The following is a 72,089-nucleotide window of genomic DNA, read 5'->3' as shown; positions in this document are numbered from 1 at the left end:
TCATCTCTTTCTCACTGTAAAATGAAATTCATTCCATTTTAAATTTGATCTCGGCAGGTTTTTTTTTTTCTTTTACCATCTGGTCTACCATCCAGGACACAGCTGTGAATTGGCTGTTTGATGATTTTTTTTTTAAACTATTCTTTTGAAACTCTTCTTCTTGGCCTCCCAAGGCCAATAGATCTATGCAGACGGGCAGAGATAATGAAATTGTATCATTTGATCACTCTCATTGCCCAATACCCCGAGGTTTTGCCCAAACCTCAGGGTGTTTGCTCTTGAAGAGAACCCTCCTCTCCTTTATCAACATTCTGAAGCCAAACTACAGCTTATCTCTCAGGGATCTGAAAGTCATCTGCTCAGAGGAGAGGGACTGGGGAGTTGGACAAAGCAGCTATTCTACCTTTAGAAAGGAGTCTCCACAGCTCTGGACATCTGAGTCTGTTGCATTGAAGGGAAGTGGCCAGGGCAATGGGTGAAGGTGGTTCCTTTGAGGAGTGCAATGGGATCTCTTATTCCCCACTGGGAACAAGCAAAGGGAATGTTGATTTTGGATTACGTGTCTGCAGGGTGTGGCGTCATTCGATCACCCTTCCTCCTCTCCCCTGCTACAGAATACAGCACAGCTGTGTCTGTTTCTAATCAGACAAGGGCACCCTTTCCCTCTGTGTTGCAGGAATTGACTTGGCAGGTGACCTTCCCAGGCCAGGGGAGATGCAGGACATTCACTGCGAATTTCTGAAGGGCAGCCTGAAAAAGAGGCCCGAACACCACCCAAACCTGGAGTGTCCTGCTTCCAGCGCTGCGACAAGGGACTAGAGGACTGCAAGACCCCCTTACTCAGTGGCCTCAAACCTGCTGAGTATGAAGACAACCCAGGAGACTATTAGAATGCAGATTCCTAGGTCCTGCCTCAGGGCTTTCAACTGAGTAGGTTTGAGAAGGAGCCCAGGAATCTGAATTCTTAACAAATCTTACCCAAAGAGTTCTCATAGACAATCAGAAGATTGGAAATAGTAATATAGTCCAATGTTTCTCAGCCATTGTGGCCCCTTTCAAATGCTCTCCAGAGAGAAGGACAACATGAGATTTTTGGAAAAGCTCCCAGTGATGCTGAAACCTTCCCTCACCCACTCCCTTCCTGCTACTGGACTCAAGGATCAAGAAAGAGAGTGTTGGTGGGGCATGGTGGCTCACTACTGTAACCCAGCACTTTGGGAGGCCAAGGGGAAGATGCTTGAGGCCAGAAGTTCAAGACCAGCCTGGGCAACATAGCAAGACCCCATCTCTACTAAAAAGGTAAAAAATTAAAAGAGTCCAGTGGTGCACACCTGTAGTCCCAGATACTAGTGAGGCTGGGGCAGGAGGACTGTGTGAGTCCCCACGTTTGAGGCTGTCCTGAGCTATGATGACACCACTGTACTCCACTCTCTGGGCACCAGAGTAAGACCCTGTCAAAGAAAAGAAAGAAAAGGAAGGAAGAGGAAGAAAGAAAAGAAAGAGACTGTTGGCAGATGTGGCCCTAAGGCCACACAGGCTGGAGACCCACACTCAGTGCTCCCCAAGCCAAAACTGGGACCAGCCTCCGGGGCTGTTCATGGCCTAGCAGTCCGCAGGGCAGACTGAGATTAGGGGCAGGCCCTGGGGCAAGGGGAGGCTGAGGGAAGCACCCAGCCCCACCCAGCACAGACCTGCAGTGGAGATGCACCCTGATCAAACTAGGGGGTGAAGGATGGCAGGCAGGGGGTTGTAAGGACAGTGATGACCAGTCCTGATGCCTGCACAGTGCACACCAGCACCAGCCCTCACCAATAGCAGGAAACAACACTGAGCTCCCCTCCAAACGTGTCCATGATGTGGCTGGTCTGGGAAGCGGAGGTTTCCCAGAGCAATGTCCAGAGCGTGGAGCAGAGACTCGCTCTGCAGGAAGCCAGGGGAGCAGCCTCTTCCCTAGAGCTTTGGAAGAGCCTAGGTTAAAGGTTAGCTGGGTGCTCAGAGGGCAAGGAAATGCAAAGAGAAGCCTAGCTACCTGGAAGGGTGGGTCTTGGGAGCTCAGCTGAGCTCATTAACTTTTAAAGCTGTTTTTGTCCCTCATCTGTCACAGCACCTTTCCCCAGGCAGCCTGAATTGCACAGCCCTGCCCGGAAGCTGCTGCTCCTGCTTCAGTGACTCTGGCACCCTGAGAAGCCTGTGTCACCCTTAACCCAGTAATAACTGGGCTATTAGACCTGTCAATCCTTCCCAGAACCCAGCGGTCCCCCAACGCCTGAAAAAGGAAATGCAGCCTCCAAAGGCACCAGGCCCACTACTGGGAAAATGCTTAAGACACTGACATTTTAAGTTAAACCCATGGAAGGGAAAAACTCAAGAGAGCTCATTAAACCTCCCAGGTAAAAATGCTGTGATGGAAAAGGCTGGGAAACTGACAAGCAAAAAAGTGTGACCCTTTCTCGGGTTTGACGCCCAGTCTCTGGCCAGCCTGGCCCTGACCCTCCCACCCGCTGGGGTCCTGTCCACCAAGGGGTCGGAGTCAGCACTGGCCTGGCTGGGCCTTCTAAATGCAAAGGACGCTGTTCCAGGCTCCCTTGGGGTATAAAACATTTACAAGTCGGCAAACTGTGGTTACACAGATTTGTTATTTAAGCCAGTTAGACATGGTTCGGCCCCATGATCAGCCTTTCCAGTTCCTCTTTGTTTCTTTGTTCTGTCAGCCCTTGGCAGTGCGGAGTGACAGAAATAACCCTGACCTCCCAGTTCAGCTGCTAGGAAGCTGTGTGGGACCAGGCACAGTGGCTCACACCTCTAATCCTGGCACTTTTGGGAGGCTGAGGCAGGAGGATCTCTTGAGCCCAGGAGTTGTAGTTTATAGCGAGCTATGATCACGCCACGCATGCCAGCCTGGGTGACAGAGCAAGACCCTGTCTCCAGAAAAAAAAAAAGAAGCCGTGCAATCTGGGCACCTCAGGCGCTCTCCATCAAATGCATACATTTCCACTCGGAAACCTGTTATCCCTTCCAGCTTCAAAATTCAGCAGCTGAACACAGGAGAGAAGCAGAGTTGAGGCTGCAGGTAGGTTTTCAGCATAGACAAGTTCTGCTCCTGGAAATCAGCTTTCAGCATCTCAACTGCTTCCCAAGCCACCTTTTCTAAACTTCCGTGGTTACTTCCACAAAACTAGGCATTACTATTGCTTTGAGATTTTTGTGAGAGTCAGACAAAGGTTTGTATTTACCAGAGTTCTTAGCTGCAGGCAATTGGAATCAATACTAGGTAGTTAAAGCAGGAAGAGTAATTTATTAAGAGGTCTAGACAACCCCGTAGAATTTTCAGGAAGGCTAAACACAAAACAGACCATAGGCGCAGCTTCTGGAAGATGGCTCCTCTTCCACGGGACAAGTTGCACAAGAACGAAAAACTAAGTTCTTTCCCAAGCCACCATTACTGGAGGCTTCATGTCAATCTAAGCTAAAAATATTCCTAATTAATTAACAGCATATTTGACTTCATCAAGTGTCCCAAACCCTCTAAGAATGCATTTCTTCTCATTTTCCATGGGAATTCAAACTCATCTCTTCATCCGTTTAGTATGTATTGATTGAATGTCTTCTGTGTGTTATGCTCTACAAATTTGATCAATAAGACTGAGCCACACTTTCATGCAGCTAAAAGACCCAGTGAAGAATCACAGCCCTCAGAGGTAAGTGCCTCATGGAGATTATCCCAATATGCCACAGGAGCACTTACACTAGAGCACCTTACCCAGCTGGGCAAGGGACGGGTAAGCTTCCCACAGAAGCCGCCTCCCAGCTGAGCCCTAAAGGAAAAAGGGAGTTGCCAACCGGCACACACAATATAAGCCCAGGAGCAGCACATGCAAAAGTTTGGGGATGCAGAGCTGATGCCTTCAGAGAGCTGTAAGAAGCGACTATTTGAGAAGAGATTGGAGATCAGGCCAAACAAAGGCCTGATCGCTGGAGGCCCTGTACAGCCATGTGAAGAAATTTGGATTTTATCTTCAGGATAGTGAGGAACCATTGTATGATTTATTTAAACAATTGATCAGATTTGCAATTTAGAAAGCCCCATCAGGGCCAGGTGAGGTGGCTCACCTGAGGCTGGGGTAGGAGAATCACTTGAGGCCAGGAGGCCAGGACCAGCCTGGGCAACATAGCATGACTGTCTCTACAAAGAAATTTTAAAAAATTAGCCAGGCATGAGGGTGCGTGCCTGTAGTCCCAGCGACTCAGGAGACTAAGGCAAGAGGATGGCTTGAGCCCAGGAGCTGGAGTCTGCAGTGAGTTATGATAGCACCACTGCACTCCAGCCTGGGTGACAGAGGGAGACCCTGTCTCAAAAACAAAAACAAAGAAAGAAAGCCCTATCAGGCTGCACAGTGCATGGTGGAGGGGAAAGTCACTGTCATGGTGACTTAGTGGAGAGAGGCGTGCTGTAGGGAGTAGACATGGGGCTGATTTCCATGTGAAGGCTGTAATCGACATGACATGGGGAAGGATGAAGGGTGGAGGTGTGGAGAGGATGTCAGTCTCTGAGAGAGGCAGGTCTGGGGAAGATGATTAGGTCAGTCACATGCATTTCTTGGGTTTAATTCCAACAACTCAGTGTGGGATTTTGTTTTTGTTTTTGTTTTGTTTTGTTTCGTTTTGTTTTTTGAGACAGAGTCTTACTCTGTTACCCAGGCTGTAGTACAGTGGTGCAATCTCAGCTCACAGCAGCCTCGACCTCCTGGGCTCAAGGGATCCTCCTACCTCAGCCTCCGCAGTAGCTGGGACTACAGGTGCATGCCACAACACCCAGCTATTTTTTTCTTTTACGGACGGGGTCTTGCTATGTTGCCCAGGCTGGTCTCAAACTCCTGGGCTCAGGTAATCCTCCTGAGATTGAGAGTTAGGCGTGAGCCACCTCACCCAGCTTCCAGTGTGGGATTTTCTGTGAGGAGTAAACACATTCATGAGTGTGGGCTTCATGGCCCCTCTGAGTGGGATGTCTTCATGTCACTGCCTAGAGATAATAATAATTGCTCTGGCTCCTGGAAGCCGTTTTGCTTACTTATTGGTGTCTTAGTTGGTTACCAGATCAGTAGTACCCTGTGGATAAGAGATATGCCACTGTGCAGTATTTTCATGGTTTAAAAAACATTTTGACACATTGTTTAAACAAAGATTACCACAGAAAACAGGGTGAGATTAAAATCCTGGCAACTGGAGTCAGACTCTGGAGTTAGATGGAAAAACCGTACTGCTCATTCCCCAAACATGGATGCAAGATGGGGCTGGCTGAGCAGGCACACCTGCAGCAGGTAGGAGCAGCTCCTGGTGACCCCCACCCCACCTCCCCCAACCACATCTGCAGGGACAGGCATTCTTTTCCAAGAATAATGCCATGCTATGCTACTAGAAGAATGAGTGAGTATTCAGGGGACCCCATCTCTACAAAAATACAGAAATTAGCCAGACATGGTGGTATATGACAGTAGTCCCAGCTACTTGGGAGGCTGAGGCAGGAGGATCACTTGAGCCCAGGAGTTTGAGGCTGCAATGAGTCATGATTGTACCACTGCACTCTAGCCTGGGCAACAGAGTGAGATCCTGTCTCTAAAAAAAAAATACAAAAAAGAATGAGTATTTAGTGGTAGAGTTTGGAAGGACAACAGCACAGTTAAAAAAAGACTTAAGTTCTCTGGGTCAAGAGAAAGTAGCAAATGATGGGCACCACTCTCTTTAAAGTACACTTTCCTGACTCAGCTGCCCTCTTTTCCTCCTCTATTCCCACCAATTCTGGGCTAAAGGCTTTTCCTCTACCCTCCCACAGCATCCTCCCTGAGCCCTCAATCAAAGCACCTACAATACTGCCCTCATAGGGAGGTGCTATCTTTCTGTCTTTCCCTGAGGGCTGGGACCCATTGCATTTCACCCATTTATCCCCAAGGCCTAGCACATGTCTAGCACAACACAGCAATTAAATAAACCCTGTGGAATAAATTAATTGTGTAATAGCCTGGTTTCCATGGATGGTTATACAGGTTGTGCACTGCACAACCATGTGCAACATTCCTGGAAAAAGACAGGAATTTATTGATTGGCTGGGGGTTTCGAATAGCCAAGGAAAAGTATTTGACCATTGCATGCCCTCTACCTGGGAAAATCACATATCCTAACAACTTCTTAGGCCTTACCGCCTGGTCACATGGGGTAACATTCATACAGTTTCTCCAGCTCTCCAGTCTGCCCACAAAGGTGATATTGTTTAAAGGGGCAATCTTTCCTTGCCTTCCACCAGTCTTTTCTTAACTTGACCCAGGTAATCTCTTTCACTGCTTACCAAAGATATTTCAGCTCCAGTTATCCTGTTTGCAGAATGGTGACGTGTTCCATTAGGCAGGCAGGACCTAACAAATATCCTCTCTGAAGCCATCAGAAATTGTGCCAGTTAAACCTGGGTCTGGCAAGAGCCCCAGGCCCCAGCATGTCTCAGAATGCCCAGCACTTGCTGTCTGCCATGTCTCAGAACACCCGCCATCAGGACCAGCCAGGGAGAAGGAAGAGCTTTCATCACAAGCACACTGCGACGGGGGGGCCTACATTGAGTTCCCCTCAAGAACCATCCAGTGGCACAAGCTTCATGGAGACTAAGGGATTTTTCTAGGGTAACTGGTTTTCCAACCTTATTATTCAGGTCATGAGAGAATCACAGGTGTTAGGTCTGGATGCACACTTAGAAACCATCTGGCATCCCCCTCGCTTTACAGATGAGGATGCAGAAGCTCAGGGACACAGCCAAAGCTCAACCATCCATGGAAGTGACGGGCACAGAGAGTCAGAAAGATGAAAGCTCATGAGGGCCTGTCACCACCAACTTTTCCCACCAGACCTGTGCAGAGGAACCTAACTTAGAAGTTAAACCTTTTGGAGAACCCCTCCAACTTACCTCACTCCAACATCACTCCCTACAGCCCCTCCACATCATGCAGGCAGGCTGTGTGCTGTTAGAACACGACATTCTTACTCAGAACTCCAGGCCTTTGCTTCTGCAGTTCCTCCCACCAGGAACGCCTTTTCCTTCCTCTCTAGCCATATCTTATGTTTCCTTCAGGGACCAGCTCTAGTGCCACCTTTGAGAGGGACCTCCCTTCTTTCTATTCTACAGAGTGAATGATTCCCTCCTTCACACTCCTCTGAAGGTGAGAAACTTCCTTTAGGAAGGTGATCGAGTTGTTTTTCTGCCTGGAACACTTTTGTGCTCATCACCCTCAGATTTCAAGCCATTTGTCTCCTCTTAGTCCTTCTGGGACTAACTCAGATGCCACCTCCTTCAAGTAGACTTCCCCGACTGGCTCCCCTCCCATTTTGCCTTCCAATGATCCTGCTTATTTCCTTCATTGTGTTCATCACCAGCTGTAATTATACATTTGCTCTTACTTATTTGCTTATTAAAAAGTATTTATTGCACTCTTGCTACATTTCAGTCACTTTCAGATGCAATGATAACAAGAAAGATGGGATGCATGCTCTCAGGACATTATATCCTGGTACAGTTGAGACGAAAAACCGGAAACACCACAGACACTATGATAGACAATTGCAGATGGTGCCGGGTGACAGATGAGGCAGTAAATCCAGGCGAGGGGTGAGGGCAGCTTGGCCAAGGTCCACACCACTACTTAGTACCTGGAAAGCATGCTCCATAAGGACGGGGACTCTATACCTGGGCTGCTAGGGCACCTGAGGGGCCACAGGCAGGCAGTGCACACTCACTGAAGATATCAGTGGGCATTCCTTTCTCATCCACCCAGCACCAGACCCTGAGCCCCTCAAGGGAAGAGATTACTTATGATTTATCTCTGTATGTCCTGTACCTGACCCATAGCAATATGAGTGTGTCCCCCCAAAAGACCCATTCTCCATCTCATCTTCAGGGAACATAAAGCAGATCAGAGAAGGTAAGCCGCCTTCCTCCTCTCATTCAATGCAAGAAATGATGCACAGCTGCTTTATCTATGGAATGTGACAAATGACCTTGTATTTATTCTACTTGGCTTAGCTCATCAGTGCTTTGCCAACTGTGTATTGTGGCTCATTTATCCATCTGATACACCTTTATTGGATGTGCACAGATGTCAGTGGCACTGTGGATCACCATAACTCCTCAAGTGGGAGCTGCCCCAACCTCCCTCCAAACCGAGCTCCCCCCCTCCCCCCTCCCCCCCCACCCCGTCCCGCTCCCTGAAATCTGATCCCTCCCTGGAAGCACACGGGAATCTTTTCTGTCTGGGAGACCACAGTATCTCCAGTCCCTAACACAGTGCCATGCTTACAGCAGGGGCTTAGTCAATGTTTTGCAAATAAATGGGGCCCTGCTGGGGACTTGGAGGTGGGGTGGGGAGATGCATCAGATTGGTGGTGCAACAGGATTTGTTTGAAAGGCAGGGATAGGCTGGGCTCGGTGGCTCACGCTTGTAATCTCAGCACTTTGGGAGGCCGAGGCGGGCGGATCACCTGAAGCCGGGAATTCGAGACCAGCCTGGCACAGTGAAACCTCGTCTCTACTAAAAATACAAAAATTAGCTGGGTGTGGTAGCGGGTGCCTGTAATCACAGCTACTCGGGAGGCTGAGGCAGGCGAATCGATTGAACCTGCGAGGCAGAGGTTGCAGTGAGCCAAGATCACACCACTGCACTCTAGCCTAGCCTGGGCAACAGAGCTAGACTCCGTCTCAAAACAAAAAAGGCAGGGATTTCTGAGTCTATTTAGACTGGAGCACCAACCACATGCTTTTGGGCAGTCACTTGGAGCCCTTGTCTATCACTATAACAGGATGCTCCTTTCCACGCAGGATCCATGCCCTTTAATCAGAACTGCATATGGGAAAGCTCAGCAAAGCCATATGGCCATGTACACAGAAATGACAGTGATAATATCCCCATGACTGAGAGCACGGCAAGAAGAAACTGGAGGAGTTTCCACGTTTCTCGGGGATGGGATTCCCACTCATGGTTTAAGGCACAGAATCAACGTTGTCTCTCTAGGAAGCCTCCCCATCTACTGGAGCCCCTGGGGTGCATCACCGACTCACAGCACCCGCTGCTTCACTGCTGTTATCTACTGCTTGTCTGACTCCCCCACTACCCCGAGGGGTCACTCAGGACCAGAATGGTGTCTTATTTATTTTGAAAGCTCAGCTCATAACAGAAGGCCCTGGCATACAGAAATTGTTGTATAAACTTTTGCTGAACTGAATTCTTATTCCAACCTTCTCTCAGATTTATTAAAGACACAAAAGGCATGTCTGTAGACTGAAGACACTTTTGGCTTCGCACTCAGCTCTTGGTCTATCTCAGTGTGCACGGGCCAGGATCCGTAATGATGTGTTATGGAGACGAGTAACGTTGTTGGATACTGAGCAGTGCGTTCAGGCTGCATTCCTGTGGGCACATGCTCAAGTCCATCATCCCTCAGGAGAGGCCGTGTATCACACTGGAACACACACAGCCTCTGGAACCAGACCCCGGGCCAACATGCGGCACCCAAGTGTGAACAGTGGGGTCCTTCAGAGAGGTACTTAAATTCTCTGTGCCTCAGTTTCTCTTCTGTGAAATGGAATGGTAATAATGCCTGGCATCTGGGGTCATTGGGGGGATTAAATGAGCTAATACATGCAAAGAACTGAGAAAGCATTGACACGTGACAAATGCCATGTGGATGTCAGCTATTGTTCCTACTGAGGCAGGACACACAGTGGCCTGGTGGGAGGGGCGGGGTTTGATGTTGCAGGTGTTACTGAAAGCCTTCTCCTTGCCCAACTTCCCCAGATACTTCTTCCACAGCCTCACCTTGGTGGCTTTTGTGATTAAAAAAAAAAAAAGATGGCAGTAGACATAATGCCTCCCAGGATTCTGTATCCCCATCCCCAACCATCCCCAGTCCTTATCTGGGTGGTCAGGACCACAGCTTCTGGGGTGCATCCCTGTCACTCAGCTGGACTCCAACTCCTTGGTGACCAGCACAGAGCCTAGTGCCAGGTCAATACTTAGAATACGGTATGTGGATGGGCTGCTCCTTGTTGCTAGACTGGCTGGGGCTGTAAGTTCTATATAAAAGAGTTCTCCATGAGGAAAAGAGTAAAATGCATAATTGTGGATCTGAATTCATCCAAGGCAATTATGGTGAAGCCACCCCTCTGGCCAGTGACCTGTATGTGCCCGCGGCTGGTTTAAGGGTAGAAATGTGGCCCAGCTCTGTTGGCTGTGACAGGAAAGGGAGAAGACTCCCAAGAGGCATCTGAGGAAGATCTCTTTGGTCTAAATTTAAAAAGAAAAAAAAATGCTTGGCAGGAAATGATTGTCTTCTTCCACTGAACGTTCTTGTAGAATAAGGGGTCCTGACACTGTGGCATTTACCCTACGACCATGCAGTGGGCCTATGACAAAGATGCAGGATGAAGATGGGGCTCAACAATGTGGTGGAGCCTCGAAGCCAACCAGCCCACAAGCTCTCTCACCACATGTTCCTGGAGATGATGCTTTCACCTCCTCGGCTGAGCTCTTGGGGGTTGCTTTTTCTGTTACAGGACCAGTTAGGATGCATTTGGCTGATAGTCACCAAAAAACCAACTAGCTGATGATTTAAATCAGGAGGCGGCAAGTTTTTTCTGCAAAGGGCTAGAACATAAATATTTGAGGCTTTGCGGGCCACACAGCCTCTGTCACAACAACTCATGCCTGTCCCTGAAGCTCAAAAACACCACTGATGAAATGTAAGCACAAGGGTAGCTGTGTGCCAATAAAACACAATTCGCAAAACCAGGCTGGGTTTGGCCCACATGGTTTAAGCCATGAAAACATTCATCGTTTACTTAACAAAAATCCCTGGCAAGATCCCAGGCCTGGCTGGGTAACTGTGACGTGGGCACCTCCGCAGTTTCCCGTCCTTCCTCCCCAGGCTCCAAGGTGGAAGGGACAGGAGGCTGAGAGGGACCATGTCCTCCTCACTGCCCGGCACACTGGCCTTGCATTCCATGTGCCATCCTCAGTGGCAAGGGGAGGTGCTGTCTCGGCCTCTGTCGTGAGAAATGAGCAAGTGGGGAAATGGGTGGGGACAGCTCTGGGGAGTTGACCAACAGCGTCAGCCACATGACTTGTCAACGAGACCCAGGGAGCAGTGACTGAGAGACGAGGCCAGCCTGGGAAAGGAGCCAGGTGCACTAGCCCCTGCCCTGGGGCCAGGACGGCAGCTTCCATGCACACACAAGAAGCAGAAAACTTTTTTTTTTTGAGACAGACTTTTGCTGTAGTCACCCAGGCTGGAGTACAGTGGTGCGATCTTGGCTCACTGCAACCTCCACCTCCCAGGTTCAAGCGATTCTCCTGCCTCAGCCTCCCGAGTAGCTGGGATTACCAGCAGCTGCCACCATGCCTGGCTAATTTTTTATATTTTTAGTAGAGACGGGGTTTCGCCATGTTGGGCAGGCTGGTCTTGAACTCCTGACCTCAGGTGATCTGCCTGCCTTGGCCTGCCAAAGTGCTGGGATTACAGGTATGAGCCACTGTGCCCAGCCAAACTTATTTTTAAATATTAAATATTAAGATTCAATTAAATTTCAATTAAATTAATATTAATTTTACAACTTAAAATCGCAGAGACAAAAGGAACACTCTGGAAGTAATTTGAAGCACACTGTCAGAAAGGAGTCTTATGATCTAATTGTAAAATAGTTAATCCTTCACAAACTGTATTCACATGCCTTTTAACTGTCCTCTTGAGAAGTTTGTGAGGAGATTTCAGTCCCCAGTTTGCAGGTGAAACTGGCAGAGTTGGGTGTTTAAACTCGGACCTTCTAAACTCCAAGCTCAGGTGTCTCTTCTGCTCAGTGCTGCTGGATTGCACAGTGCGGCCGACAGGTGGCTGAGCCTGTGGCATCAGGTGCCAGGTCTCGGGGAGAGGTTCAGGAGGGACTGGAGAGAGCCACAGGGCTGTCCTGAGAAGACCATCTTCCTGTTCTGCTCGGTGGCCTCAGATCAGAACCAGGAGGAGAGGTGGAGACTTCCTGGGGACCCAGAGCTCAGCTCAAGGCAGCCAGGCCCAACAGTCAAAACGGATGAGCTGTCACCCCAGATGTGCTCAGGCGCAGAAGGAACAGCCCTTGGAAGGGGCTTTGGCACAGGTTCAGTGTCAAGGGCTAAGTTCCTAAGGCCCCTTTCACCCCAGAAATTTCAGGCAAAGGAGAGTCAGGGGGGCTGAGTGGTCCAAGGAGCTGCCCAGGTGGCTGGCAGGACCTGTGAGTCAGAAGGGTCGGGGCTTGGAGGAAGGGCGTGGGTGGAATGAGGAGGAGAAGGCCACGTGGTCAGGGAAGCTGTGCCAGCCGCTCCTCAAGGCTGAGAGACCTGGGGCAGCCAGGACAGGTGGGCAGAGACACCACCTACATTCACACATTCTGGCTACCTCTGTTCTGGGAGAAGGAGGCAGATGCTCCACATCTGCCCTCAGGATGCCCCAGGAAAGGTAGAACAAGAAAGAGATGCAAAAATGATTCTCACCAGCCCTTGAGCCCCTATGCTCCAGCCCGCTCCCACACTGTGGAGTTACTTTCATTTTCAATAAATCTCTGCTTTTGCTGCTTAAAAAAAGAAAAATGATTCTCACCACACACTGATGCTCCCACAGCCACACACACACCCGCACTCATACACCCTCGTATACACTCTCACCCACACACATGTTGACGCTCTCACACTCACACAGTGCTATGGGGCTGAGTGTCCGCCCAGATTCGTGCATTGAAACTTAATAGCCAATGTGATAGAATGAAGAGATGAGTTCTTCAGGAGGTGATGAAGTTACCAGGACAGAGCCCTCCTGCATGGGGTTGGAGGCCTTATAAAAGGGCTGAAGGAAGTGGGTTCATTCCCCCACAAGAGGACACAGCACCCTCCCTTCCAGGGACTGCAACAACATGGCGCCATCTTGGAATCAGAGACCCCCGACCCTCCCCATACACCAACACTCCCAGCCTCCAGAACTGTGAGAAATAAACTTATGTTGTTTATGAATGACTCCGTTTCAGGCATTTTATTACAGCCGCCTGAATGGACTACGACACACAGCCATACATTCACATTCACACACATACACCCACATGCTCACACTCATGAACACGCTCATATACAGCCACATGTACCAGCAATTTTGAATATTTCACAGATGAAAAAAACAGGCTGAGAGATGAAGAGGAGCCTCTACAGCCACAAGGTACATAAGTCAGAGCTGCACCCAGATCTGGACAATTGACACCTGCCTGCTTCCCTCTCTTGCCCTCGGCTCCCAGTCACTGATAGTTGACCTGAGCAGTGAGTGAAGTGTAGGAGGAGAAGGGTCAGGGTGGCCACCATGGCCTACGACCTGCCACCGACAAGCCGCTGCCCTCACATGGGTCAGAGACACGCTTTCCATTGCTCACTACCTTGTGCTCCGGCGGCACCATGGGGGCATTCTGAGGGGTATAGATGTTGACGTCGACAGCAGTGGAGAAAAGAAGGATGCGGTGGGGGTTCAGGCCATGGGACAAACAGCTTGTGCTGCCTCCAGGGCAGTAGTAATGAGCTGGTCCATGTCCTGTCAATCACACCCTCTAGGAACAACTAATGAGGGCTCTTACAAATGAAACCCAGCAGATAAAACACTCTCCTGAGTGTGGGCCCAGACTCAGTCTGAGGCCTTATGCTAATGGCCGGCTACCTCAGTCAGGTGTCCCAGCTGCCTGGCTCCTCTCAAGAGACAGAGGGTGTGTAATGTGGGTCCTGTTTTTAAGCTCAGTCTCCCCTGCTGAGGACTGGGGCTCGCAGGCACAGTGCCTCTGGGCCCGGAGATTCGTGAATCAGCTGGGATCTGCATCAGGTTCCACTTCCTCCAACCCTTGCCTCTGTCCCTGGCCTTGTCTCCTGGCACAGAGCTTGTCCGGCCTGCCCATGACCCAGACCCTGGGCTGCGTTTCTGCCGGGGAGACAGAGGCCCCTGAGCCACCTACAGCTTCTGTGCCTCGTCTGGGCCAGTCAGACCACTCTGAGAGGAAGAAGGGAAATTGCCCAGATGAGAAAAGTGAAATGTTTCTGAAGTGAGGGCGGAGAAACTGGGGAATCCTAAACAGAAATAGCGGAGGCTTGTTTTCAGATTTGGAAAGAGACGGTCTCTCTGCCTGAGTGGGTTTTCCATTTGAGGTCGGTGTCAGCCAGCGTGTGCAGACCGGGCCGCCTCACAGCCATGCGAGTCTAATTGTAGCCCAAAAGGGTCAGGTGAGCCAATTAAGTCCCTACAAACCCACTCCCTTTTCTTGTACTTTGGAAGGCTGCTGAGGAAAATGGAACCCACTCTAGAGGCGGAGAAATGGCTTGTTTTTAATTCCCACCCACTCCAAGCCAAGCCAAACCTCACAGAAGTATTTAGAGAAAGGATTTATAAAGTTGGGCAAAGTCAGTTACAGGGACTTCAAGCACCCTGATAAAACCTTCCCAGTTAATAGAAATCACACGCCGAGCCTTCCCCGAGACCGATGCTGCGCCTCGGAGCCACAGGAGCCCCGCTGTGCTCGTTCTGGGTCGCCACGGAAGAGCCTCCCTGCTTTCTATACGTGTGCTTTTATAAACCCCTCAAATTCCCAAGACTTTGTTCCAAGACATGACGCCTCACCTGAAATGACTGTCCTGGGCCTGGCACCTCAGACCCCAGGGTATCCTCAGCACCTGAGAGAACATTCTGGATGAGCTGGTGAAACTGTGTACCTGGCCCTCGCTGTCAGGTGGCCCCTGCTCTCAGCTGAGCCAGTCCTAGACCATCCAGATCCAATAGGCAGACCCCACAGGTGAAGCTCCCAACGCCACACTTTCTCACTTCACCAATTCCATTCCCACCCCTCAGGCCCTGCTCCACATGAATCGGACCAGTTTATCCCTGGAAGGTACAGCAGCACCCCCCAGTCTGCAGTTGAATGAACCATGGTCCAAAGACAGGTGAGCATGGTGCAGTCAGATATGTCCAGAGAAAGAGAAACCACATTCACATAACTTTTGTTATACTGTCATAAATTGTTCTATTTTATTATTATTGTTAATCTCTTACTGTACCCAATTTATAAACTAAACTTCGTATTAGGTATGTATGTGCAAAGAAAACAGCAACATAGAGGCCTATAGGCGTTATCGTTAGGATGTTTGTCCTGCAAACCGCATGTTGAAATTTGATCCCCAATGTTGGAGGTGGAGCTTAATGGGAGGTGCTTGGGTCATGGAGGCGGATCCCTCGGGAATAGATTAATGCCCTCCCCTGAGAGAGTGGGGAGTTCTTGCTCTGTTAGTTCCCTTGAGAGCTGGCTGTTAAAAAGAGCCTGGCACCTCCCCTCTCTCCCTTGCCTCGTCTCTCGGGCATAACTTCTGCACTCACTGGCTCCCTTCACCTTCTACTGAGAGTGGAAGCAGCCCATGGTCCTTGCCAGATGCTAATACCCAATCTTGACATTTTCCAGCCATCAGAATCATGAGCCTAAGAAGCCACTTTCCTTTATAAATTGCCAGCCTTCTGTATTCCTTTAGAGCAACACAAACAGACTCAGACAATAGGGTTCGGTACTATCTGAGGTTCCATGCATCCACTGGGGAGTCTTGTAACATATCCCCTGGGAAAGGGAGCTCTACTATATTAAGCCTTCCTTTGTCACCTCCTCAGATAACTCCACGGGGACTTTCTCAATTTTTGCCTAATTTCCACATATATGAATTGAAGCCCACGCTGTGCGAGGCACTGAGAGGTTATCATGATGGATCAACAGAGCTTCTCTCCTGGAAGAGCAGCTGGGGAATTCTGCCTGGTCACATCAGGAAATGTCTGGGGACAGGGAGAGGACAGACAGCTATTAAAGCTCAGGAGAAGCCAGAAAGGAGATCATGTCTGAGCTGGGGACTGGAGGGAAGGTGTAATGAGAATTCAGACCGGAGCAAAGATGGAGGCATCATTGGAGAGGAGACGGAGCAAATCCTACAATCAAAGCAGGAGCCAGGCTGGGAGGAATCCAGAGGGGCTCGTGGGAAGGCAGCATTGGTGCTGGGAGGAGTCAGAGCTGTTCTCCAGCCTCTGCTCCCCAAAAGAGGTCACGGTCCTGCCTCCACAATGCGTTCCTGCCTTGGTGCTGAGTGGCCTGCAGGCTCCTTGACATTCGTCTTTCCACCAGGCACCTAGCGTCATCCCTGGAACTCTATCTGGTGAATAAACAGGAACCAACTTTCCTCTTATAAGCATCCATCAAAGGATCTGAGCAGAGAAATGATGTGGTCAGATGGGAGCTTTAGGGAAGCATCTTCACCATCCGATGAGAGAGAGGCTAGAAGGGACAAGGAAGGCAGGAGGTGAGTTAGGAGCTGATTGTGATAATCCCCTCGGCCTGGCTCCTCCAGCACTGAAGTGCTGCCCACCCCCAATCCCCTCCATCTGAAGACCTGACTGCAAGCCCAGTCTCAGTGGCCCAGCTCTGGCTACCTGCCCTGAGCTCCCCTGAGCTGGCCTGGACCTTCTCATCCTCTCAGCCAGTGATTTGAGTCTGATCCTCAAGCCCGGCCGTCACTGCATCCGTTCAGGTCACAGGTATTACTGCACACCTGCTCTGTGCCAGGCAGCTCCTCGCCCACTGAGCCCCAGAGGATGTTCCCTTTGTGCTTTTGTTGGCACTTTTGGGGACAGAGGTGGCTGGTCACTTGTCAGGTCCTGGCAGAGTCTCTATGCTCACTCGCTTCGCAACAGAAGTGCCACCTCCTCCTTAGGCAGGCAAACCTGCCCAGGGAAGGGGTACAGGAGCCCTGAGGCAATCTCTTTGGCTTGGTTGTAGAGGCCCATTCTTCCTATCTTGGGAGCTCATAGGTTATAAAAAGGTGAGGGAATGGGCTTGGACAGGACCTATTTGCAGCCCTCCTAAGAAGTGCCTGGGCTTTTCTGACTTGGAGTCCCTGGTCCTTATCAGGCCCACGCATGGTGGGTGGAGAGGTCTCCTGCCAAGGTACCCTGCTTTGTTCCCAGCTTCCCCTGCCTGGGTTTAAGTAGGGAAATACTTGGTTCCATGAAAAGCAGCTGTAATAAAGGTAGAGCTTCTCATACACATGACCCACCCAGCCTCCAGCCCCTCAGGAAATGCCATGTGTAAGGACACACAGGTGGACCAAGGCAGCCAGAATGGGTTCTTGCCCCTTTGTGTGGAGCTCTTTCAGGCACTGCCGTCTCCTGGGCATCCCCTTTGCTGCTAGAGTCAGACCTCTGTGCAGACCAGAAGCAGCTTCCGCAGGTGGCACTCTGCAAAAGGCTCACTTTCCATTCCTCAGCCCTCCTGTCATCTGGCTGCCGCCACTGCATTCCCTACCTTCTTGCTTGCCCCTTCCTTAATGCCCACCTGTTTGTCTCTGTTTTTCCTGCTCCACTGCTCATACCCCAAGCCCCCAGCATTGCTGGTTCATCCCCTGGTGGTCCGAGTCCAAAGAGATTGCCCACTTCCTAGAAAAGGGAAGCTCCTCTTTGCTTATCCAGACCTGCAGATGAGTGAAAAGCCACAGAGAAGATTATGTGGTTTGCAAACTAAGAAAAGAGGAGGTTGACCCCTGTATTAAATACACTGACTCTTAAAAACTACTCTAATTTGGAAGCAAAAAAGGAACTATTGAAGGATCCTTATTACTCCCTGAGAAATATTGCTGTCTCCCACTATTGCTCTGAAAGAAACAAATAATTGGTAAAGGGTTTCCAAGCAAATGTTATGCAGGACCTGTCAGGAGCTTGGACTTCACCTGTTAAAGAGTGGACCGCCATCAGGAAGCATGGCTTGCAAGCTGGGGAGGCAGGTGATGGCGCTGGAGCCCCACGGTGACATTCATGGGAGCAGCACCCTCCCCACCTGGGGACGGGTTCTCCTGAGCAGGTGGATACTCCACGGCAGGGACTTGCAGTCTGGTTTCCTAACCATGTTCTCAGTGGGACAGAGTCCAAGTTTCGGAGCACAGAATCCTGACTCTGCCAGTTAGGACAGCCTGGAAAGCCCTGAGAGAAGCCTCAGGAAAAGCTGATCTTCCTGGAATAAAATTGTTTTCCTGCACATGGCCCCTGAGTATCCAAGGGCCCCAATGCTCCTGGCAGCTTTCTGAGTGGGAGTGACTACTCTTTAGAAAGAATTGATGCCATGTAGTAACTGGCTCCCCAGCCTGAACACAAGAGTGGGAGGGAAAAGCTGAACAATTACTCCATTGAAATCATCTTCACGTGCACTGCAGTGTGGGAAGGTGGTTTGATAAAGCCTGGCTAATGTTAAATCTCTGTAAGGATTAAAGGGTTGATTCATTAATAATTACCTGCAGTATTATTTGTGATTCTGTTGCCCAAGACACATTTTTTAGGGCAGCTTTCTTTTCACAGTCATCAAGAAATTATTAATAATTGTGATTTAGTGAGAAATTATTAATGACTTCTTAATGGGAGCGGAGAGAAAGCTGACCTAACAAAACCGTCGTCCTGAGCAGCAGAATTGAAAATAGCCCTGTAGTTAATTATTCTTAAAATCAGTTATAGAGATAGAGTACTCATTTTTTCATTAAGTAAAATATGTATTGTAGAATAGATACCCAAGTAATATGATTTTGAATTATACAGCCAGGATTTTTAAATGCTTTATTGTTGCTCCCATAAATTCCTCAACTACCAAAATTTATGCTGGGAAAACTAATCCTTCCTATCTTGCTTTCTTGGGTCTCTAGAATTCTCTTCCTTTCTGCCCTCAAAAGGATGTGATCTGCCACATTTCCAAACACCCACTTCCCCTCTTGGAATCTCTGTCTTGATGGTTATATCCTTTCTGGAATATAATTGTGGGTGAACTTGCTTCATCATCTCACTAAATTATTATTCCCTGAGGGGCACTAGGCCTAGGACATCTATACTTTGTGTTAAACACTGTATGGTTTATCCACAACACACACCTGGTAAATGTGTCTGAAATGACTACTCAAGCCCCAAATCAAAATGTGGTTACTCCCATGGTGTGCAATGGAAAACTGGCCCTCAAAGAGGCCACACTGAGCATCCAAGACCTGGATACTACTGCCCCCAGTTGAAATCTTAATTTTGTTCTATCCAAACTATAAAGCTAGGAAGCTTTGGCTCCTTCCCTAAAGAAGCCGCATTTCCCACTCATTGCCATGCCCCCTAATTGGAAGGAGAACCCACATTTTTTTTCCTGAATCCAAAGTCTTAGTCTGGAAGTGGTGCTGTTCTCTACACCTTCATCTATGTTCTATCCTCTCAGCCAGCTTCTCCTCCCTAAACCAATGGACATCCTGAGAGCTCATGTTTTCATGTTCCTGTGGGAAGTTTTTAGACAAACAAAATTAGGAGATGTGGGATGTGGAGAACAGACAAAAGTTAGACGGAGGGTCAGTATGACTATAAGATCAAATAAAGAAAGATGCAGTTGGTGTTTTTATTTTTATTTTTTTTACACTGGGAATTGTTTGGTGTTTTTATTTTTGAGACAGGATCTCTGTTGCCCAAGCTGGAGTGCAGTAGTGTCACCATAGTTCACTGCAACCTCTGCCTCCCAGGCTCAAGTGATCCTCTTACCTCAGACTCCAGAGGATCTGGGACTACAAGGCTCTTGCCACCATGCCCGGCTAATTGTTGTAATTTTTGTAGAGAAGGGGTTTCACCATGTTGCCTAGGCTGGTCTCGAACTCCTGAGCTCAAGCAATCCACCTGCCTTGGCCTCCCCAAGTGCTGGGATTACAGGCATGAGCCACCTCGCCCAGCCGCGGTTAGTGTTTTTAAGCATGAAGAAAAGAAATGTATTTCATCTGCTATCTGGCTCCATGTGCTGTAACTAGAGCCAAAATAATCCTTAAAAGGACCTGAAAACTTACTTTCAAATGTTTTTCTGGGATACATCACTTCACTAGGTGGTAACTCAGGGAAGCATAGAGGGTGTGACCGTACTGGTTTGCTTTATAAATCAGACATAAGATGAGAAGCAAAATGCATAAGGATGCCTCCACTAAAAGAGGTCAGAAGAAAGATGGAGGTGGTGGCACACATAAGACAAGTTAGCAGAGGAGGGGAAGGTGATGTGGAAGGAAATGAGGTTAAAAAATTAACTGAAGAACATACGCGGGCAAAGAAATTTAAAGATAGGCTATATTTTGACTAAGCAGATTTAGTCAGACAACAGAGACAAAAACCCCCTCAAAATTAATTTCAATAAACATAATTTTTTAATTCTAGTTTTTAAATTTATATATAATAGTTGTGCATATTTTGGGGATACATGTGAGATTCTGATACCTGTATGCAGTGTGTGATGATCAAGTCAGGGTAATTGAGATATCCCTCAGCTCAGACATTTATCCTTTCTTTGTGATGGGAACATTAGAATTCTTCTCTTCTAGTCATTTTGAAATTTACAATAAACAACTGTTAACTGTAATTTTCCTATTGTACTATCAAATACAATGAACATAATTCTTAATGACAGACATCAGAGCTTGGAAGTTTTCAAAATGGGAGCAGAACAAGTTTTGATCAAATATACACATTCTTAACTTGTGAACTGACCACCCCAATCAAAACAGATTTGAGCAGCACTCTGAGAGAGGACGCATTGGAAACCACAAAGGAAGTGGCTGGTGGGAAGGTGCAGGGATGGGGAAGCCCCCGGGAGGCCTGGAGCCAGCCCTCAAACTCAGAGCCACAGCCAAGCGGACTACAGACAGCCATTCCGTTGCTGGAGGCATCAAAGCCTTGTATGGAAGAGGTCCAGTTCTGATGCCCACACTATCCACAGATGTTAATTCTTCTCAGTGAACCCCAAAGCAAACTTGTGAACAATGAAGGAAGCCTTCAATTAAACCTTTAAGCATTCTTGAACCTCCCCTCTGCAAATACTTATTTGTGTTATGGGTAAGTTTTGAGTTACAGATTGTCAACATGGGGGATGGATTCAAATGATTCAGCTAAATTTCAAAAATTCTCAACCTAGAGATCAAGTTTGAAATGAGTGTGGATCTAGAAGAAGCTAAGAAAACAATTCTAGGAGATTTAGAGAAACAAAAATGTATTTCTTCTCCCCAGCCCTAAACTACTCCATGTTTTTGTTCTAAGTGGCCTGCTATACTTTTGTAAAACAAAAAGACCACCCAAATCTCTAGTATTCTGGGGTCTATATAATCAGCGCGCAGAGTGAATTTTCCTTTCTTGCTATGGACCAAGAAGAGCCTCATACACCCAACTCTGGCCTCACCAGATTGTTTTTAGCCTGATGATGAGCCTCTATTAAACCCAGAATTTATTTGTCCCAAAGAAGGGTCATGTGTGTTTAACAGACATAAAATCTGCACTAAATGGGAGTCCTGGGCCAGCCTGCTGCGGTCTGTGCATTGTAAGAGGGAATCCTGCATAGCCCATCTGCTGCAGAAGAAGTTTCCAGAGAGGAAGAGAGGCCAGCCAGAGAAAGAAGCTCGTCCCCCCACATCTCTCTAAATGAACCTGGTTTCTGCTTTCCTGGGCTGCTCCCAGAACCATTCAGATCTCCTCTTACCCTCTATTTTGCTATTGACTTGTAGAGACAAGGCCCACGTGGGTCTGCCTAATATAGAATTCCCTGCACTAGAGCCAGTTCTGTATCAGTGAGTGTGAGTGTATGGTGATTTTCTTTGTCCTCTTTATAAATAAAAAAACTAAAAGTAATTACAATAAGAGCTTTGTTTTTCTAAAATTAAGCTCTTAATAAATATCATGAACTAGTCTCTCTCTCTCTTTTTTTTTTTTTTAGACAAAGTCTTGCTCTGTTGCCAGGCTGGAGTGCAGTGGCGTGATCTTGGCTCGCTGCAAACTCCACCTCCTGAGTTCAGCTGATTGTCCTGCCTCAGCCTCTCGAGTAGCTGGAACTACAGGTGCCCGCCACCACACCCAGCTAATTTTTGTATTTTTAGTAGAGACGGGGTTTCACCGTGTTAGCCAGATGGTCTTAATCTCTTGACCTCGTGACCCGCCCGCCTCAGCCTCCCAAAGTGCTGGGATTATAGGCGTGAGCCACCGCACCTGGCCTCTCAGTTTCATAAGCATTGCCTTATTTGAACTTCACAAACAACCTGAGTGGTTATGAGCTAAGTATTGTTGCTATTATTAATCTATAAATGAGGAAACTGAAACTAAGAGAGGCTTATTTACTCCCCCAACGTACTCCCCCAACGCCACACAGCTAGTAAGTGATGGAGCCCAGATTAAAGCTACTCAGTCTGACTCCAAAGTCTCTCCGTCTCCCTCATTCTCTACCCGTCCACCTTAACCACCATGGTAAGTTAGTTATCTAAAGGTACAAACAGGAGTTTTAACATTTGCTTTTGCTCATGTGAAAAATAAACCCCAAGAAATTTGAGCCATAAAAGCATCAGACCCACCCTTGGATTGTTCTGCAAAATCAATGCAGAGAAAGCAGAAAGGCTTTCATTGAACCATGTAGCTAAAAATAAAAGACCCAACGAGCAAAGATTCCCTAGTGCTGGGCAGGAGAGGGCATCAGGGAAGTAGAAGAGAGAGGCAGCCTCTGAAGGGGCTCCCACACAAGTGCAGGGCGGCAGCACCTTAGCCGCAGAGCCCCAGGTGCTCTTCTTCCTGCCGCGACACCTGAGCCCACGTTCTCCTCTGCTGCTTGCCTCTTAGCACTCAAGCTGAGGTGTCGCGACCGCATCCCAGAGGGCAAATGGCGGACAGTTAAGGAGCTGAGCAGCCAGCTGCGGTTGCTGCTTCGTCCCCAGAAGCCCCGCCAGCAACTTCTGTAGACCTGCCCTTGGCCAGGACCTCATCACAAAGCCTCCTCTGGATGGGGGGCCAGCCTCTTACAGCTGCCCACCCAACCAGGGTGCTCGTAGGTGTCAGGCAGGACTCAGCAGCAGAGAGACAAGTCTTTCTGAAAGCAGAAAGGGAGTGCTCATAGGGAATTACATGACTCCCGGAATCATTAGGAGGCAGGTTTCCTTCCCAAAGCCACGCCACAGGGCTGGATGCGGAAGGACCTGCCTTCTACTACAAATAGGGAGGCCCCAGTCACACCGGGAAGCCAGGACTAAAACTGTAGTGCTTTTTCTAGGAGCTCTGCCCCTACATGGGTGCGTCCCTCCCTGCCTCTGTCTCTCAGCTTAACCCAGCCTCAAATTTAGTCTCATGACAGAGAAATGGGGCTAATCTGATTGGCAGAACCCACATCACATCCAGAATCCTAGCACAAACGTGCCGGGAAGCGCAGGCTTGCTTTCCAGCTGTTGCAGAACCGAAGGCACAGAGGAGGAAGCTGGAGATGATGCCACATACACCCATCAGCCACAAGTTAGCAAAGGAAGCAGAGTCCTTTTTCCAGGGGACTTTGGCTTCTGAGCTGCTGGTGGTGGGGGAAGGGCAAGGGAAGGGCATTGGGGTAAAAACAACCCTTCTTGCTTTCCTGTGTAGAGGACTCAGGATGTGGTTGGTGAGCCCATCATCTGGGGAGACGCATGAAGGGGAAAGGAGGAAGAAAAGCTTCAAAAGAAACATGGCTGAAGGGTTTCTGTCCTGGAGAAGAAGGGGTGGTGCTGGCCGTGACACTTACCCTATTGCCTCACAGACCTGGAGCGATTGACCTCTCTTGTGCACACCAGGGAGTGGGAGGGACAAGGGGACGAGGACACAGGCCTGCCTTGAAGAGCTTGCACCCTAATGAGAAAGCTAGAGCTGAGGAGCACAAAGACAGGACGGAACAGGCAGGGTCCTTACAGTGCTACAGATGGGTAAGCTGAGGCCTGGGGGGTGACCACCTGCCTGGCATCCCCTGTGCCAACCTCCACCCCCCAGCAGGCTACTTCCACAGGGATCCAGGCTTCAGAGCATCTCAGGTTCCAGAGAGGCTCCAAAACGCACCAACTCAAAGGCTGTTTTACTGGAAATGTTCATGAAAATCTATTCCATTACTATTTAGATTATCAAGGCACACCACAGGGTGAAGTTTAACATGCAGCAAAACTTTTCTCAAGCCTCTTTTTCCAGCTCTCTCACTGATTCTCCAAAACTTCTCTCTTACTCTCTGCTCCCAGCAAAGCCTTGCCTCCTGGCAGCCCATGTGGGTGCCTGATTTTCTTCTCTGCTTCTTTTATTTAACCTCTACTCTTAATTCTTTCCTGCAAGGAAATCTCTGATTCTTCTTCTGTAATTCCCAGCTATCTCTCCACCACCTGCCTTCTTGAATCTCCGTTTCTCTTTCTCTGTCTCCCTTGCCCTGATTATAAATTATAAAAGCCCAGAAATGGAGCTGGCAAAGATAGAATCCACTTTGGTTGGTGAAGGGCAGAGATGTTATGAAGGCTCCTATTGCAAACAATCATGGTCTCTGTTCATTTCCATAGCAAAGAGAGGAAACGTGAATCTCCTTCTCTCGAGCAGGTAGCTTGGCGTTCATAACCCTTCTTAGGAGCTCTCCATAAATGTCTGAATCTCAGTAAATATGGTCCCCCACCTCCTCCCCATCTCTGCCCTTGAACACTTGGAAGATCTTTAGAACATGTCATCACTTGTCCAGGTTCATGGCAAAAGCAGAACTAAGTTAGAAACACCTGGCTCTCAGCCTCTCCACCTTCACCCCGGCTTCTTCTGCTGTCAAACTCCTCTGAGTTTTTAAGTACAAAATGTGACACTTTCTGGTGTTGATCAAGCTGGAAACCAGCAGGTGCCCACATCTTAGACTACCCCTGCCCTCAACAGCAGCTTAAATACTTAGAGTTTATTAAATCTGTTTACCACTACTCTGCATCTTAGCACAAGCATTAGTTAATCCCTTGTTTGGAGATCAAACCCAAGAAACTTTTAAATATGATCTCCTGCCCAGTGTGGCAAACAAATCATTTCCATCATGGAAAAAAACCAGGGAGGAAAACAATAGTGCATTGAAACCAATGCAACACAGTCCTCAGTGATCAAAGTCCTCTGGTTTTCAATTAGCACAGGACATTCAGAGGAAGAGGGCTGCCTGCTTATTGATTAGTTGATTGTTTATGAAATGAAGAAACCTCATCTTTTCTCTATATTCTACTACCGGCTAGGGGCCTGGGAAGTGAAAATTGCCACCAGCACCATCCTGCAAAGAAAAGAACATTCCATTTACTCCTCCTTGCTTCCTGGGTGCCAGCACCTCCATCTTACCCAAGCTAGACCCTAAGGAACCTCTAGTTTCTCCTTCCCCTCACCTCCTCGTGTAATTTCTCCCCAAATAACATCACATTTGCCTGACCGCTGCTTCTCACATCCCTGCTCTCCTTTACTCCTGTCTCTTCATTACTCCTTTCTCACCAAGACAGTAAGTGCAGCTTCCATCCTTGTCTCTTTCCTGTCAACCTATGTGACCGCTAATGCTATTCAACTCTCTACATCTTCGATTGGGTTCTAACTGTCCCTTGACACAAGCCTTCCTTTGAGATGTGATTGAAAGTGATGTCTGTTACTTCTGGCAGAGCCTCAAGGGCCTGTACCTGCTTTGCCATGATCCTTTTTCCCTCTGCCATTGTGACTGACCATGTTCCTGATGAGGCTGCCACATGAGCCTGAGGAACAGAGTGGTACCACTCCACAAGGTCCACATAGCACAAGTGAACTACAATGCTTTATTTCAGTAATGCCACCCATATCTTGGAGCTCTATGCCCTGAGTGATTCAGGAGGTGGAGAACAGCTCTGGTTGCTTCCTTCTTTAAAGAATATCATTACTTTCCCAAGCTAATGCATGAATTAGAATCTAAAATATAGGTCAGGCACAGTGGCTCATGCGTACAATACCAGCACTTTGGGAGGCCAAGGCGGGAGTATTGCTTGAGCCCAGGGGTTCAAGACCAGCCTGGACAACACAGAAAGACACCATTTCTATTACATAAATGAATAGATAATCTGAAAAATAAAACAGGAATGCTAAGAGGCAATGTTGTATAATAATAATTTTTGTTTAGTGACTGGCCTTTGTCCCAGGCTACTGGAAGGGCAACTCTAAATCCCTGGAATTTCCCACGTAGTAGGAGCGTCTTTGTTTTTCAAGAGGCCCTGGATTGGATCACACCTGACTTTATGCTAATGAAGTGGTCCATGGTGGTTCCTAGATAGCCTCAGGATGGGGCTGGTCATGCTAGAAAGACCAACCATGTGATAAGAGGGCTGGGACTTTGAGACATGGAATATCAGTCTGACTTCCCATCCTCCAGGGAGGAGAGTAGGGACTAGAGATTGAGTTCAATCACATGGCCAATCAATCGTGTCTATGTAATGAAACTCCAATAAAAACTCTAAACACAAAAGCTCAGTGGAGCTTTCTCATTGGTGAAGACATTTATGCACTGGGAAGATAAGAGTCCTGATTCCATGGGGAAAGGGCATCAAAGTTTTGCAGGTGGGGCCCTCCCATACCTCACCCTATGTACCCCTTCATTTGGCTGTTTCTGAATTTCAACCTTAATAATAAAGCTGTAATCAAAGGTATAACATTTGCCCAAGTTCTGTGAGTTGTTCTAGTGAGTTATTGAACCTGAGGAAGATCACGGGCACCCCTAGATTTTTGGCTGGTCAGTCAGAAGTAGGGGTATTGTTGTTGTGGATCATGTTCTTTAATCTTTGGGGTCTGTTCTAACTCCAGGAAGTTAGTGCCAAAATTGAATAGCAATATACCAATTGGGGTCAGAATCACTAGAAAAATAGGTTAAGTGGTGGACTGCACTGGGACATCCAGGCAGAGGTGGTGCCTTGGAATGAGGAAGTGGAGGCAGAATGACATGAATAGGTGAGACCACTTCCAATGGAGTCCAAGCTAAGTCAACTTCTTAAATCGCTCACATTCCCACCTCCCCACAGCCAAATGAGACCATTTCCTGCCCAGAGACTGGTTTCAGCTGGGCATCAATTTCCTGAACAGGGAAACTTACCAAACTTCTCACCTCCCAGAGAACATGGTACCCTCACATGGAAGATGAGGAGAGCTTGCTCCTCTCATTCCAGCTGCTCTCTTCTGCTGGCATTCTTATTCTTTGCACACGTTTTAAAATTCACAGTTACTAGAGGTGGCAGGTCCCTAGAGTCTCTTAATTTGTCTTCTAGAAACTTCTAAAAGCACACTCAAACATCAGGACAAAAGGGAAAAGTGTTCCCCTAGGATAGTTCACTGCTATTACATAAGTTTCAAAAATGGACTACCTAAAAGATGACTCAAACTGAAAATATAATTCACTGATATGGTCTGGCTCTGTGTCCCCCACCAAAATCTCATCTTGAATTGTAATCCCCATGTGTTAGGGGAGGGACCTCGTGGGAGGTGATTAGATCATGGGGGTGGTCCCCCCATGCTGTTCTTGCTATAGTGAGTGAGTTCTCATGAAATCTGGTGGTTTTACAAGGACTTTTCCCCCTTCACTCTGCACTTGTCTCTCCTGCCACCATGTGAAGAAGGACAAGTTTGCTTCCCCTTCTGCCATGATTGTAAGTTTCCTGAGGCTTCCCCAGCCATGAGGAACGTGAGTCAATTAAACATCTTTCCTTTATAAATTATCCAGTCTTGGGCAGTTCCTTATAGCAGCATGAGAATGGACTAATACAGTAAATTGGAACCAGGAGGTAGTGGGGTGCTTCTATAAGGATACCCAAAAATGTGGAAGCAACTTTGGAACTGGGCAATAGGCAGAGGTTGGAAGAGTTTGGAGGGCTTAGAAGAAGCCAGGAAAATGTGGGAAAGTTTGGAACTTCCTAGAGACTTGTTGAATGGCTTTGACCAAAATCCTTATAGTGATATGAACAATGAAGTCCAGGCTGAGGTGGTCTCAGATGGAGATGAGGAACTTGTTGGGAACTGGAATAAAGGTGACTCTTGCTATGCTTTATTTTGCCCCTGCCCTAGAGATCTGTGAAACTTTGAACTTGAGAGAGATGATTTAGGGTATCTAGTGGAAGAAATTTCTAAGCAGCAAAGCATTCAAGAGGAGGAAGAGCACAAAAGTTGGAAAATTTGCAGCCTGATGATGCAACAGAAAAGAAAAACCTGTTTTCTAGGGAAAAAGTCAAGACAGCTGCAGAAATTTGCATAAGTAACAAAGAGCCAAATGTTAATCACCAAGACAATGGGGAAAATGTCTCCAGGGCATGTCAGAGACCTTTGAGGCGGCCCCCTCAAATCACAGGACCAGAGGCCTAGGAGGAAAAAATGGTTTTGTGGGCTGGGCTCAGGGCCCCCCTGCTGTGTGCAGCCTAGGGACTTGGTGCCCTGCCTCCCAGTCAGCTCCAGCTGTGGCTAAAATGGGCCAAGGTACAGCTCAGGATGTGGCTTTAGAGGGTGCAAGCCCTAAGCCTTGGCAGCTTTCATGTGGTGTTGAGCCTGCAGGTGCACAGAAGTCCAGAATTGAGGTTTGGGAACCTCTGCCTAGATTTCAGAGGATGTATGGAAATGCTTGGATGTCCAGGCAGAAGTTTGCTGCAGGGGCAGAGCCCTCATGGAGAACCTCTGCTAGGGCAGTACAGAAGAGAAATGTGGGGTCAGAGCCCCCACACAGAGTCCCCACTGGGGCACTGCCTGGTGGAGCTGTGAGAAGAGGGCCACCATCTCACTTACTCTTTCTGACCCAAAATATATCCTCATCTGTAAAATGAGGATATTAAGAACCTATGTATATTTCCTGGTATATAATAAGTACTCAGTAAATGGAGCACTGACAATCTTAGCTTCTGATGGCTATTGAGAAGTGTTACAAAATGGTCTAGCCCACCTGATCTGCTTTACTCAAGAAAAGCCTCCCCTCTCACCATTGCAGCACTCCAGACTCCAGAATGGTAAATCCATTAGAGCATTCCAGACTCCAGAATGGTAGATCCACCTATTGCTTAGGCTGTGCACCTGGAAAAGCCACAGACACTCAACACCAGCCCATGAAAGCAGCAGGGATAGGGGCTGTAGCCTGCAAAACCACAGGGGTGGAGCTGCACAAGGCCATGGGATCCCACCTCTTGCATCAGCATGACCTGGATGTGAGACATGGAGTCAAAGGAGATTATTTCAGAGCTTTAAGATTTAATTACTGCCTCATTGAATTTCAAACTTGTGTAGGGCCTGTAGTCCCTTTGTTTTGGCCAATTTCTCCCATTTGGAATGGGTGTATTTACCCAATGCCTGTAACATCATTGTATCTAGGAAGTAACTAACTTGCTTTTGATTTTACAGGCTCCTAGGTGGGAGGGACTTGCCTTGCCTCAGATGAAAGACTTTGGATTTGGACTTTTGGGTTAATGCCAAAATGAGTTAAGACTTTGGGGATCTGGTGGGAAGGCATAATTGTGTTTTGAAAAGTGAGAAGGATGAGATTTGGGAGGGGCCAGGGGCAGAATGATATGGTCTGGCTCTGTGTCCCCACCCAAGTCTCATCTTGAATTGTAATCTGAATTGTAATCCCTGCATGTTGGGGGAGAAACCTTGTGGGAGGTAATTAGATCATGGGGGTGGTCCCCCACCATGCTGTTCTCTTGATAGTGAGTTCTCACAAGAGCTGATGGTTTTATAAGGGGCTTTTCCCCCTTCACTCTGCATTTCTCTCTCCTGCTGTCATGTGAAGAGGGATGTGTTTGCTTTCCCTTCCACCATGACTGCAAGTTTCCTGAGGCCTCCCCAGCCATGTGGAACTGTGAGTCAATTAAACCTCTTTATAAATTACTTAGTCTCAGGTACCCAATCTCAGACATGCCGCTTCATAGCAGCATGAGAACGGACTAATACACTCACTTTAAAAAAAAAAAAATTTAGATGAAAAAACAGTGACATCTATAATCCAGTGTCTAGTGAGCAAGGTTCAAATGAGCCGAGCAAAGTTCTAGGAAAGGATGGCTGGGGTGGGAAAAGCCTAATAAAAAGAAGCAGGACACAGCCCTCAAAGCCTCAATCATCTATTACAGAGACAAAGTTTATAAATGGAAAAAGTACTGCAAGGCAAGCCATGATTCAATTTCCAAGTAGGTCAAACAGATCAAGTCTCAGTTTGGTGAAGAATTAAAGTAATGAAAGAATAGAGCATTACACAGAAGTCACAATTGTCATGGGTCTTGAATGAGCTCTTATCAAAGAAAAAGATCCGTTTGTTTGATTTTTCAATTAGGTATTTTAATTCTGTACTCCTAACCTACTGAAATTGCACCAAAATCCACATCCCTTTGTTCTCAAAAAACATCTGGACCCCATAGTCAGGATGGCTGGGCCACCACACTTCCCCAGCAGGCAGGCTAAGAACTCTTAAGGACAGGTGTTTTCAAAGCCAGCCAAGGCTGTTCCTCTTTGCCTCCTGAGAATCTGTTTTTGTGGCACTTGGAAGCATATACGAGATACTCAAAAACTAGCCCACTGCAAGTCAAGAGTAGAACAATACCAATATGACATCATTGGTGCCAAACGGAGTGGCCAAAATAGTTAAGATATATTACAGAAATCTGTATTACCAGGAACAATGTAGAATTCTTTGAGTGTAGTGAGAATGGAGGTGAACCCACCATTTACAAAAGATCCTACCTTCATTTAAATGCACTTGGTTAGGATGATCCCAGCAAGGCTATTAGGGAAGGACCCAGAGCCACAAGCACCTGTGGGCCAGGCCCCCAACTGGCCCTGCTGGTGGCTGTGTCTGGGGTTGCAGCCTAGCCCCAGCAGTCCTAGGCAGGGCACATGCAATGGTGCATCTTAGGTCTATGTGGGCTGTTGATCAAGAGCAAGGCCCAGCCATCTGCAGCAGAAATGGAACAGGAAGCAGCCTCTGGGAAACAGTTATTTTTTTATGTTATTGTTTTAGAGACAGGGTCTCACTCTGTCACCCAGGCTGGAGTGCAGTGGTGTAATCATGGCTCACTGCAGCCTTGACCTCCTACACTCAAGTGATCCTCCCGCCTTAACCTTCGAAGAAGCTGGGACCACAGGTGCATGCCACCATGCCTGGCTAATTTTTAAAATTTTTTGTAGAGATGGAGTCTCACTATGTTGCCCAGGCTGATCTCAAACTCCTAGGCTCAATGATCCTTCCACTATCTCAGCCTCCCAAAGTGCTGGAATTATAGGCGTGAGCCGCTGTGCCCAGCTAATCTGGACAAGATTTAAATCAGGGCTTCTGTGGCAGGAACAGTGTGGGAGGGTTTCACTTCCTCTGGGAACTCCTCTCTGGATTACCGCCCTTCCCCCATATCTAGGTTAGGGTCACAGTGAAGGCTCCTGCAGTGTCCTGTTCTCACCTCTTCTTCTATTACCCTGCAATGGAATCATCCATGTACCCATCTATCTCCCCAGCAAGAACAGGTGCACCTTGGGGATAGCATCTCTGTCTGATTCATCTCTGTATGGAGCAAACAATGTCTGGCACACAATGGGTGCACGTGAAATGTTTGCTACTGTTATTGAATGTGGATTGCAAATCAGGGAATCAAGACCCCATCGGGAGCATGTAGGACCATTTGCATATAGGGGAGCCTGTGGTCCTGAGACCAAGTGTGAGACTGGAGTCTCAACAAGCAGATGAGACCTCAGCTGCTGCGGAGACGTAGCACAGAGCCCACCTGCTAATCAGGGTGTCTTAGAAACTCAGAGGGCTAAGTGCGTGGTTGGACGGTCAATATGGTCCCAGATATCAGAGCCAGTAGTTGGATGGGGGCCGGGAAATGTTACAAGCTGACAATTTTATAAGAATACTCATTTTCAGGTGTTCACTGTCCATTCAGTATGAAGACTTACTCTGAGAAGCAGAGTTGACACCGGCCACCCTCAAGAAATAAAATCCAGAATCTAAGGCTGCCAACATAGTGATAGTTCTGCCTTCCCCTATCCTCCAGAGGGACAGAGAAGATTTCAAAATGCCTCCCTAGTACTCTGTGTTCTGTGACTCAGAGATGGTGTTTATTGCCTGCACACTCTTCTAAGCCTTCTGAATATCCACACAGCCCTTCCTCCTAGCTCAACCAGAGCAATTGACTGATGCACTGGTATAACCATCTCCGGTTACATGTTTACTATGCCAGGGAGAAAAGGAATTCTTATCGTAAATCACTATTCCTTGCAAATGTATTTGCCAGAATCAAAATAAAGCTAAAGTTAGACACAAAATGGGATGGGACAGAAACTTGACCAAACAAAGTCAGAGAAATAGGGGGAAGAAGGGGTCTCAGCATCACTTTGTGACTCAGGACAAGACTTTTTTCATCCGCCTCTTGTAATTCTGGGTAGCAGTGAGCCCAGTTGGGAATAAACAGCCCCGAGGTCAGTAGTGGCCACTGGGTTTTTTCTTGTAGGCCTGGAGGCAGCGGGACTGCGACAAGGTTATCCAGGCTTGCCTGCTGCCTGCTACCAGCAGGGGTTGCAAAGCAAGTCCATCAGCCCAGGGCATGGCTTCCACGGTGAGAACCGGGAGGAGAGCCCATGCTTGCAGAGCAAGTTCTTGGTCGCAAGCACCAACCTCTTTCAGAGAACCTTGATTGATGGCAGCACCCTACTCATATCCAAGAGATGTTTCTGCCTGTCGGTGCTGATGACCCAAAGCGTGCCCTGCTCCTATGGGCAGGAGGTGGACCCCGGGTCTGCCACCCTCCCCTTCCCTCTCCTCTGGGCACAGGCTGCGCTTCCTTGCCCTTCCTGTTGTGGAGAGTCGGTGGAAAATGAGTCCTCTCCCATGTCAGAGCTGAGAAGAATAACAGATCACATAGTTTTCTTTTAGCTGCTCCTGTCTTCCAGGTCATGTTCTAAGTGACTTACGAATCTCATCTCAGTTCATGCCCAGAACCATCTTATGAGGTCCACTGTTGTCTCCATTTCACAGATGAGAAAACTGAGAAGCCCCCCACTCCCAAAAAAAAAAAAAAATCCCACAGTGGTGAGTGGTGGAACCAGGCTGGAACCCTGAAAGCTGACTCTGGGCTCACATCCTAAACCCGCTTTCCTCTCCTTGGGGAACCCACAGGGGCGGCGGCTCTGGAGCAGGCAGGATCACAGGCAGAGGCTCTCCATGTTTTTCTTCACCTTGCCTACTTCAGGAGGGAGCTGAAGGAGGGCACCGTGAGATGAACAGAGCCATGCTGCATTGTGAGTGGGCTCAAAGCATCTCACAAATAGTACAACTCCAAGTCAGACAGCATCTCCGAAAATCGAAAGGGCCGAGTTTATACAGGCTTTGATTCATTTTGTTTTACCCACACTTCAAAACATGTCCTGCCCCAGTGGTCGCGTTAGCATCTGTCATTGTTGTGTTTCTTTAAAGTCAGGCAATGTGTTAACTGAGCTGAAGGATTAGTCATCTGTCCCTAAAGTGAGATGGCTCCCTGGATCCTAAAAGCACTTGAAACAGACAATCCCACATGCAACCAAGAATGGGAAATTCTGCATGGCAAGGGTTAGTGGCGCAGAGAGATTGCAAGAGTCAGAGAGCACATGTGTAGAAAACAGGGAAAATGAAAATAAGAGAGAAAAGAGACTAAGAAAATAGGAAGACATAGATATTTACACAGATATGTAAATATCCACTTCCCCATGATATATAAATATCCACTTCTCATAGATATTTAAGATGTGTCTGTATGTGTATTTGTTTGCTCGGGCTGCTGTAACACAGTACCGTAGACCAGGAGGCTTAAACAACAGAAATTTATTGTCTCATACGTTTCATCTGGAGGCTAAAAGTCCAAAATCAAGTCGTCAGCAGAGCTGGTTCCTCCTGAGGCCTGTGAGGGAGAATCTGCTCCACGCCGCACCCCTTGCTCCTTGTGGTTTGCTGGCAGTCTTTGGTGTTCCTTAGCTTGACGATGTATCACTCAATCTCTGGCTTCGTCTTCATGTGGTGTACTCCCTGTGTGTGTGTCTCTGTGTCCAAATTTCCCCTTCTGATGTGGACATCTGTCATATTTGATTAGGGCCCGCTCTGATGACCTCATTTTAACTTGATTACCTCTGTTATGACCCTGCCTCCAAACAAGTTCACAATCTGAGGTTCATTAACATATAATTCTTGAGTAGACACAGTTCAATCCATAGCAGCTTGCATTTTTCTCACATGTGAGAGGGATCTTAGCCTGTGACTTTTAAAAGACATAAAACAAAGAAAAACCTTTGAATAATGCCGCAGTAAACATACGTGTGCATGTGTCTTTACAGCAGCATGATTTATAGTCCTTTGGGTATATACCCAGTAATGGGATGACTGGGTCAAATGGTATTTCTAGTTCTAGATCCCTGAGGAATCGCCACACTGACTTCCACAAGGGTTGAACTAGTTTACAGTCCCACCAACAGTGTAAAAGTGTTCCTATTTCTCCACATCCTCTCCAGCACCTGTTGTTTCCTGACTTTTTAATGATTGCCATTCTAACTGGTGTGAGATGGTATCTCATTGTGGTTTTTATTTGCATTTCTCTGATGGCCAGTGATGGTGAGCATTTTTTCATGTGTTTTTTGGCTGCATAAATGTCTTCTTTTTGCGGCATTATTCACAATAGCAAAGACTTGGAACCAACCCAAATGTCCAACAATGATAGACTGGATTAAGAAAATGTGGCACATATACACCATGGAATACTATGCAGCCATAAAAAATGATGAGTTCATGTCCTTTGTAGGGACATGGATGAAATTGGAAATCATCATTCTCAGTAAACTATCGCAAGAACAAAAAACCAAATACCGCATATTCTCACTCATAGGTGGGAATTGAACAATGAGAACACATGGACACAGGAAGGGGAACATCACACTCTGAGGACTGTTGTGGGGTGGGGGGAGGGGGGAGGGATAGCATTGGGAGATATACCTAATGCTAGATGACGAGTTAGTGGGTGCAGCGCACCAGCATGGCACATGTATACATATGTAACTAACCTGCACATTGCACACATGTACCCTAAAACCTAAAGTATAATAATAATAAATAAATAAAAGAAAAAAAAGGAAAACCTTTGAAATGCATCTATCAGGTGATTAAATGCATCTATCAACTGCTAGCTGTGGGACCTAGTGTTCAAGCGAAGAGAGGTGGAAATATTGATCCTTTCACATTAAACCCAATTTCCTGTGTGCTCCATTTCATGACAGACTTCCTCAGTGGGGCCAGATGCATTGTAGTATTGCCCCTATTTTCTAGGCAAAACCCACGTTATGAAACAACTCTTGTCTCTGTCTCTCTCTCTCTTACCTCTTCCATTAGAAGATGATGATGGCCCTCATTTGCTGAAGACTCGGGGCTAGCAACAACTGAAATAAAATAAAATAAAACTATTTTAATGGGTGACATAATAGGTGGCTGCTTTTGAAGGGGAAGATAGAGTATGGACCCTGGTGCTGAACTTCTTGGGTTCAAATCCCAGCTCTGCCATTGAGTAGCTGTGGAATGTGGAGGAAATTCTCAAACTCTCTGTAGCTCAGTTTCCTCATTTGTCGTAAGGGGTGAAAACAGCATCTCCCTGACGGAGTTGTGAGAAATAAATGATTTAATGTTTGTATATCCCATGAACCACAGCCTGAAGCCTAGTAAGTCCTATGTAAATATACTTAAATTAAAACCATAAGAATTGTAGAGGAAGCTGACTGCTTTTAACTGCATTGGAATCCTTTTAAAAGATAACAAACTCATGCTTACTGGAACACTATGAAAGTCAGAAGACCTCAATGGCAGCGTTTAAGGAGACATTTATCTCCTGCAGCCATGGGGCAGACTGGGGCAAACAGCAGGTCCAGGGTCAAAGGTTTAGCATGGCAGAGCTGTGAGAGCTATAGGGAAGACTAATCTGCATCTTCATAGGTTTTCTATGTCAAAGTCAGGGCCCTGATGAGGAAAAAAAAAGTGAAACCCTGAGACTGTAACAAGAATATTTGATTGGACAAGCCTAAGAATTTCAAGTCCCTATATTGTACAAAACCCAGTGCGCTGCCAGAAGCAGCCTCATCCTCCTTTGCAAATGAGAAGAGTGCCCCTGTGCCTGGAATTGAGCAGCGAGAGGCCTTGCCTGAGGCAGGTGGCTTGCATGATGATGCTGGCCCTCCTCAAGATTCCCTTCTGCCTCCTCTCATTGATTCCAGTACCAAAACTTGGGCAAGGTCTCAACACCACCTGAATGGAAAAATAGAGCCCTTGCTCCAGAGTAAAGTTTACATGCCAAGGGAATTGCAGTCCTAGCTGATAAATACTACCAAGACCTGGGGAAATATGTGAAAATAGATGTTGAGGGGTTTCAAATCAGAGCAAGGAGAACATCAGGCTGGATAGGGGAGGATTGATTGACATGGGAGACCTCCCATGTAACTTGGGATCCAATGTTCTGACAAAAACACCTGGAGCCAGTCCTACAAATCTGTTGAGACGCCTCCTTGAAGATCTGACATAAAGGGAATGTACATGAAATGAGGCAGAGCTACCACCATCCTTATCATACCATCAAGGAAAGTGCAATCAGCTCAGACAGATAAGTTTGTTAGAGTGGATTTACCAAGTTGGACGTGAGAAAGCACTCTTGTCTATTTCCCCAGGGGAGACTGGAAGACACGCCCTTCTCCAAGATTATAAGGAATGCACTGGTGATGGCTGTACTGATATCTCACAAGCCTGAAGATGGTTGTGCCTTTTTAAATATATGAAAAAACAAATTTATTTCTTAAGTTCTGGAGGCAGGGATGATTGTCCATTTTAGAGCAGAGTTGACAGTTAAAGATGATGTCATAGAAATGGACTCCCTAATATCAGTAAGCATAATGGGATCATAGAATTATGAGGCTAGGAGGCACTCAAATCTCAAATGAAAATTGAATGTGATTACCCTAAAGGACAGCAAGACTGGAATAGCCATCAGGGTGCCGTGACTTGCGGACATATATGGTAAAGGCTGTTGGCTCTGCTGGAGCTCAGAAAGCAATACCCCAAAATGAAGGCCTCAGAAGCAAAAGTTTTCCTCTGACATTTTCCTGCCCTCCTGCCTCTCAGTCTCATTCTCCCCCAAGGTTAGACAGAGAAACTGGAATCCTTCTTCCCCAAGGCAGGTCATAGAAACCACAACTCTTTTCCCCCACAGCCAAAGCCAGCCATAAAACCTAAAAATATGACTCTAACTGCCTCAGCCACTCTGCACCCACCTGCCAGTCTGTGTAAAACCTAGCCTTAAAGAAATTATCTGACCTACCTTGTTTGAATGTAGGTCACGAGACGCCCCCATTCCAGAGACAGCCCTGCCCCACCCCAAGAAGGAAGGAATGCTGCGCAGAGACAGCAGGAAGAATCTAGACAGACAGGCCTTGCTGGGTGTCCCACTGGGTCTGTTAGCATCGGATCATATCCTTTTTGTCCAATCATATTTCTACACAGCTGTCCGTAGTTTGCTAAACCTAAGCTTAAAGATGGATAATTTCCCCTGTGTCTTTGGGTCTTTATTCTGAAGGCTTCGTGTCATGTAAGACTATGATGAAATAAATTTGTATGCTTTTTGTCCTATTAACCTGCCCATTGCCAGTGCTTTTCAGTGGACCCTCAGTGGGCACAGGGGAAGTTTCCCCTTGGCCCCAACAGCTACCAGATAGTGGTGTTCTCCTAACATGGATAGTCGACTAAGGTGGTATTCAACTTCGCATAAAAAAGATTGAGCGTTGGTCCTTTATTCAATTTTCAGATTAAAATGCTTAACACACCTAGAGTCGACTGAATGAAGAAGAGTCTGGATTTCTTTGAGGAAAGACTTGGCAACACCAACACAAATAATCTATAGTAAACATTCCCCCAATTCTTTCCCATGTGATCCGAGAACATTTGCCAAAATCACAAGCCCTGGGAAGAGAGTCTGGCCAGATCCTTCCAGGACTATTAGACATGGGTCAGAGCTGATATTGATACCAGAACTGAAACACCATCATCATCCTCCAAGTAGAGTAAGGACTAATGAAGATCAGGTGACCAATATAATTTTCCCCAAGTTTACCTGTCTTCAGGAAATACTGCCCAAGGTAAAGGACAAGTTATTGCAACTTGTACTTCCCACCACTAAGAAATAAGCACAGTGCTTGGTAGGATTCTTCAGGGTTTATAGGCAGCATACACGGCACCTGAAAATACTTCTCTGACCCATTATTAGGTGACACAGAAGGCACTCAGTCTTGAGTGGGTCAGTGAGTAAGACAGAGCCCTGCAGCGGGTCCAGGCTGCTTGGGCCATATAACCCACCGAAACCTAGAAGATCCTATCGTACTGAAGGTATCTTTGATGGACAGTAATGCCATGTCGAGTCTCAGGAAATCTCCAATAGGACACTCACAGCACAGACCCCTAGAGTACTGGAATGGGGCCTCTGCCTGCTTTTTGTCAAAAATTAGGCCTTCGAGTTAGCTTCAATGGGCAGTCCCTGGACAGACTCAGAACAGCTCAAAGGCCATCAAAGGTTAGAAACTGGAAGAGCCTTGAGAAATAGGCCGAATATGTTCAAAGAATTATTCACCATTCAAAAGACTGTCCCTAGCATGCTATTGGACCTGGGTAGAGACAGAGCATCTAATCATGGGACATCAGGTGACTGTGTGAATGGAGTTGCCCATCATTAGCTGGGTACTGTGAGATCCACCAAGCCATAAGGTAGGGTGGAACAGCAGCCCATCATCCCGTGAGAGTGCTACATCTAAATACTGGCCCCAAGCAGGTGCAGAGGTATAAGTAAGCTTCACAGACAGGTGGTTCTGGCTCCCAGGTCATTGTCCCTGGTGCACCAATGCTTCCTCCTTAGCTTATACCTATGGACTTGAATAGCATGTCCTATGACCAGCTGGCAGAAGAGGGGGAAAAATTAGGCCTGGTTCAAAAACAGATTGACGTTACATGTCAGTGAGAGCCTAAAATGGATTATTGCTTTACCACAGCCACACTGAGGGATGATATCAAAAGCCTGCAGTGAGAGGAGATTCTCCCAATGGCCAGTGCCATGGGTCAGCCACTCTGGGTGGAAAAAGAGATGGCCTGGGACAAGGATATGCCTGAACTCCTGGCAAATGGTAAATGGTTTGGTTGGGTGGTCAGGGACCTGGAAGAAGCAATATTGGAAGACTGGCACAAGGGGATCTGGGTAAGGAGCTGTAGATGGACCTCTGGGACTGTGCACAAGGTGTAAGGATCTTGGTGTTTCATGTTAGCGTCCACTGAAAAGCATCCAGTATACAAGAGGCACTAGGCAACCAAATGGACCAGCACATTCAGCCCATGGGTATCAGACAAGTTTGGTCTTCAACCACCCTAGTGCTTATACAATGGGCCCATAAATGGAGTTGCTGTGGTGGCAAGGATGGAGGCTATGCAGGGCCCAACACCATGGGCTCTCCCACCTCACAAAGCTGATCTAATGACTGCCACTGAATGTTCAGTCTGTCAACATCAGCATCCAGCAGAGTCCTCCAGATGATACCATCTCTGAAGAGACCAACCAACCACTTGGTGGCAAATGGATTACATAAGACACCTTCTATCTGGGAAAGGGTGGTGATTCATTTTGTCCTAAATTGGCATGCATTCCAGGTGTGAATTCGCCTTTCCTGCCCTCAGTGCCTCGGTAGCACCACTATTCAGAGACCCACAGAGTGTCTGATTTACCAACTTGAGATCCCATATAACATCGTCTTAGGCCAAGAAATCCACTTTATGGCAAAGAAGGTATAGGAAAGGGCATAAAACCACAATATTCACTGATCCTGACACATCCTGCTTTCTCCAGAAGGTGCCAGCCTGAGAGGGCCTTGGATCAACCTCTTGCAGGAGCTGCTGAGGCACTAACATTGTGAAGCTGGTGTGTGGTCTTTCAGGATGTGGTATATATTTTAAGCCAATGGCCATTGTCCGATGCTGTTACTATTTTCCAATAAGTAAAGGGACAGGCATTATCATATTTACACTTTAGATAGATTATTTCAGCAGCACTGTGGAATATAGATTTGAAAGTGGGAAAAGAATGGAGGCTTCTTTAGCATCCAAGAACCAAGGGGTGGAGGGAGAAGTGGTCCCACTCATCATCATCCCCAGTAGTCCATTTGGGGAGTTGTGCTTCTCATCCGTGTAACTTAGGTTCTATGATTCTAGAGATCATGAGTCCCAGAGCAGGGACACAGTAAGAGTCCCACTAAACCTAAAGATATGGTGTCTACCTTAGATTGTACCTATGGACTTGATAGCATGTCCTATGATAAGCTGACAGAAGAGCATCTTTGTACAGAAGATCAGCAGGCAAATAAAACAGTTACCATCTCCTGGTAATCATTGGCCCACATTGTGGGACTGCAGCCACACTAAGAAGGAACTCACAGGATCCACTGGTGTTACTGTTGCTTGCTACACAGAAAGCTAATCACTGAGACAAGCCAGGGAAGAAGGCTTTATTATTTTACAGGTGACATCAGTTGGAGAGATGAGCGCCAAACCTCAAATCTATCCTGCCATGCCCCCTCCCCCCAACTAAAGTGAGGGATTTATATATCAGGAGCGGCAAGGAAGAAGAGTTGGTCAACCAGCAGCAGAAGCCTTTCATTGTACAAATGCAAGTTTCTCAAGCTTCAGTTCTGTGGGCAGCTGGCTTGTTGGAAAACTGGGCTGATTTCCGAGGGACGTGTCTAGGCGTTCTCTCACCTAGTTTTGACTGGGAATAGGCAAGCACAACACCACAGCCTGATGACAGCATGGCAAGTAGGGGCACAGACCCCTCAGGGTTAAAGGTCTGTCACCAGGCAAGCCACGGAGAGCAGCAGAAGTGCAGGACAAGGAGGCAGGGAATCTAGAGCGATGGCAGAGGCGGGGCACGATAAATATCAGTTACGGTGTCAGGAGCCATTTCAGCAGCAGAGGCCATAACTTGTCCTACTAATCTTCCTCCTTTAAGTATTTCCTTAGGATTTGTGACAAGCTGCCATCTTGAAGAAGCCCCGACCGGGAGGACTGAGCTTGGTGTGAGATGCAAGCATAGCTGAGCAGTTGCAGGGGGTGGCTTGTAGCTGACCCGACTGGTCCTCTGCCCAGGTCCCCTAGGACCCCTCTGACTGTTTGTGAGCCCATTGCACAGCTTTTGCATGCTCTTGCCTGCAGTGGCCCATACTTGCAGCTTGTGAGCTATTGGAGAGTTTACCTGCATCCCACCTACACCTGCCATGAGGCGACCCTTAGCCGATGCCTGACGGGTGCCAAAGTATACACCCAGCTCTCTTGCTTGAATGGAAACAAAACTGAGACATGGTTTGCACTCCAAAGTTGCTCTGTGGGCTCACTGCAGCTGGAACTTTGGATGCAAACCCTTGCTTGGCTTCCTCCTTCCCTTCCCACTTCCAACATCCGTTCCTGGTTCCTCTTGGGCCCTGCGCCTTCATCAATCACTCACCCCTGAGTCCTCCTCTCAGAGGCTGCTTCTGATCTCAGACAGCCTCTGCTGTGTGCTGGGCCATGCTCCTAAACATGGCTTTCCCCAGCCACACCAGCACCAGCTCCTGGGGTCAGCCCAGCATTGCTGCACACTCCTGGCCCAAACCCTCTTATTCTCACGCCCCAATCATAGGCCCCCTTGGGGCCCTTGCTCAAGATGACACCCCGCCAGGAAGGCTTGCTCTCTTCTCTCCTCAACTCAGTCCTCATCATCCTGCTCTCTAACGCCTCCTCCCACGCTTCTGATCCCAAGTGGCTTCCACGCCTCTGAATTCCTGTCACACTCACATCCAAGGCCACCCCCAAACAGTGTAACGTCAGCATCTGTGGCAGAGGGGATAGAAGCCCCAGGAGGTGTCGTCTGCCTGCCTTTTGGTGCAAGCTGGTGTATGAGTTGATCCGGCTGAACCGAGCACCACTGACTGGGCAGCTTAAGCACAGCTTATTTCCTCGCGGCTCTGGAGGCAGGAAGTCTGAGACGCAGGTGCCGGCAGGGTCAGTTCCTGCAGAGGCCTGTCCATGGCTTGCAGACGGCCATCTTCGGTGTCCTCACAGGGTCTTCCCCATGTGTATCTGTGTCCTCATTTCCTGGTCAGATTGGATGAGGGCCCACTTTAATTACCTCTTTGAAGACACTATCTCCAAATACATTCTGAGGTGCTTGGGGTTAGGACATGTAAATTCTGTGGGATACAACTGAGCCCGCACACCAGGCCCTGACTTGAGCCTCAGGGAGAGTCCCTGTGTGACTCAGAACTGCTCAAGAGCGTGGGGGTCAGGAACGGGGGGAGCGCTCAGGAGTGGACCTGATCACTCGCTCAGGGGTCCCTCTCCCCTGCTTGCCCACCTTCCTTCGCATAGGTGCTGACTTCAGACAGACAGGACTTGACTCCTTGCTCTGTCTCCCGGATTGGACGCGTGAGAGGCTACTTCATCTCCCTGGGCCTCGATTTCCTCGTCCATGAAATGAGGGTGATGCCATCTATTTTAGTGAGCCCCAAAGAAAGACACTGGTGTGAAGACGCCGGCCCAGGGCAAGTGTGCACCAGGGCCCCGCTGTTTCTTCCCTCAGGGCGACTTCCAAGCCTGCGAATGCCGGCTCTTGTTTGGGGACTCCCACAAATGTTTACACGGGATTTGGATAACTACAATTCTTGACTTAAGCTTCATTAGGATTTTAAACTCCGAGGGGAGAGCTCATGTCTGACCTTCTTTGTATTCCACCGAGCAGGGCCAGGGCAGAGAGGCCCCTCTGCTTGTGGACTCTGGTCCCTGCACTTCGGTCCCGTTGTCACCAGACATTATCTCAGCAACCACAGACACCTCAGGGAAATCCGCCCTTCACCCCGAGCCAGGAGTGTCCTGCCCCAGACTTTCTCACAGGGCCATGACCACCCTGGAAGCACAGCGCTGCTCAGTGGGCTGCGGTCCTGGGCCCTTATCTCATCAGCACACAAGCCCGTTATTCAGCCGTATTTACATAACCCTTGCCTCCCGCCTGCCTCCCACCTCCAGCTGCTTCCTGGGCACAAAGCTCCGGTTTCACTTAATCAACCATGCAGTCTGGTGTCCCAGGTAACAAGCCATCCATTTGTGTTGGCAGCATTTGAAGGTGAGGGGCAGATAACCCTGAGCCCTGCCAGTGGCTCCGCTGACAGCACTGGGAGTCCTGGGCCACTTCCTCAAGCAATACATCCAGAGCAAGGGCTCCTCTGGGAACACAAAATCACTCCCTCTGTGTCCAGACTCACATGATAAGACTTCTTGCAGCAGCTCACTTTCCTCTGAGGACAGAACGCAGGACAACCAGGGCACCTGTCCCTCTTGATGGCATCTTCCCCCACACGCTTTCCAGGGAGCAGCAGCAGATGACAGGCTTCACCATGCACAAACGCCATGCCGAGCCCTTCACACATGGTACACATTGGCTCACACACTGTGGTGCATCAAGGAGCATCTCACACAGGGTATTGCACAGAGTACCACAGAGTAGCTCACACACAGCATCACAGAGTATCACAAAGAGAGTATCACACACAGTATCACAGAGCATCTCACACAGGGTATCACACAGAGTATCACAGAATATCTCACACAGCATCACACAGAGTATCACCCAGAGAGTATCACACACAGCATCACACACAGTATCACGGAGCATCTCACACAGGGTATCACACAGAGTATCACAGAATATCTCACACACAGCATCACACAGAGTATCACAGAATATCTCACACATCATCACACACAGTATCACGGAGTATCTCACACACAGCATCACACACAGTGTCACAGAGTATCTCACACAGAATATCACACACAGTATCCCAGAGTATCTCACACACAGTATCACACAGAGTATCACAGAGTATCTCACACACAGTATCACGCAGAGTATCACAGAGTAACTCAAACACAGCATCACACACAGTATCCCAGAGTATCTCATACACCACATCACACACAGTATTACAGAGTATCTCACACACAGTATCACACAGAGTATCACAGGGTAACTCACACACAGCATCACACAGTATCCCAGAGTATCTCACACACAGCATCACACAGTATCACAGAGTATTTCACACACAGTATCACAGAGTAACTCACATACAGCATCACACAAAGTATCTCACACACAGCATCTCACAGAGTTATCACAGAGTCCCTTACATACAGCATCACACACAGCACCACACACAGTATTACACAGAGTATCTCATACACAGCATCACACATAATATCTCACACACTCTATCATACATATAGTATCACGCAGACTATTTCACATAGTATCTCACTTAGTATCTATCTCACATATGGTATCACACAGAGTATCTCACAGTGTTACACATATTCTCTCACACCTAATATCCCACACATAGTATCATGCATAGTATCTCAAGTAGTATCACACAAAGTATCATGCACACAGCATCTTCATAGCCCTGTGAAGTGTTAAGTGCTGTTCTCCCTATTTCACAGTTGAGGACATTGAGGCTAAGTGTCTTGTCTTAGGTTCTAGCTGGCAAGTGGTAAATCCACTCTGGCTGTAAAACTCGTGCCCTTGAGCACCTCACTCCCGTGGTGCCCAAGTGGCTCAGTTGGCCCAGGGCCACCCTGGCTCAGCCCTCATAACCAGGCTCTAATGCTGGAACTCTGCTTCCTCAGAAATCCCCCTTTGTAAATCCCACAGGTGATGATTCTGGCACATTACTAAGTTTTGGAGCCACTAGACTAGATAGTCCCTAAGGTTCCTGCCATCCTTAGAAGTTCTCTGGCTCTGAGAGATTTTAAGGAGAAAAGACAAGTCATATTAAGTGAAATAAGCAAGGCACAGAAAGACAAATTTTGTATTTTCTCACTTACACGGAGATAAAAATTTTAAAACGAACTCACAGAGATAGAGGAGAATGACGGTTACCAGGGGCTAGGAAGCATAGTAGTGGGGGCCAGGGTGAGTTAAGTGGGGATGGTTAACGAGTACAAAACTATAGTCAGATAGAATTCATAAGATCTAGTATTCAGTACCACAGTAGAGCGACTATAGGTAACAATAATTTATTGTATATTTTAAAATAACTAAAAGAGTGAAATTAGAATGTCCTAACACACAGAAATGATGAATGCTTCAGGTGATGGATACTCCAATTACCCTGGTTTGACCACTATACATTGCATGCCTGTATCAAAGCATCACAGGTACCCCATGAATACAAGCAACTGTTATGTACCCATAATAATTAAAAATAAAAAGTTAATTTGAAAAAGAAAGGACAAGTCAACACCCGCAGCCTTCCCCTTATGTTGAGACGGCAGGTGACCACCCCCCGTGCCGCTTGTATCCTCTCAGCCACTCTCCCCATCACGTGAACCATCTGGCTTCGCAGGAGGACAATGAGCCCCTCCGAGGAAGGCAGGCTCTGGATCCCTGGTGCTCAACTTCCTTCCAAAGCTCTCAGCCTTCAGAGCCAGAGATGGCCTGAGGGGAAGGGGCCTCAGCAGCCATGTCATTCCTCCCCAGAAAGACTGAGGAGCACAGAGGTGAAAGGCCTGGGTACGGCACCTCCGAATGGTTAGGGTATCGCTTCACTTAATAGCGCACATCCTCTGGGCCTAAAAGTGGGGAGGAGGCATTTCAGCTCAGGGTCAACAACACACCTGTCTTCATTCTGACAGGTCGAGTTGATCTCTGACACGTCTGAAGCATGATCCCAATATAAAAATAGGAGCTTTGGGAGATGCCTTTAAACAGGAGATCAGTCCTGTCTTGCAAGATATCCCCACCCAGGCCTACCTCGGAGATCATGCATGTTCAGTTCCAGACCACTGCAATAAAGAGAATATCACAATAAAGTGAGTCACCAATTGTTTTTTAGTTTCCCAGTGCATATAAAAGTTATGTTTACACTATGCTGTAGTCTCTTAAGTGTACAGTAGCACTGCATCTAAAAAAAATGTAAATATCTTAATTAGAAAATGCTTGCTGGGTGTGGTGGCTCACATCTGTAATCCTAGCAATTTGGAAGCTGAAGTGAGAGAATTGCTTGAGGCCAGGAGTCGGAGACAGACTGGGCAACACGGTGAGATGCTGTTTCTAAAAAAAAAAAAAAAAAAAAAAAAATCAGCCAGGCGTGGTGGTGCACATCTACAGTCCTAGCTTCTCAGGAAGCTGAGGCGGGAGCCCAGAAGTTCAAGGCTGCAGTGAGCTATGATCATGCCACTGCACTCCAGCCTGGGTGACAGAGCAAGACTTAGACTCTTAAGAAAACAAATAACAACAACAAAAAACTTTACTGCTAAAAAATGCTAATGATCACCCAGGTGCGGTTGCTCCCTCCTGTAATCCCAGCATTTTGGGAGGCTGAGGTGGGTGGATCACGAGGTCAGGAGCTCAAGACCAGCCTGGTCAAGATGGTGAAACTTTGTCTCTACTAAGAATACAAAAAAATTAGCCAGGTGTGATGGTAGGTGCCTGTAATCCCAGCTACTCGGGAGGCTGAGGCAGAGAATTGCTTAAACCCAGGAGGCAGAGGTTGCAGTGAGCCGAGATCATGCCACTGCACTCCAGCCTGGGTGACAGAGCGAGACTTTGTCTCAAAAAAAAAAAAAAGCTAATGGTCATCTGAGCCTTCAGCGAGTCATAATCTTTTTTTTGCTCGTGGGGGGTCTTGCCTGGATGTTGATGAAGTCATAATTATTTGCTGGTGGAGGGTCTTGCCTGGATGTTGATGGCTGCTGACTGATTAGAGTGGTGGTTAGTGAAGGCTGGGGTGGCTGTGGCAATTTCTCAAAATAAGACAAAAATGAAGGTTGCCAGTTTGATTGACTCTTCTTTTCGCCAAAGAGTTCTCTGTGGCATGTGATGCTGTTGGATACCATTTTACTCACAGTAGAACTTCTTCCAAAATTGTAGCCAATCCTTTCAAACCCTGCTGCTGCCTTATCAATTAAGTTTACATAATATTCTAATTCCTTTGTTGTAATTGCAACAATGTTCACAGAATCTTCACTGGGAGTAGATTTCATCTCAAGAAACCACTTTCTTTGCTCCTGCATAAGAAGCAACTCCTCACCCACTGAACGTTTATCATGAGATTGCAGGAATACAATCACATCTTTGGTCTCTACTTCTAACTCTAGTTCTCTTGCTATTTCCACATCTGCAGTTACTTCCTTCATGAAAGTCTTGAAGCCTCAAAGTCATCCATGAGGATTGGTATCAACTTCTTCCAAACTCCTGTTAATGCTGATATTTTAACTTCCTTCTATGAATTCACAAATGTTCTTTTTTTTCCTCTCTCATATGTCTTAACTGTGAAAACAAATGTTCATAATGGCATCTACAATGCTGAATCCCTTCCGGAAGGTTTTCAGTTTACTTTGCCTATATCAATCAATCAGTCATTATCTATGTCAGCTTTTGCCTTACAAAATATATTTCTTAAATAATAAGACTTGAAGTTCAAAATGACTCCTTGATCCATGGGCTGCAGAATGAATATTATGTTAGTTGGCATGAAAACAACATCTCCATCAGAGCTCTTGGGTGACTAGGCATATTGCCAATGAACAGTAATATTTTGAAAGGAATCTTTTTTTCTGAGCAGTAGGTCTCACCAGTAGACTTAAAATATTCAGTAAACCACGCTGTAAACAGATGTGCTATCATCCAGGCTTTGTTTTTCCATTGATAGAGCATAGGCAGAGTCAATTTTGCATAATGTTTAAGGGCCCTAGGATTTTCAGAATGGTAAATGAGCATTGGCTTCAACTTAAAGTCACAAGTTGCAATAGCCCCTAACAAGAGAATCAGCCAGTCCTTTGAAGCTCTGAAGCCAGACATTGACTTCTCTACAGCAATGAACACTTTAGATGGCATTTTATTCTAATACAATTAGGGTGCTTAATATATGTTGAAAATATGCTGTTTAGTGTAGCCACCTTCATCAAATATCAGCTAGTTCTTCTGAGTAACTGCTGCAGCTTCCACATCAGCACTTGCTGCTTCACCCTGTACTTTCATGTTATGAAGATGTCTTCTTTCCTTAAACCTCATGAGCCAACCTCTGCTAGCTTCCATCTTTTCTTCTTCAGCTTCCTCACCTCTTTCAGCTTCATAGATTTGAAGAGAGTTGGGACCTTGCTCTGGGTTAGGCTTTGGCTTAAGGGAATGTAGTGGCTGATTTGCTCTTCTATCAAACCACTCAAACTTCTCTGTATCAGCAAGAAAGCTGTTTTGCTTTCTTATCATTTGTATGTTCACTGGAGTAGCACTTTTAATTTCCTTGAAGAACTTTTTCTTTTCATTCACAGCCTTACTGTTTGGCACAAGAGGCCTAGCTTTTGGCCTCTCTAGGCTTTCAACATGCTAAGCTTCATTATTTCTAGCTTTTAATTTAAAGTCAGAGATGTGCAACTTCCATTCACTTGAACACTTGGAAGCCATTAATAGAATTATTAATTGCCCTAATTTCAATTGTGTTGTATCTCAGGGAATAGGGAAGCCCAAGGAAAGAAGAGAGATGATGGAATGGCCAGTGAGTGGAGCAGTCAGAACAAACATACATGTTGATTAAGTTCCCTGTCTTATATGGACATGGTTTGCGGTGCCATGAAACAATTACAATAGTAACATCAAAGACCACTGATCACAGAGCACCATAACAGACATAATAATAATGACAAAATTTGAAATATTGGTAGAGTCACCAAAATGTGACACGGAGACGTGAAGTGAGCACATGCTGTTAGAAAAAATAGCATCAATAGACTTGCTCAACTCAGGGTTGCCACAAACCTTCAGTTTGTAAAAAACACAGTATCTACCAACCACAATAAAGCAAAGCACAATAAAACAAGACGTGCCTGTAAATGGTGCCTTCTGCACTCACTCTGTTTGAGCAAGTGTACGAAAGCTCCAGGGCCGGCAGATCCTGTGGATTCTGCAGTTTCTAAGGAGAGCCTTTGGGAGCCCTTGGGCATTAGAAGAACCTATGAAGACAGCTACTAAGTCATTGAAATCCTTCTCTCCCATAGCCCTCTGTGGGCACAAATAGGTGTGGCATGTCCAAGCAGCAATAGTCCCCAGTTTGGGCCATTCCACAGGGACATGTTCAACCAAACCACACCACTGAGACAAAGATGAGAAATCTCAGGTGAGTCCACCCAGGCCAGGGACTTCCCCTCCATAACACAACATCAACCAAAAAAAGCACATGGTGCTCCCCTGGGACGAACCCTACCTCCAAGAAGGAACAGTGTTGCTGTAAAATGCTTGGCCTTAGAACCGTGCCCAGTGCTGCAGCGCCCACCACAGTAGACACAGAAGCTGGAACATCAGTCTCTGTGGACATCCTTTTACCCATGAGGAAGGAGAGTTGAAGGAAGCTGAGAAAGGGCAGCCTCTGGTACACACTGTCTCCTTATTCCCTCCCTTGGTGTTGGCCCCTCCTCCTGTCTCTAGTCTTTATAGGTTGGGGATCTAAGCCCCTTCCCCTCCACTCATTGTGGGAAGCCCAAAAGAAATCTGCCAGTGATGCAGGGAGAAGGAAGCTGTTGGGACTGGCAGAGCCTATGCTGAAGAAGGGCCTCCTGTTCCACGTGATTTAGCAAAGTTCCAGAGAATGGCACAAGAGACCAGCACCAAAGTCTTGCCATGTAATAAAGTCCTCTTGTCCTTGGAACTGCTCCCTGGGTTCATCTCTCCCAGGAGGCCCAAGGAGTTGTCCATTGAACACATGAGGTGGGGATCCATGCTCTTAGAAGTCAGTTGCTCTCATTTCCCAACGCACCTGAGGAATTTCTCTTAACTTATGACTTTGCAAAGTAACACTGTGATAAGATGAACAGAATTGAGTTCACATTATGGCATAAAATTTCAGCAAGTTATTGAACAACCAGGCAAAACATAAATATAGAGAACTATAGTTGCACTTCAATTTCAGCCCCTGCACATAGAAAACTGCATTGCGAGCCTATTACTGTTATCCCCCTTGGCCTTCAGCCACTGACCCAGCCCTGGTTTGTCCAGGCATGTCACTTTTTCATCTGGCTCTGTCCTCTATCTAGTCGGGATCATCTCCTATGTCCAGGGTCAAGCTGGCTGAAGAAACTGTTAAGTTCTCCATTGTTTTAGCTCAGAATTCAGCTGTGGAAGTACAGAACTTTCCTTCATAACCACACTACATCATCAAAGCAGGAGCATAGTCTGACTGCTGGTGGTCCTGCACCTGCGCAAATGATGACAGTCCTGGAAGCTAAATGCTCTGTGCTCCTCTGAGTATGCATTTCTGTGAATCCCCAATGACACAGTCACTGCTGGAGAAAAGGCTGTGGCTGACACACAGCATAGTAGAAAGAGATTTACAGACCTTGTTGGCGCCGAGAAGGGGGAAGTACATCCTACTGCCGATGGCTCCCTGAAGGACCCGCCTGCGCCAATCAGAAGTCTCCTATCCGCGATGGTTTCCTGTCTCCTCCTCAATATCAGTCTCTTCCTCTCCACCCTCCACCCCCCAGCTCTAAACACCAGAGCCAAATAGCAACTGCCCTGGAAAAAGTGCTGTCTTCCCAAGGTTGTAGGTTTACCATTTCATGCTCAGTTAAAAGTGCCTGAGAAGTACAGGAGGAAAAGTCTGTTAACCAGACTACATGAAGAAAAATACTGAGGAACCATAGGTACACATTAACTGGTTTAACAAGAAAAGCTTTCTGGCTGGGCACGATGGCTCATGCCTGTCATCCTAACACTTTGGAAGGCCGAGGTGGGAGGATTGCTTGAGGCCAGGAGTTTGAGACCAGTCTGGGCAACATAGCAAGAATCCATCTCTATAAAAATAAAAGAAAAGTTGGAGGGAGGGAGGCCAATGGGCAGGGTTGGGCATTGGGTCTCCAGCCGAGCTCCTGGGTCAGCTGCCTGCTAGAGGGGCTGGCGGTAAGGGAGAAGGACTGAGGCCAAGGATGGGTCTCTGGATCCTACCCTCGCTCCGCCAGAGCAACCCCACACACATTGTTTTCTATGTTAGGATACAATATCAGATCTCACTTAACCAAGAAGTTTCACTCCTAAAAACAGTATAGAATGGGCATTCGTGTTAGAGGTGATCTTGAATCAGCTGAGACCTGGAAGTCATCTTCCTTTCTTCGTTTGCTAAATGCCTAATATGAGCTGTTTTTCTTATCAGTTTCCCTTCTCTGCAAAAACAGTCTTGCATAGAAAAGATTTGAACCAATTGGGGGCATGTGCTCAGTAGCAATTCCAGCATCTATGGCCCTGACTATGCCGAGGAATGGTCTGACTGCTTCCCCCGTGGCCTCCCACTACCCCAGCAGCCACCTTCCTACTGTTGGTTTTATTGATAAACTGGGATAGACAGCCAGGAGGAAATAACTTCTGCTTCTGCGAGAAGCCCTGATAGGCCTTTACCCACCCTCAATAATCACTCACTTGCAACACTCCCCAGCATCTTATTACAACTGGAATTCCAGGGAAAACAAGAAATGTTCACTGAACTCATGGATAAAGATTTTCCTGATGAACTGAGGACTTCTCTGCTACCCCTGTTTATTTCTCTCCTTCTCCTCCTTCCAGCCTCCCACCAGCTCCTACTGACTTCATCCCATGCGGCACATGGACCTGCTACCGGGTCCCAGGTCTTTCTAAAATTCAGGAAGGGCTCTGGCTGAACCCTTCTGAGTTCATGGGGACAGTGACACCTGCTGCTTTTCTGCTGCAGGACAATGGTTTGTTCCCTCATTCTATCAGGGAACATATTTTGGCTCCCTACCAGATGCCAGGTTCTGTTTTAAACACCACGGACACAGAGATAAACACACACACACGTTTCCTGCACTAAAGCCAGTTATCACGTGGTAAGGGAGACAGACAACCATAACACAGAGTGACGGATGCAGAAGGCAGGCAGGGTGAGGGGTGGGGGCAGGACCCAGAGATGGGGCATGCCACCCAGATAAAGAGACAGGCATAACCTTCCCGACAAGCCATTCTGTAGCTGCATCCTGGATGCCCAGTGGCTCTGGCAAGGGATCACAGATGGTTTAAGACATTTCACTAACTTAGATTGGAGGTTAGTGGTCTGCAGACCTGTACACTTGGCCCAGGTAACTCAGGTAATGCAGGAGTCACTCTGCCCCACACCACCCCCTCCAACCATCTACCTGGGTTCTGGGTAGATGCTGTTCTGCAAATCTGGGAGCAAACCAGTTCCAACAACTGGTTTGGCATTGGAATAAAGAATGTTGCTTTTTTTTTTTTTTTTTAATACTCTTATATTCCAAAATTCGTATGGCTACCAGAAAGTCATGTGCCTCCTCCCATGCCCTGGAATCTATTTGCCCAGGCTAGCAGTGAGACCACTTCTTTTACGGCCCGAGCTCCAGAAGCAGAGTGGGCTGATGGCATTCTGGTTGTCTCCCATCCAACCATTCCTGAGTTTCATGGGAAGCTGCTTTCAGTGGTGAGGCATCAGTGGGCCACAGTAAGCCAGGGAAGAGTCTTTTAGAGTAATTTACTTAAACTCTTGCTTCCAGGCCTCAGGGGTTTCATCCTTTACTCAGGAAAAATATACTAAGTATCTCCAAGAGACAATCAAGGGGAAAATCATGGCACAGCACTTTAGGAAAATGTATCAACAAGTGAAAATATCAGCAGATTTACTAGAGGAGGGTGAGGGCAGCCCTCTAGTTGGGAAGTCAGATCTTTGACAAAAGAGTTTAAAACTCCCTGACAAGCATTTTGTTGACAAGGTCAGTCTTCATTCTTTCTGCCAAAATTAGAAACCACCCTTTTTTCCTTGTCATAACAACACTGGTGTTTATCACCAATTGTGTGGAGGGAGAAGACTGATGTCCTTTAGGTCTGAAGATTGACAATATAGAGGAGGGAGCTCTTAACTTCCAAAACCACCCAGTCCAGGAACTATTTTCCCTCTTCCCTCTTACCAGACACCCAGATGGAAATCTGCTCTTCAGAGAAGGAAGGAAATGACACAAGGAAAAAGACATCTGCAAATGAGTAAGCTTTGCCCAGGAGGCCACATTAAGTGAGGTGGATGGAAACGTAAATCATCTGAGAGAGAGAGAGAGAAAGAGACTCTAACCCTGCCTGCCTGGCTCTGCTTTGCAAAGATGCTCACTCACCACCACCTCACGTGTTCAGTGATGACCGCAATAATGTAGTTGTATTTCCTTCCCCATTCTAGCGTGGGGTAATTTGCAATACTAAGCAGTTTATGGGCCTTCCCCTATGCACTCTGCAAGTTCCTGGAAAAACAAGGAGTTGGCATGCCACGTTTCCAGCCCCTCGGCCCAACTGCTTCAGGACCCCTGCCTGCCAGCCTCCATACGTCAGCGCCACAGTTTCAGATGCTCATTCAATGACCTCACACTTGCTCTAGGACAGGGGCAGCAGGCACATGGCTGATCCAAGTTTAGAGCAGAAATATGCAAGACAATTGCAGTTATAAAGGGTGCATGTAGATGGTGGGAAGGTCACTGCTAAAGTGAAGCAGGAAAGACATGATTTCTTGGGATGAGGGTAAGAGCACTTCAGAGAAGTTTGATTACTCAGAAGGCTGCAGTTCTGCCCAAGGAGGGGATGCACACAGACAGGCCTGTGATCAAAGCAATGTTCCAGGGTAGAAGGGCAATACTCAACCTAACTCAATGTGAAAATGCCAGTCCTTTTTGTCTCATTTTTCCTGCCTTAGATTTAACCCATTCTGGGATGGACAGGGAGAAAGAAAGACCTTCCCCAAGAAGTGCTGACCAGGCAGTTGTGTTTGTGGGGAGAGCCTTCCTGACAGCGAAGAAGGAAGAACTAACTTCCTTTGCCATGAACGACTCAGAATCCTGCGGGGGTTTTGCTACTGTTTTCTGGCTGTTTTTTTAGAGACAGGGCCTTGCTCTGTTGTTCACTGCAACCTCGACTCCTGGGCTCAAGGAATTCTCCTGCCTCAGCCTCCCAAGCAGCTGGGACTACAGGTGTGCACATCACATCCAGCTAACTTTGAAGTATTTTGTAGCAATGGGGATCTCACTATGTTGCCCGGATAGTCTCAAACTCCTGGCCTCAATCAATCCTTCTGCCTCAATCTCCCAAAGTGCTGAGATTACAGGTATGTGCCACCACACCAGGCTTTAGAATCCTGTTCTAAAAGTTCTTTCTTATTTGACCACCATAGCTTCTTATGAAAAAACAAAAAAAAAAAAGCCAGGAAGACAGCTTTCATATGAAGGAGAAATGGTGGACCCAGGCGCAAAGTGGCTGAAGGCGAGAAAGAAACCAAGAAGTGGAGAGAAGCTCCAACTCTAGAGTACTCAGTGACCATGAGGGAGAGAGTGGTCCAGGGTGGACACTAACGCAGCCCTGCAGTGAGGAAAGAGCCCCCTGGAGGGTGCAGTTTAAGTGCTCAGGAGCTCCTTGCCCTCAGGCTGTGCCCCCAGAGCTCTCATCCCTCGCCAGCCTGCACCGTGCACTCCACACACCCCACACATGCACACACACACACCATGATACAAAGGAGTCTCCTGACACTATGCAGGGCAGTAGACAGTGGCTCACCCCAAACTACAGGTTGAATTGAGCAACCTGGGCTGGAACAGTGGAAGTCAACACATACCAGGAATATGCATTAATTGGAAAACAAAGGGATTTTGTGACAATCTAAGGTAAAGTGAGTTTGGGGAAAATTACATCATAACCTCTACTTAAGGTTGAACGATGTCATGATAGCCAGCCTCCAGGTGGCCCCCAAAGATCTTGCCTCTGTGTCTTCACACCCTTGTAGGGTCCCCTTCTCACATCAATTCAGGGCTGGTAAGTGTGACTAACAGATTAGGTGATACTGTTTGAATATCTGTCCCCTCCAAATCTCATGTTGAAATTTGACTCCCCAGTGTTGGAGGTGGGCCCTGGTGGGAGGTGTTTGGGTTACCGGGATGGATCCCTCATGGCTTGGTGCCATTTTCACAGAGTGAGTGAACTCTCACGCTTGTTCCCATGGAAACTGGTTCTTCCTCCTCTCTCTTGCTTCCTCTGTCACCATACGAAGCCTGTTCCCCTTCACCTTCTCCATGAATGGAAACATCTGAGGCCCTCACCAGAAGCAGATGCTGGCACCATCCTGTGGAGCCTGCAGAACCATGAGCCAAATAAACCTCCTTTTGTTATAAATTTCCCAGCCTCAGGTATTCCTTAATAGCAACACAAATGGACTAAGACCATATGGCCGGGCGATGATGTCTGACTTCCAAGTCTCCCTCCTGTGGGGCATTGCAGCTTCTGCCTTGTTCTCTGGGAGAGGCTGGCGTGCACACCATGAGGATCCTCAAGCAGCCCTGTCAAGAGAGGCCCATAGAGAAGAGCTGAGGGCTCCCACCAAAAACCTTGGCATCTTGAAAGTGGATCCTCCAGCCCCAGTCCAGCCTTCAGATAATACAGTGCTAGCCAACATCTCAACTGCAACCTCAGGAAAGACCATGAGCCTGAACAACCCAACCAAGCTGCTCACACACTCCTGACACACAGAAATTGTGAGTGGTATCAATATTTATTGTTGTTTTTAGCCACTGAGTTTTGGGATAATTTGTTACATAACAATAGATACCAAATACAAATATATATTAGCACATATGAATCTTAGAGGGAGCCCGGCAGTACAAAAAAAAAATTAAGTATTTAACTTTTTTTGACTCATTGTTTCACAAATGCTCTGGTTATATTACATTTTTTTTTAAGAATGCCTCAATAACATCTCAGGGTGCTGATACTGCACACAACATAGTTTAGAAAGATCTGGGCTGGCTATGCTGGTATTTATACAAGAGTTTGATGCCAGATAAAATACATCTAATAAAATGCATTTGAATAAAAACTTAATTCCACTTTTTTTTTTTTTTTTTTTTTGAGATCACCCAGGCTGGGGTGCAATGACATGATCTCGGCTCACTGCAACCTCCACCTCCCGGGTTCAAGCAATTCTCCCTGCCTCAGCCTCCCAAGTAGCTAGGATTATAGGCGCCCACCATTATGCCCAGCCAATTTTTGTATTTTTAGTAAGATGGAGTTTCGCCACCTTGGCCAGGCTGGTCTTGAACTCCTGACCTCAGGTGATCTGCCCACCTCAGCCTCCCAAAGTGCTGGGATTACAGATGTGAGCCACCACACCCGGCCTAATTCCAATACACTGCAAACATTTAGGTAGTTAAACAAATCTAAAGGAAATTTTTTGTTAAGTTAGTATTTTGAACATGGAACTATAACTCCCATCCCATCAGATTTACTATCTTGGTTTTTGTAAATTTGAAGCTTATTTTTTATGACTGTATTTAAAGCATTTGTAAAATGCGAGATATATATATATATATATTTCCTAGTCATTAAGAACTTTAACCCGAGCTGCTGCTTAAAATGGGTCAAGGTGACTTGCCACAGGCCCCAGGCATCAAAGAGGGCAGGAGAGAAACCCTGAGCCACAGTCCCGCATGCCACAGTGGAACTACCCCAGCACACTCATCCAGAGAAAACCCATCTCCTTTCTTTATCTTTCTTTTTTTTTTTTTTTTTTTTTTTTTGAGTTGAGTCTTACTCTGTCATCTAGGCAGGAGTGCAACAGTAGTGCAGTCACGGCTCATGGCAGCCTCGAACTCCTGGGTTCCAGGGATCCTCCTGCCTAAGCCTGCCAAATAGCTGGGACTATAGGCATGTGCCACCATGCCCAGCTACGTTTTTTAATTTTCTTAGAGATGACGTCTTGCTATGTTCCCAGGCTGGCCTCCAACTCCTGGGCTCAAGTGATCTTCCTGCCTCTGCCTCCCAAGTCACTGGGATGACAGGGCTGAGCTACTGTACCCAGCTCTATCTACCTGTTTTGAAGGATAAGAGGACTTAACGCTGAAAAGGGCTTCAAGGAGCTAAAAGTGAGTGTGGCCTAGAAATCGAGACACAAAGTTTTCCTTTAAGGTGGTTTCTCATGGAAAGACCTGGGCACCAGGAGAAGGGCTTTGAGCTCTTGGGGCCTCCTTCCAGTCTGCGTGGCACAGTGACCTCAGACTGACTCCTGGCACAGCCCTGACCTGCTGTGCGACCTCAGACACGTACTTAACCTCTTCTGAGCTGCACTTTTTTCACCTGCAAAATGGGGATAATAATACCTACTCCCCAGGACTCCCAAGCAGATTATGTGAGAGCAGGAAGAACTGGCACTTCCCCAGTGCCCTGCTTTGCCCGCAGGTGTCTGCCTCCTCAGGAACCAGGTAGACAAGGCATGAATTCCATGGCATTAAGGATTGCAGGTCGGGCACGGTGGCTCACACCTGTAATCCCAGCACTTTGGGAGGCCGAGGCAGGTGGATCAGGGGGTCAGGAGATCGAGACCATCCTGGCCAACATGATGAAACCCCGTCTCTACTAAAAATACAAAAATTAGCTGGGCATGGTGGCACGTGCCTGTAGTCCCAGTTACTCAGGAGGCTGAGGCAGAAGAACTGCTTGAACCCGGGAGACGGAGGTTGCAGTAGGTTCAGATGACGCCACTGCACTCCAGCCTGGCAACAGAGCGAGATTTTGTCCTAAGGAAAAAAAAAAAAAAAATTATAGACATCAAGGGAAACCCCATTTACCACAGGGATCAATTAGGGGAGATTTTCTTCACTACAAAAGGAGTTTTTGCTTTGCAAAAGGATTCACTTAAAATAGATTATTGCCTCAACTAGGAAGCCTTGTTCTTTTACAGTTTACAGACAATTAACTGCTTAGGAAATTAATATATGTGCTGCCAAAGCAAGCACAACTGCTTAGGAAATTAAAAGAGGCAGCACTCAGGGGCACTCTGAGATCAGTCAGAAATGCAGCGGTTCTGATAGGATAATGTCAACCAAATGTAAATATTTATAAAAACCAATTGTATGCCATTTCTGAGGAATATTCTTAATGCATGCAGGCTCTCCAACACCAGCGTGCCCCCCTGGTGCTCCAGCATCAAAGACAGCCTCATATCCACTGCTGGCAGGCAGAGGCAGGCTGCTGCTCCCCTACGCTCACCAAAACTGGGCCAGTGCCTGGCTAAGTGATTTCAATTTAGTAGTGAAAAATGAGTTATAATTACATTGTCAAGAAGTCAGTTCACGTACTCTCCCCAGCTTGAGTCTCAAATTCTCCTCATTAAACAGAACACATGCTTGTTTCATGAAAAAAAAATCCCTCTTTTCCTGTTCCAATTTGTTGCCTCTGAAGATTCCACAGGATGTGCAAAGCAGGAGGCTGTCTGGCCCCCGGGGACCACAGTTGTGTAGCCCCCGTCACCCAGCAAGCTGATATGATGCCAGGTGCCTACAGGTAAGTGGCTGGGTACCCAGGACACAGCGTCTCCTCCATTGGACACCAGTCTGCTCGGTGCTCTGGGTGTCTGCTCTCCAGGTGGGTGGCCCCAGTCCTAAATCTTATAGGAGCCACAGGGCTTTGAGGAGCCTAAATTCAGAGGACCTGAACTCACTGTGGATGAAGAAAATTCCCCATGTTCCCCTTACCTCCAACCACAAGAATTTGTAAGTGCTATAGGTGTACGAAAGGAACAAGAAGAAACCAGCCAGATGTGGTGGCTCATGCCTGTAATCCCAGCACGAGGCGGGTGGATCAAGACCAGCCTGGGGAACACAGAAAGACCCCATCTCTACAAAATAAATAAAAATAAATACAAAATAAAATAAATACAAAAAGTTAGCCAGTGTGGTGACATGTGCCTGTAGTCCCAGCAACTCAGGAGGCTGAGGTTAGAGGATCACTTGAACCCAGGAAGTGGAGGTTGCAGTGAGCTGAGATGGCACCACTGCACTCCAGCCTGGGTGACAGAGTAAGATTCTGTCTGAAAAAAATAAGAAAAAAGAAAAACCACAGTCTATGCCTGTAAGTGTACAATCTAGTTTGAGAGATATGTCTCATCCATTCACCACATGGAAAATAATTCAGGACCAAATTTAGTGTCCTCAATGCAGTTGAACGGGACTGCTGCTAGAAAAGTTGAAAAAGCCTCAGAAGAAGGCAGGTCTGGAGCTGGACCTTAAGGAACAGAGGATAACAATGACCCTGACTTGGGTCTTCCCAATGGCCAGCACCTGTGCTTGTGCTTTGCAGGGGACTCTTTATATGTCACTCCTCTGCCAACACTATGCAATTGCTATTACCATTTTCCTTTTACATGAGGAAACTCTGACTCCAAAGGTCATATACAGCCAGCCAAGTGATACTAACATATTTTAACACAGATCTCTTTAACCTCAAAGCCCATAGTCCTAACAACATTTAGATGCGTAGGAGGAGGAAGAGCAGTGCTTTTAAAAAAGATGAATGGAAAGGCAGGGGTTTGAATGAGCCTAGGATCTGTGTTGGAGAGAGGGAAGGGCATCCTTGTTAGCCAGCAGGGGTCAACTTGCAGAGGAAGGGAGATGAGGCCAAATGTGTTGGGAATGACAAGATCGTGGATGGTCTTGCAGCCCTACCAGGTGAGTCTAGACTTGGAAAATGTGGTCGGGAACTAAAGATAGGACCTAGGGCAGAGACTGGACTGGGGCCAGAGAGAATAGGGCCAGGGGCCAACCAAGAAGTCGTTGCAGAGGTCTGAACTCCAGATTGTTAACAGATAGAAAGGAAAAAGCAGAGACGCAAGGGCAAGAGAGGAGCAGAGGGAAAACGAAAGCATCAAGATAGAACTTCTGTGGACCCATCGAGCACCCAGGGCCCAGGGCCAGGGCCACCCAAGGGCCAGATCTGCCTTGTGGTGCCTGTCTCCGACCAGAGCGAAACTCCCATCAGAGCCGGTGTGTTTTGTTTACCAATATCCCCAAGGAGCATTCCGTTCCTCTCACACCCTTACTGCATTCCCTCTGTGTCTCTAGATCGAAGGAGGAAGAAAAAGGGACAGAGGGAAGGAAGTCCCCTTAGCTGCTGTAAGAGATTGGTATATTTTATGACTTCTCTGAGCCTGTTTTCACATCAGCAAATGCAAACAGTGACCTCCTGCAGTTGTTAGGGGAATTAAATTAGACAATGAAGGTGTCCAGAACACAGCACCTCAAAATACACCACGTTGGCATGTTGATGGTTTTAAGTCAAAGACACAAAAAATAACGACAGCAGCGGCAGGCACAGGAAGGGCAATCTGACCTTCTCTAAAGCAGGATGTGAAACTCCCATGTGGAAGGTGTCTCTGCTTACTCATAGCTCAAACAATGGGCCATTTTTCACAGTGCTAAGACCTGAAATGTAACTTGTTCTACATTAAGTTTGAGGTCTCTAGGCCCTTTATCTTCTGGCAATGTTTTGTGCCACTGTGACCTCATAATGTTAATGTTGGGAGAGACTGAGTGGCCCGTCAGTGCAGCCTGATGCTTGCCCATTCTCCATTCACTCAGCCCATGCTCGTGGAGCCTTTACTGCTTGCTAGGTGCTGTGGTCTCCACGGGAAACGCAAACGTGAAAATGACCAGATTCTGCCTGAAGTTGCTCGTAGACCAATAAATCTATGTCTACCATTCTGTTGGGTTAAAAAAGGGAAAAAGTCCACTCTTGTCTCCAAGCTCCTTCTTCAACTGTGAAACGAAGAGGAATAAGTCCTGTGCATGAATCTGTGGTTTGATCCAATGAGCCCTAGAAGCTCAAGTCTGCTTTGAGGAGGGCTAGGACATCAGATGAAATGCAGAAAGGAAGTCCTCAGAGAAAAGTAATTGTATGTGTGGATGGGGTGCATGGGCGTGTGAGTGTGCAAGAGAGAAAGTGCACACACTCAATCCTCCAACACCAACCACAGAACAAAATGGGCACACCTCTCTCTTGTCCCCTCTGCCTAGTGCAGGGCTTCTCACTGTCTGTGACCTAGTGTAAGTAGAAAGAGCATCAGGTGGGAGTCAGGCCACTACCACGCTGTTTTATGTTTTTTTTTTGTTTTTTTTTTTTTGGAAACAGAGTCTTACTCTGTTGCCCAGGCTGGGGTGCAATGGCGCAATCTCGGCTCACTGCAACCTCCGCCTCCTGGGTTCAAGAGATTCTCCTGCCTCAGCCTCTCAAGTAGCTGGGACTACAGACATGCACCACCATGCCAGGCTTATCTTTGTATTTTCAGTAGAGATGGGGTTTCACCATGTTGGCCAGGCTGGTCTTGAACTCCTGACCTCAGTTGAACTGCCTTCCTTGGCCTCCCAAAGTGCTGGGATTATAGGCGTGAGCCACTGAGCCCGGCCCAAGCTTTCGTTCTTGGACCAGCCACTTCAATTCTTTCAACCCCAGGGTCCTTGTCTAAAAGGTGAGATGTATATAGAGTTTATGGAAATGAGCAGAAACATTTTCACGGAAAGGAGCCCTCTAGCCTGTGGGGTCAATGGGTCCAGGATGCCAAGCGCCATGCCATGCGTATGTCAGCCCCACATACAAGGAATTATGGCAGGCAGTAGTGTCCATAGTAAAACACTAGGCAAGCAGGAGGCCTGTATGGCATTAGATGATTCTGGGAACATTTACATGGTGCATCTTAATAAAATTAACACACGATACTCACCACTCTAGACTTACAGATTAGTATTTTGAAACTGTGGTAGCTTTGGATGTATATAAACTGCCATCTGTAAAAGCAGTTTCCTTCTTCTCTACCCTAAACCATGTCCTTCAAGCCTCAAGGGTACCCACTGCCTCCACTGTGAAGAATCTGCACACTCAGTGCATAATGGGCAATGCTAGCCTCAGCCAGGCGTGGCACCACCAGCGACAATGTCCAAGGACAAGGAAGGGACTTCTCGCCCACAGATGACTAAAGCAGTTGCTTTATTTCAGAGTCAGCCCTGATATGCCTACCCAGAGGAAGAAAAGAAAATGAACAACCACTTTCAACAAAGAGCCAAGGACTTGCCCTATGGATGAAATGGCAGCTCATTTACTAATTAAGGAAGAAGCCCAGAAATCCAATTAGGAAGTAATTGGATTTGAAGGTTTAAAGCTTCGTATTGGACATGGGCAGAGAAAATCCCTCAAATGTTATAAATCAAGAAAAATACAGCCAGCAGCTGAAAAGAGAAAGATGCCTTAAAATAATATGATAACAAACAAGCAGAAATACCAAAGACAATTCACTTTGCTTTGCACTTAGTGGACTTTTTACTAGCCTGCTGCATTTAACTTGTTGGCTGGCTTAGCACTTAGGCAAAGTCAATGATCAAAACATCTGTTCACACATGAATCCAGCTGGCAAACCAAGAAATTAAGTACATCTGCAGGGTAGGAGGGATGGAGAAAGACAGGCAGAGAGAGGAAGAGGGAGGGAAAGAGAAGGAAGAAGGGGGAGGGAGAGGGGAGAGGGAAGGGCGGGTAATGGTAGCAAGCAATTCAGAGGATCAGGGTTTCATATACAGCTCACCCTCCGACAACAGCAGGGCTAGGGGTGCCAACCCCCCATGCAGCCAAAAATCCCCATATAACTTGTGACTCCCCCAAAGCTTAACTAACAATTAGCCTACTGTTGACTGGAAGCTTCACTGATAATATAAACAGTAGGTTAACATCTATTTTGTAGGTTATATGTATGAGTTTACTGGATTCTTACAATAAAGTAAGCTAGAGAAAGGAAAATGTTATTAAGAAAATTGTAAGGAAGAGAACATACATTCCCTGTTCATTAAGTGGAAGTGGATCATCATCAAGATCTTCATCATCGTCTTTGAGTTGAGTAGCTGGGAAGGAGGAAGAAGAGGAGGGGTTGGTCTTGCTGTCTCAGAGGTGGCAGAGGCAAAAGAAGTGGAGGAGGTGGAAGGGAAGGCAGAGAGGCAAGCACACTCAGTGTTACTTTTACTGAAAAAATCCATGTATAAGTGGACTTTTGCAGTTCAAACTGCAGTTCAAGGGTCAACTGTATTGTTAGGCCCCCACTTTCATGGAGAATGAAAACTGGAAAGCATCAAACTTTTGTGGGATAAAGACATAGGACCTTCAGTGACTGCTCCACACAGAGCTGTTCATGACTAATGCCTTCTGAGGAGGGATGGGGAGAGCCCAGGCTGGGCAGGTGCCACTCTCGGCAGGGCTGGGGAGTGGGGGGCGCACACTGTTCTGTGCACCCCTTGCCTCACCCCACACAGTGTTGTCATGGTACCCTCCCTCCCTGGGAGAACTGCTCTCCTTGCGTCAATGTGTTTCTGGTGGGGCTGTCCATCACAGACTCCTACGCTTGCCCCTAGCCTGGCTGATCCACACCCTCCATGTGACACAATGGGGGACTGGCTTGAGGCCTGCTGTTTACCTCATGTGCACAGTGAAAGCTTATTCCTTTGTCCTGGGGTTGCTACACTCAGGTGACATGTATGCCCTTCTGCTACACAAGGAAGAGGCCCCCCTTTAGGAGGAGCTTGAGTCCCCCCACCTGCACCCAGGACTGACGGAGGGTGAGAGATGGCCCTGACCACACTCACTGAGCCCTTCCATCCCGCCTGCCCAAGGAAGCTTCTCTTCTTTCTCAGTTAAGTGAGGTCATAAAGTCTCCCTTTTCTTCAAGCTAGTCTGAGGGGTTTAAGTTTTTCCTTGCAACAGGAAGCATCCTGATTAATAGGGAAGGCTTGTCGCAGCGCCACTCTTAGACCTCGGCCACCACAGGCTTCGGGGCCCACATTTTAAGGGTCCTGCCCAGGCTCCTGTCTGGCTGCTCCCCTCTCTGAGGGCTGAGGAGTCTGGGAGTCAAGGGACCTAGAGCATCTCCCCTTCTGGGCTGGACTCCAGAATCTCCTGCTGCAAACCCAGATCTGCTTCCAGGGCCACACAGCCCTCTCCCTGGGCCTGTCTTCCAAAGAACAGAACATGCTGCAGGCGTGTGGACTCCTAGGCTTGAACCAGGTCAGACTGGGAGGGAAGGAAGGGAGTCTTCCATCTGCACTCTTTCTTGGGCTCCCAAATATTGGGAGGGAGCTTCCATTCGATGCATTTAAACCTCCAAACAACCCATGAGGTCATGATTAAGACACCTTTTTGTAAATCAGCCAACAGAGGAGTCAAGCACCTGGGAGAGAACCTAGTTCAGCCAGAGATGAGACTCTCAAGAACTGGTGACAGTCTCTTGAATTTTGTATCTAACAAAATTAATATTAATAACAGGGAAGATATCCCAATGCCTGCAAGAAAGACACAGCCACAGCTGGTAGAAGTCATGGGCACAGGCAGCAAGGATACTCACAGGCAAGACGCCTCTCCCGTCAACTCTCAGAGCCAGCATGAGCCAGAGGGGCAGGGGTCAAGGTTTGCTCACAGACATCAATGACACATGGAGCTCTGTATTCTCCAGGGACCTTCCAACCGGCTGTCTGACTCTCTCCACATCTCCCTTGCCAGCCTGTCTGTCTACACTAAGGCTTTAATACTTTATGTTTCCCCTTTCCCTTGCCATGGAACAAAATGACCAATGAACCACTTTGTATGCATGTTTTGGGACAATTCCCCCCACACCCCTTCTATCAGACAGAGCTTTATCGTACAGCACAGCATCTACTCCAAAGAATTCAAGCCCAGGGAGATTTCTCCAGGGACAGTAATTGGTCAACAGAATTCACAGGAGAGCTGAAGAAGCAAACCCTAGGCTAGCTTTCCAAGAATGACAAGGAGCCGTTCCCGCTACAGCCAGTAAGCTCTTGATGGCACAGAGAAGCCACTGTTCAAGTGGCTGGCTGCAGAGCAACGAGGCTCATGCTTGAGCCACAGTGGCAAAACTGGCCACACTCTGCCTCTCTCCCTGTTTGACTCTGCTCAGAATGCAAGTCCCTCACAGGTCATCAAATTCATGTTCTTAAGTCACCTCTGGATCTTTGGTTGTAAAGGAGTCTGAGAGATGTTAGCCTTCACATCCTAGAAGAGAGGGCCAGCCTGCTATGTACCACCCTCCCCTGATACCCGCTCAGAACACTGAGAGCATTGCATCCACCACAGAAAGAAGGTGGCCTCGGCACAGGTGTCAGAAGTGCCTCCAGGTTGGAAATCCCCAGCCTTCACTGGGGCATTGGCAGCCACGGGACCTTGCACGAGACAGCAAGGACAAGCTGTCCCCTTAGTGCAAGCTGACAGCACCCAAGCAGATGGGAGTGAGGAGGGGGCTGGCAGGTGCCCGGGAACCTCGGGGACCCATCCTCCAGGCTGTCTGAGCTTCCCTGGGGCCTCCCAGACTTCCTTTGGAGGAGAGCTGAGTTCCAACAGAGAGAAGAAGACAGAACCAGAGGAACCGTCACTGAGTACTATGACAAGGCTCTAGTCCACCCTTGATCCTGTGTGGCCTGAGAGGCACAGGGTCTGTGGGCCACTGCCCTGTCTGTGGGCCTCACGGAGGCTGGCCCTGCCCCCTCCCTCTAAGGGCACTTCCTGCCTCCCTGGACTCTCCTTCCTTACCAAATCCATGCAGCATGAGAGCCCTCTCCCCAGAAAGTCACTTTGTGACTTAGGATCACTGTCACAACAATTCAGCTTCAATAAGACACTTAAGGAGGTTTAAAAGAACCAAGTGATTTAAGTCCATTTGCTTCAGGGACTTATGTCTTGGGAGGCCAAGACAGCCAGCCATGCATGCAGCTCCCGGGGTGAGTTCTCCCTTCGTGCTCTCATATCAAATGGCAGGAACAACAGGATCATAAATCAATGTTTTCAGAGAGGGCCAAGGTCTTTGTGTCCAAGTAATCTCCAGTGCCAGCACAGTCTGAGCAGCACACAGGTTCCATGATGCAAACAGGAATTCGAGAGATGAAACAAATTCCAGGAACCGCCAAGCAACCACCCTCTTCTCCAGGTGGTTAATATTAATAAAACACTAGAATTCTTATTGAACTTATTTTTAGAAATATCAAAGGACCCGTTTTCCTGTATTTTGCACTTGCACTGCTAAACGCACTCACTTACCTGTGCAAGGCCCACAAGTCCCAAACCTGCAGTTCAGAGCTCAGGCAGAATCTCTCTGAGGCCTGAACTGCTCCTCTCATTCTCATGGGACCTTGAGAAGGGCTAAGACACCAGACTCAGGGCCACCCCTTCCACTCCTGCGCTGGAAAACACATTCGGGAAATGGTCAAATGAGTCCCAACAGCCCCAACTTTTACCTCACGTCAAATTCATTAGAGATTCTATGAGGGCAAATAACCGGGAAGAGAGGGAAGAGTGGGGTCTTGTGATCACACTGCTAATGATTTATTATGAAACTTGAGGCTAGGTGCGGTGGCTCACACCTGTAATCCCAGCATTTTGGGAGGCCAAGGCGGGCAGATCACCTAAGGTCAGGAGTTCAAGAGCAGCCTGGCCAACATGGAGAAACCCCATCTCTACTAAAAATACAAAAATTAGCCGGGAGTGGTGGCGGGTGCCTATAATCCCAGCTACTCAGGAGGCTGAGGGAGGAGAATTGCTTGAACCCCAGAGGCAGAGGTTGCAGTGAGCCAAGATCATGCCACTGCAATCCAGCCTGGGCAACAGAGTGAGATTCCATCTCAAAAAAAGAAAAAAAAAAAACTTGAATCATCAGTCTGGATCAAAAGAGGTTTTAATAAATCAGCTTAAACCAGAGTCGATAGGCATGGGTAGAGGTCTAGATTTGTTTTTCATCTTTTAAACATAGAAAACATGTAAGGCTCAGAAAAGCTAAAGTTTAATCGAGGCCACACCCAAGACAGGTGAGCAGCATGCAGGTCTCTTGACTCCTCCGTGGCAGTTTGAGTCCCGAGCTGTGGGTTGTGGAATGGGTCCAACTGAAGTCCCTGCCAAGTGGGACAGGTGCACTGCCATTGTTCCCATGGTGACAGATGGAACAAACACAAAACACAGGAAAGTCAGCTTATCTGAACACAGCTTTGCCTGCTGCTTTCTCAGTGTCTTCTCCTTGGTTGAGTCTCGACTGTTAAAATCCCTGGCATCCTGAACTCTGTTCAGGAATTTCATTATCAGTCACTAAGAGGAAATGGTCCTCCAAACGTGCGTAGGGAGATGATTGAGGAAACAGACATAGCCCAGGTAGGGCAGAGAGGGGAGGGGAGGGAAAGACCCTGGGGAGGGGAACAGGTAACTCCCACATGCCCAGCCCACACACAGTGCAGATTCCAAAATGGTAGCAATTCATCCAACTCAAATGATAAGAGAGACCAGTATATTTCAGAGCATCAAGAACCAATTCTTTCCTCAAAGAAGCTTTTCAGAATGAGCAAGATTTGCCTGTGAGAAGACTATGAGAGCCAGATTTAACTGCTAGTACTTTTAGGTTTTTGCATAATAGATCAGTAGCCATTTGGGTCAGTACATTCAAGCATTTCTCTTCTGAGATCTGTATCAGCTTTGCAGGACTATGAAAGTTATGTTCAATAGCTTTGTGCATTGGGGGCGGGTTCATTCAACAATTTGTATGAAGGTTCCGGGTAATATGGTAGATAATAGTTTCCTTAGGCATGTAGATGACATGCCTAGGAAAAGGACAACCCAGGAAAGTGATGGATTAAATTGAAATTCATCTGTAATATGCTAGAGAAGCAGAAACCATTAAGAAAGAAATTTGACTGGGTGCAGTGGCTCCCAACACTTTTGGGAGGTCAAGATGGGAAGATCACTGGAGGCCAGGAGTTCAAGACCAACCTGAGCAACATAAGGAGATCCCATCTCTACAAAAATTTGTAAAATTTTAAAAATTAGCCAGGTATTGTGGCACACACCTGTGGTCCCAGTGACTCAGGAGGCTGAGGCAGGAGGATCCCTTGAGCCTGGGAGGTCAAGGCTGCAGCAAGCTGTGATTGAACCACTGCACTCCAGCCTGGGTGGCAGAGTGAGACCCTATCTCAAAAAAAAAAAAAAAAAAAATAGAATGAAATTTGATAGAGACAAGAACAGGATATTATGCTTGGAGACAGAAAACAAACTGTAAGACACAAATAAGGAAATCTCAGTTGCACTTTCAGACACTGCAGCAAGCTCAGCCCAGGCCATATCTGGGCCTGGTAACAAGTCTCTTATTTAAGGGGGCAGACATCTTTACGGCAGGTTTGCACAGCACATTTCCCATGCCTGACTTCATGCAGACCCCCTAATGTCCAGTGCAGAAGAGGAGGTGTCAGTACCTTCTCCATCCAGGGGTCAGAAAGTGTAAATGACCCACATGGACCACAAGGCTGCCGGGACTCAGCCCAAGGCCCAGGGCAGGGCACTCTGTGCTGGCACCCGAGATTACTTGGACACAAAGACCTTGGCCCTCTCTGAAAACATTGATTTATGATCCTTTTGTTCCTGCCGTTTGATATGAGAGCACGAAGGGAGAACCCACTGAGCTGGGCAGCTATCCCTTCAGAGCTATAAAGGGGTGACCCCATGGAGGGGTGTTCACTATATCAATTCAGCTGACATTTGCACAAACACACACCCAGAGTTTAAATGAGAAAGGTCTTATGACTTCAAAGTGAACTCCATCCTTGAGGCCCTCTAATGGGTTGGTCGGACTAATCCACTGTCCTTTCAAACAATCAGGAAATAGCTTTACAGTTCTGGGGGAGTGTGCTTCCAGGAAAGGAAGAAGGGAGTGCTGGTCAGTGAAGGGGGCTTCAGTGGGCTACAGGACAGACCCCACACTGGGAACAACAAGTGGGGGTGGTGGAAAGGACATGGATAATTCAAAAAACCAGCTTTGGCCGGGCACGATGGCTCACGCCTGTAATCTCAACATTTTGGGAAGCCAAGGTGGGTGGATTACCTGAGGTCAGGAGTTCATCACCAGCCTGGCCAACATGGCGAAACCCTGTCTCTACTAATAATACAAAAAAAATACCCGGGCATGGTGGCGGGCACCTGTAATCCCAGCTACTGGGGAGGCTGAGGCAAGAGAATCACTTGAACCCGGTAGGCAGAGGTTGCAGTGAGCTGAGATTGCACCATTTTACTCCAGCCTGGGCAACAAGAGCAAAACTCCGTCTCACAAAAAAAAAAAAAAAGAAAGAAAACCAACTTCCAGATTTGTCCATTGTACTCCACACAAGCCAGACTGAAGAGCAGCCACAGTCCCTTCTCCCTTCTTAGCCAGTGACACTGACCAGAGACAGAGGGGACTGCCAAGAGGACACTGCTGGTCAGAAATGCTCACACTCACTCACATGTTCTCACACACTCACACAATTCACACTCATACACACTCACATGCACTCACACAGTCACACTCACACTCATACACACACACACTCTCATACACACACACTCACACTCACATTTTCTCACAATCTCTCCAATTCTTTTTTATTGAAGAATGTGTTGTTTATTGAAAATATGTATAACTTTAACAAATTACAGTAACTCCATTATCCCGACAACCATTTTTATTTTTATTGGCCTTCAGTCCTTGTACACATTAAACAGACCACTCACAGGGTCCCACACTGCAGCTAGCAGCAGCTCAGTGCAATTCCTTAGGCCACCCTGTGCAATGCCACCCCAAGAGTGGCTCCAAATTTTAAGTCCAGAAGACCAACACAGAAACCCAAAAAGATATATATTTACAAATACAGTGTAGAGAACAGCAAAATATTTCAATAGTTTTGTCTAAAATGCTTTCTTTCATGCATCATGTAGAGGCTACAGAGAGGGGAACAGCTGACAGTCTCTGGATCACAGAAAGGGGAACTTAAGCAAAAAACAAACAAACAAAAACGGTGCTAGGCCTGGCGCAGTGGCTTAGGCCTGTAATCCCAGCACTTTGGGAGGCAGAGGCAGGTGGATCACTTGAGCCCAGGAGCTCCAGACCAGCCTGGGCAAAATGCTGAAACTCCATCTCTACCAAAAAAAAAAGAGAATACAAAAATTAACCAAGTGTGCTGGCATGCACTTGTAGTCCCAGCTACACAGGAGGCTGAGGTGGGAAGATCACCTGAGCCTGGGAGGTTGAGGCTACAGTGAGTCATGATCGTGCCACTGCACTCCAGTCTGGGCAACAGAGTGAGACTCTGTCTCAAAAACAAAAACAAGCAAATAAAAGTGTGCTTTCCGAAACCTTCCAGTAACCCCAACATGAGACACATAAGCAACCAGGTATACTTCAAAAGTCTCAGATTCTCATTTAAGTTTACTTTCAATCATCAGTGTTGGCACCATGCTGCTGGTTTGGGGGAATTGTGTGTGTCTGTGTGTGTGTGTGTGTTTAATCATCCTTATTATAGTTGAACATGCTGCTGTTTAAAATCGCCAATGCAAACATTGCTATTTTTGGTAATCCTGCTGTTTTCATTTATGAGAAAACCTGCAGAAAGTACTCTGCCTACACCAAAGTGAAGTAGCAAAGAAACACAGAATCATAAGGCCCTAAGACAGGCAGCAGAGCATACGGTTACCCCCAAGTGGGAAAAATGCCTGCCCTCAAACTATGCAACCTGTTGCCTCTTCCTAGGAACACTATTTTTTTCTCTTGCTGGTCTTCTGTTTGACAGATGCACTTCAAATTTACCTATTAAATTAGGCCATGTTCTTTTGAGTTTTGTTTCCAATTCACACCAACAAGAATTCTTCCACTGATGTTTTTGAAAAGTTATTGACATATGACCGTGACAAAAAAAAACTATAAATGGGGTGTGGTGGTTCACCCCAGTAATCCCATTGCTTTGGGAGGCTGAGGTGGGAGGATCTCTTGAGGCCAGGAGTTCGAGACCAGCCTGGGTAACATAATGAGACCCTGTCTCTACAAATAAAAATAAAAACCCCACAAATGTGAGGATGCAAACTAGTTGTTTAGTACTCAGCCCATCACATATTATTGGAGCCACTGACTTTTACTTGGAATATTTAATTCTCAAAATTTAAAATTCAAATTTCATAAAATCTCCAGAGTCTTGATAAACTGGAAAGTCAGGTGACACTGTCTATAAATCAGCCACAGCAAATAACTCACTGTTTGTCCCTTTCAGACACTGTGTATTTCCCTATTACAGCCAGTCCTTCCTGGGCCTCTGAAGGTATTTCAGTTTTTGACCCCTGAATTATAGCAAACAGAAGCAAATTCTGATAACAACGTTTGTCACCATTAAAAATAAGTTTTTAGAGACCGTCACACTGTCTATAAAGGAATTTTTTTATGTATTTTTACAAAATGTATGGATTCTCCACAGTTTGATGCACTTACTCTGCTTGGCTAACAGGGATGTGAAATGGGCCCTTATGTCAGTAGTAAAAGATATAAATTCATTCTTCTCCAGACTTTAGTTAGTAGTTGGTTAGATAAGGATAAGTTTCCAACTGCTGAGTGGTAATGATATGCATGCTGAAGGCACAAGTGTCAGAAAACCAAACAATTTCACAACTACTTGCACACTTTCAACTGGTAAGTTATGCATATTGTCAATTTAACCAAGACTAAGCCAAAGAGAATTTCTTGTACATTCTCACTTTTCTTTGGCACATCAAAAGGCAACAAATGCCATTTTCTCCAGTGTTTTTATGTCCAGTATAGAAAAAAAGACCAATTCTCCATCTATATGCCAAGCATGAAATAAAAAGCATAAATATGGTCCAGGCTAAGTCACCCGGGCGGGGCCCATCCAAGGAAGAGTTTGATGTTTCCTCGCATGGAAAGTTCCTGCCGCCAATGGCACTGCACTGTGATTATCTTAGCTACTAAGATTCAAGAAAAATGGAAATATCTGTGAAGAGGTGACCTCTCCCTCACCTCTACACTTGGCCTCTTTTCCCTTTTCTCCCAAAATAAGAGACTTTAAACAGCAAGCACTTAAAATAGCTTTTAGCCTTGCTTTAGTATAAGGTCCAAGGTACCATATGGTTTGGCCATTGGAAGAAAGCTGAAACACAGGCCTTTGTGGGTGTTAAAATTCAAGTAGCTGTTTCTAGCACTTTTCTCATACATTCTTTAAAACAACAAACTATGGACTTTCCCATGTGACAGTTTCAGCTGATCCCCCTTTGTGAATGAAGGACCACTTCAGAGTTTGGGGAAAACGCCAAGATCTTAGTGACTTACCAGGGAGCAGGGTAGAGCCCAGAGCCCCTCTCCCCTTTTCCAGCTGGACCCTGAAACTGAAGCCTGTAAAATGGACCCAGCAATGAGGC

At 47.2% G+C, this 72,089-nt stretch overlaps 1 long non-coding RNA gene across 1 annotated transcript; it reads right to left on the bottom strand.

Moving 5' to 3' along the window:
• Positions 1-33,708: 33,708 nt before the first annotated feature.
• On the bottom strand, positions 33,709-50,357 carry LOC129043773 (uncharacterized). The gene is made up of 3 exons (XR_008504521.2): positions 49,240-50,357; positions 35,261-35,319; positions 33,709-34,151 (listed from the first exon to the last, which is right to left on the bottom strand). It is a non-coding gene; the product is annotated as an uncharacterized LOC129043773 (long non-coding RNA).
• Positions 50,358-72,089: the final 21,732 nt, after the last annotated feature.

The sequence above is a fragment of the Pongo pygmaeus genome, chromosome 1 (assembly GCF_028885625.2).
Source record: "Pongo pygmaeus isolate AG05252 chromosome 1, NHGRI_mPonPyg2-v2.0_pri, whole genome shotgun sequence".
In the NCBI taxonomy this organism is placed as follows: domain Eukaryota; kingdom Metazoa; phylum Chordata; class Mammalia; order Primates; family Hominidae; genus Pongo; species Pongo pygmaeus.
This window is presented reverse-complemented; position numbering and strand designations above follow the sequence as displayed.